The following is a 72,089-nucleotide window of genomic DNA, read 5'->3' as shown; positions in this document are numbered from 1 at the left end:
ACTGATAAGACAATGGTCGATCGATATAGGTGCGGTCCCGAAACCCAAACCTAAACTAACAAGATGATGACTGATCATATAGGTGCGGTCCCAAAAAAATGAAATCTAACACAAGATGATAGGAATATGGTCGATCGATATAGGTGCAGCCTCAAAAACCCAAACTTAAACTGACAAGACAATGACCGATCGATATAGGTGTGGTCCCGAAAATCTAAACCTAAACTGACAAGACGACAACCAATCAATATAGGTGTGGTCCCATAAATTGAAATCTAACACAAGATGATAGGAAGATGGTTGATTGATATAGGTGTGGCTCCAAAAACCCAAACTCAAACTGACAAGACGATGACCGATCGATATACGTGCGGTCCCAGAAACTGAATTAATAAGACAATGAGATCACTGATCGATATAGTTGTGGCCCCAAACTCATGACTGATCAATATAGGTGTGGTTCCAGAAACTGAACTGACAAGACAATGAGATGATTGATCAATATAGGTGCGACCTCAAACTTAATTGATAAGACAATGACCGATCGATATAGGTGTGGTCCCAGAAACTGAAATCTAAAACAAGATGACAGGAAGATGGTCAATCGATATCGGTGTGGTCCCAAAAACCCAAACTCAAACTAACAAGACAATGATGATGATCTAATCAAGTGGCTCAAAGCCAGAGAATAACTAAGATAACGATGCAAGCAAACTCGACAAGAGGGGATATGCCCTAGTATGACAACTCATAAGGATCAACAACTAGGTCAAAAGATGATGAAACCTATGAAGGGTCCGATGATCCCAGGAAAGGAGGGTATGCCCTAGTATGCAACAGTGAACAAACAGAGATACAAAAATGCCTCAAAACTACTGTGCTCTGAAATATGCTCATCCATCATGTAATGAATATGTCCAACCTCAAATGGGAATGCCAAACATGACTATGTATCGTGATACCATGCTAACAAAATAAAACTAACTAATGAATAAAAACAATGATGACCAGTGCTAAAGATGCAAAGAGCAAGCAAATCAACACTCAGCATGCCAATTGTCAAAATGAAAGTATCATCACTAATAAATCAACAATCTGTCAGGCCCTTCCATCATGGAAGATGTTGAACCTAAAGTCCAAAAGATGTATGAAAGCACAACCAAAGTGATCGAGGACTAATCTACATATCTCCCAATCAAGAGAGGAGTGTGAGGTCATGTGTCATGGTGAGATGTGGGAGATAAAAGAAGGTAATGATAAGGCTTTAGTAAGATAGAAGGCATGGAAGTATCGATGGTGAAATGTTTGAGTACGAAATGAAAAGTATGTAGGTATCCGAGATCATCCAAGTATGCTGAGAAGACTAAACCCAAGGTATCAATAGCTCCATAATCTATCGAAAGCAATAATCATAAACAGAAAGTCAAGTCTCAATTTCAAAACATCCGACTAGGTGGCTATGCCCTAATATGCCATGAGAACAACATAAAACAATCTAATGATCTCTATATCACTCAGTAGATGCTCCAATGTAAAGAATCAATTGGATCTTCCTCCAAAAGATGGACATGCCTCAATGTAAAGGATCCAATAGGGTGGCTATGCTCCAATGAAAAATACTCTCCATCCCGGCTATGCCCTAGTGTAAAGTAGTGTATCTGAGTCGACAAATACCGAGGAAGATCATGCCTAGTGTGGGTCAACAAATCAATAAATCTCTACTCATGGTGCCAAAAATGGAAACATCCTAACATAATCCATATGAATCAGAATCCTTAGGCTCTATGAATGTGAATGAAGTGGCTATGTCCCAATAAAAACCTTCTGAAGTGTTTATGCTCCAAGATAAATCAAAGTCCATCGCCAATGAGAGGGCTATGTCTCAGCATGTGTCATCATAATAATGTCAATCTCACCCCTCAATGTTGAAAATGAAAATACTAATACAATCTCAATAGACCCTAATCACCCTATGCTCCACAAGAAATAATAGAGTGGCTATGTCTACCATGCACAATCTCTAAAGCAATTGTGATATAATCCCCAGTGACGTAATGTAGGCTAAGGTAATAGGGTGAAAGAAACGAAAGGAAACTAAGCTCAAAGATCCCAATGATATAATCCCCATACCAATCATGCCTGAGATGCAATGCGTAGAAAACGTCATAAGTCGTGGACCTAAGGATCCCCACATGAAAAGTGATGATAAAGGAATGGACACGTCGAATAAACAAGAATAAAGTGTGGATGCTAAACCCAAGTCAAACATCAAACAGGATGAGAAAAGAAAGAAATCAGATGGGGTAGAGTGAAATGGAGGAATAAAATAAAGATAGAAAAGTGAGTGATGGTCAACTTGCATCAAAGCATGGAAAGTAGTCACATACGAAATAGATGGAATAATGGATAGAGCAAGGATCTAGAGATACTAAAGAAAGGTCGCTCGTCTTTCTCGCAAAAATCGAACAGGCGACTCATACCCTCACCCAAAATATATATCAAGATGGAATCTAAAAAAGAAACTCCCATACGAACTCTCTCTAACACAAACTCAATGAAGTAAACTGGCACGTCCATACACATGCCCAATGGAGAATGACACAATGAAGAATGCACTATCTTTTTTCTTTTTTTTCGAGCATACTCTAATCAATAATGAATGATCTCCCATGAAAATATATACCCAAATGATCAAACACTCTCCACATACGGATGCAACATGAATTCTCACTAACAAGACAACCTCTCAAACTGAGATCTCTGAACCACTGCCCATGGGATGAATGAGAGGAAATAATGTGATAATCCCCCATACAGTCACACGTGAAAAACCACCACTCAAGGTGAAACAAGGATAATGTCGAGTAAGCAATGATAAGAGAAAAAAAAATGATGAATATAACAAGTGGTGATGTGATGTCGGAGAAAGTGATGAGGATGATGTTAAAGTGGAAAATATCACAATGAAGAGTGAAGGATGAGGCCTGAATATGTATGTCAGGTCTAGAACTCATGACGTATCTAATCAAAGCATGCAAACACTATAGGGTCCCCAACTCGGTGTAATAGGTAAATGAGGTGATGAAAGAAAAGGTTATAGTGCTCGTGTGAGGCTCAAAGGGCTAGCAACAAGTAAATCTATATGCAAGGGTGATATGATAAATGGGCTCATGAAATTATGGCCACCCATCCTTTGACCACTACATCGAACATCGTGCTTTCAAGATCTCACATGGCCAATACTAAAGACTGGCATCTTTCTAACATAGTCATATCACTCTCTCTGAAATCGTGTGAAAGGCCCCACGGATGCTCTGTGATAATCATCAATGTCCTTTGACAATCATCTCACTCTATCATCACAAGCCACACACCATTGTCTCATAAAATCACCATATCTCGAATCATACCAAAACCCCTGAGTCATGTGCAATGGTTCAGATCTGGATGCTCTGCGATAACCCCTCTGCCTCAACAATATCATCAAACAGCCAAACCACTCTCTCATCATGATTCATCTATCATCATGCAAAGCTCACCTCATGTCTAACCATCTTGGACTCTCTACAAGTTCGGTAAATGACAAAAGAACTGCTACATGTGTTCTTCTCCATTTAGCGAGTTCATTTGGGAATAAACCACTTGTGGCCCTTGATTGATCTTCAAAACCAAGAAAATGTCATCATTGTCTTCCAAAGTGTGATCAAGGCAAAAGAATAAGAGGGAAAATATTTTTTTGGAAGAATATATATATATATATATATATTCGATATTGTACCCACAATATTTTTAATTTCAATAAATATTTTATTTGCATTATTTTCCTATTTATTTTGCTAATTTTGCAGGACCAAATTTCACGAAATTTGTGCGTACAAATTTTTGGCACGTCCGGTGGGACCTCTCTACCTCTCATATCTTTTTTTAGAAGATTGATCTCTACTTCATCGATGACACCCAAAAGAACTCAAGTTATGCATGTCAACAAGGGCCATGACAAGATCATCATTGCACAATCGAGACATGACGCCGCTACGGGCCTCATGACTCGTAGCAAAGCAAAATCAACATCTTCACTCTCAACAAAACAAATAAGTGAGTCTGTTTGTTTGCTAAAACTGATAAGAACGTGTGATGAGCACCACCACTCATCACCTAGGTCTCTCTGGGGGCAAAGAGCCATAGTCCTTGTAGCGAGGGAAAACTCTCTTCAACACTACAGGGCTTTGGGGATAAATCTCCTTACTCTGTTACCAATGGCAACTCTAGCATTGACTCACACTCTAGATCGTCAATTGGAATGCCAAAGGAGGAAAACTACTCCAATCATTCCGTCTCTTGTACTTCTACCTTCTCGATGACTATGTCGGTAATGGAAACCGACACTACATTCGTAGAGGAACAATTAATAGAGATGGCTCGTGCCATCGCCAAACTCACCAAGACGGTCGAGGAGAAGGATATGCAGATAGCCTCCCTTATAAACAAGGTTAAGACACAAGTACAAAAAACAAGTGAGTCAAGTCAATGACTCAACCACCTTCCGAATGTTGTATCTCTTCTCGATGATGCACCACATGCGTATAAGACAATGCAAGTTGAGAGACAACTGCGGAATCTGTCTTAGTGGTGTTATTATCTGTCCAACAACTTTAGGACATGATAACTAACCCCATTAGAGCGCAATACGGTGGACCCTCACAGAGTATGTTCATGTACTCTAAACCTTACACTAAGAGGATTGATAACCTATTGTAGATCTCCATTTTGGGGCTCACTTTTTCTACAGGCTATTCTTGCTAGGTGGAGGGCTTTCAAAGAGCCACGTGTCGCCTTGTGGTTAGTTGTTGGAGAATCACTTTAGTGGTTTGAAGAAGCAATGAAAGGATGACACTTGTTGAGGAATATTCTAAATGAGTGTATTCGGTTAAGGAAGCAGGTTGGTTGTTTTGTTGGAGGGGGAAAAATATTTTTTTGGGCTGGTTATAGAGAGATATAAATAGCTTGAGGAGCAAGCTTGGTGGAGAGGGAGCGTGCTTTAGGGTTTCTGGAGAGGCAAGATAGTAGAGAAAAAAATGAAAGAAATGTTTTGAGAGAGCTTGAAGGAAAGAACCAGTTGAGAAAAGAATGGAAAGAGACGTTTCAAGCTAAGTAGAGGAAGAAATCATCAATTCAGTCCAGGTACGATTGCAACCTATTTTACATTTTCTCATTACAGACCTTTTTTTATCCCATTTATTGCTGATTTTGGGTTCAACTTGGTGCTTGAAGGTGTATATTTGGTGTTATGCATATTTATGAAATTCAAAACTGATTTTTCATGCATTTTTGTTGATTCTTTTTTGGTTCCATTTATGAACAACTTGAGCGTTCCTATGTTTTATGAATACCTTGAATTTGGACCCTCATTCCCTGAACTTAATGTATCAAAATCATGCCCTCACTCCCCTTTGATCCCATCTATGTTTAGCTCATTGATTTTCATAAAATGGAGTTATATTTAAGAGTTTTTTTTTTTTCATTTTATACATGCTATGTTTTTCTTCACACTTTTCTCTGTTTTAGGTATTTTTGGAATGTCGAGCATCATATTTAGGCTAGCCGTTTTGATCGGAATGCTTTCGAGAAAGCTCAGGTGAAGAAGATAATAGTCAATTGGTGTCGGATTGATTCATTAGGCTTAGTTGTGAAAGGCATCAATAATGCTCCATAGTCTTTGAGATTCAGCATCACTCATTCCCACTAGCATATGCCTTCTACTCTTCTTCTCATTAGGTTCCCTTTATCTAATAAGAGGGCCACAAGGTTCTGTTCATGGTCGATGTCCTCGGTGATTACATTCTTTTAAGTCAACCGAAGTGGCTATAATTGAAGGAGTTGTATGTTGCTATAAAATCCTGTGAGTTGCCCTAGCTATTGTTGGTTCAACTCCAATTGAGTCAGAATCCAAATCACGATAACCACATGTGGTAGAAGACTTAGAGGAATTGATGATGATGAGGTTCCTGAAAGAAGGTTAGATGGCACAATACTTGGTGTTGGAGATAATTGGCATTGGAGAAGAAGCATGTATGACAATCTCACATTTGTTAGTTGCCCAACAGAAATAGAATAGTCTCAAATAATTAGGAAGCCAAAGAAGGGATCATTCACCCATGAGGTCGGATTTGTGAAAAAACAATATTAAATGGACATTTAGATAAGATACTCACATGAAGAGAAAAAGTGCCTGTGATCACTGTTTCTCAACACTAAACTCATCCTCCATGCCCACTCTCATCATGCCCACTGCCCGCACCCAATACCCATCCAACTACCTCCTTTCATCTTTCCATACCCATTATACCCATTTCTCCCACTACTTTCCATCACCCATCCCACCATTCATTCCCCATTCATTTCTTTTCTATCCTCCCATGTGCATGAAAGTTACGTGCATGACCCCTTAGCATCATTTCCAAAGCTTTCCCTTGAAATTCATTCTCTATCAAACCCACTTTCCATTATCTCCCACCGCCCATTCCACCAATAATACCCACACCATTCTTACCCCAACATATTCAACATCATTCCCATTTAATCATCCTTCATACCTCACATACCCGTCACCACCCCCCTCTCTCTTTACATCCACATACCTTGCCCACTTCCTCACACCCATCTTCATACCCAAGCCTATAAATGCATGAGAACGTCATTTTGAGTATCAATGTCGCGATTCTTAGTTTAATGTTAAAGATCATGAGAAGATGACCAACGCATGTTAAGAGCTGGATGAGCGCCAACATTAGAGGCCGAGGAAATTTGTATTTGGTTAAGAAGATTTCGGATAAGAAACCAACAACCACTCTTCCGAGATAATCCCATATGCTTGTGAGCGAAATGAAAGTGCTTAGGCTGTTAGTCGAGTACCCTAGTGAAGTTCTAATCTGTCCTTAGTTTTCTATTGCTATTAAAGTCCTTCCAACACCGCAAATCGCAGCTAAGAATAGAAGAAATACGTTGATGCTGAAAAAAGCTTGAAGTATGGTGCAGTCTTCTACTATGTTGGATGGTTGGAAAACATATGATAGACAAGGATTTTGTTTCTATGGATTGGGTAACTGGTTGTGTGAACTTGTTGCAGTTGCAGACATGAGAGATGGCTACGGTGATGTAAATGAGAATTCAAGTTTGGCTATGGTGGTGGATATAGTGTTCGACCTCGATAAGATTCTGGCACAATAATGGTTACGTGTGTAGATTCATAAGTCATAATTCTCCATGGGACCCATGTGATATGCAAAGACCAAGGCCAACAAAAGTTAACTCTAGTTTGTCTTTCGTTGCACTGTCATTTGCTTGCATTGTGACTATTCCAAAGCAAGGATGTCATCTGGACTTGATCCAAGCACTTAGTGGTGCTTGTTCTGTGAATCACCATGAGAAGCTTCTGTTGGCAAAGGTACAAAACCATTTGATTGACCAATTATTTGGAAGATCTTCTGATATTGTTGTCCACCATAAAAAATGATGATTACCTTACTGCCTACAAAATTCCGAAATTGTCGAAGAACACTATATTTCTTCAATTGATGCACCGTCGTGAAGAACAGGAATCTGGTAATGCTCAAACATCATTCGGTTGGAAACCTTATGGAACTCCCCTTGTCTCACCATGCTTTCCCTCATGTTAAGAGCTGAGAGACAGGAGCATACTGATATTTCTGAAACTAGCATCTCAGTTGCATCATCAGACCTATCTTGTGACTACTACCAACGAGGCATCTACAGACGTTATTGAATCATATTTAAAGGATAAAGATGGTAACAGTTACAACCCCAGTGACACCTTGGGCTCATTCCTACGAGTTTCCATTTTGCATGGCCACCTTTGGTATGCAACATTTAGCCACTTGTCACTTTTCAATTTCCTTATCTCTGATTTTGGAAGCAATTTTTTTAAAAGCCAGTTTGCAAATAATTTTTCAAATTCTAGTTTTTCATATAATTTCAAGTCTCCAAAATTTTCATCCTTAGAACTTTTAGGTTCTAAAAATCCTTCAATTCTTGATAAAACTTTGTTGCCATTTTTCTTTATGGCAAACAATTTTCACATTTTTCCTTGATTTTTAAAAAATTTTAAAATAAGCATGAATTAAATTTTGTAATTCCAAGTGATGGAATTTATGAAATTGATTCATGCAAAAATAAATTGAGTTTGGGTGGGGGCCCAACATTGGTGAGGTTTTCCTTAAAAATAAATTTGATTGAAGTGCCATGCGTGCCACTGGTAGTTCCTTATCTTGCTTAGTGACATGTGTGACATATTTTATGTTCATTACTTTGCACTAACCCCATTTCATGATAGTGCGTTGTCGTTTTCTACTGAGGTACGCATGCACCCTCACTTCGATCATTCTTAATGCATGTTTGGCTTCCATTGTCATATCATTTTGGTATCTCTTGATCTACTAATCAATTGTCATACTTGTTTCATTTTATTAGTAGAGACTCGTCTTTAGGAACTTAGAGGGGTGCTATGGTCTTTATCGTACCTTCCCAATAAGTAACCTGACCCCCGAGCCATATTTGGTTTTTCATAGACCACCTTTTCCAAATAAGGAGTCACACTTAGGGTTTTTTTTTCTTATATTGTTTACCCTTTAAAAAATAAAACAAAAATAAGTGACAATTCCAAGTCATTTTCTAAAAAATAAATCATTTTTCAAATAGAAAGTGAGTTTTCCATCGAGTGGAAATGCATGAGTGGAAATGTGAGGTCCACAAAATGGTGACTCCACTAGGGATCATTTAGAGGGTCAAGTTTGAACTTAAGATAAAGCAAATGTGGCATTTGATTGGTCGATCAATGGGTACCTATCTCTTGATTGCACATTGAGAGCTCTTGATTGCACATTGAGAGCTCTTGATATCATTAACCTTGATGCATGCTTGGTTATTATATTTGTTTGGGACATCAACATGCTAATTGTGTTGATTGATTATTTTGATTAGGGATTCTGATGTAGCGATTTTTTCTATGCTTCATTGTTATATTCGTTTGAGACATTGACATGTTAATTATGTTGATTGATTATCTTGCTTGTCTTAGCATAGCGACTTTGATTTTTCCATGATTGTTCTGCTCATCTCACATTTATAGACTCATTGTTGTATATTATTTGACTTTATGGGTTGATTCACTTGCTTGTGTATTATCTTGATCGTCTTTGAGCATGATGTCTGTATTACTATTCATCTTGATGTCATAGCTTGTATGTGGACATGAGTGATATATTTGTACTTTGCTTGACTGTATGTTGCATGACTGCCCTCCTCTGTGTGATATCATGTCGATTGTCTGTGTGGGCCGCACATCTATCCCCTTACCTCCAACTCTTTGGTTTCAATCATTTCCTTCATTTCGGCTTTCACTTTTGCAAGTGTGAGGCCTTGTATGTGTTTGTTTCTCTTACCGAGCTAGAAGTTAGGAGTAGGGTCTAGCAACTGGCTATATCGATATTTGGGAGCATTTTGGAGGAGACCGACACATTGATGTTGATTGGAGTCCGATCATTGAAGACCTGTATAGCCTAGAGCTAGGTTTCATGGATATTTGTGCGACCAGTGTGTTTCTGCTTCTGTTTTAGCTTCATAGGGTTTTCGGATGCACCCACACCGCTCACTACGCCCTTTAGTTGACTATTGAGTGTTGAGAGCTTTTGACATAGGAAACCCCCTATGATGTCGAGGTAGTGCATGTGTGGAGGTGATGACCACATTGCATGGAAGCGCCTCATCTCTTCGGAGACGTGCAGAGGGTTGCATACCGTCGGAGGGTATGATCGCTTCTGTTAAGGATCTTTTAAAGACCACCCATATCCTTTTAGAGCCACCTTGACCTTGTAGGTTGAGTCGTAGATCCTTCAATTAAGACTCCCTTCCTACACGTGGGTGCATTTGAGGGCATTCAGAGCCTATTTGGTCAGGTTTTGGATTCAGTACTCCCTCTTTTAGTCTCCAGTTGAGAGTGCACAAAGATCAGTATGAGTTTGAGTTATGGTCGGACAATCCGTCTACACTTTAATGCCTTGCTCATTTTAGTTCAGATTAGCATTTCTCACGTGTTTTCCTTGTGTTGTACCCTTATTCCGTTTCTCATGTTCCAGGATCGACGCTTTGTTCTCAGTCTGGATTTACCATCTTAGGTTAGAGTATAAGAAAGATTAGTTCGATTTTCAGAGAGATCAAACATGGATCAGTAGGTTGTCACAATTGACTAGTTTACGACAATCATGGCTTCTATTAAAGAGGCCTTGACCAGTCTCAGGCAAGAGATGGGCAGTCAACAGCGTAGATCGCTCATAGTTCAAGATGAGACACCTTATGACTTATCGCCACCTCCACCGCCACCACCTATTCCGGCAGTGCCACAGGCCTCACCCTATCTGTTGATGGTCATTCTGAGGTTTCCCCACCTGCAGTAGTTCAGACCACAGTCATTGATGATGCTCACACACGCATGGACCGTATTGAGCAGCGTATGAGATAGAGGAGAGTATCTGATGGTTTAGCTATTTGGGATGATCTTGAGCGTATGCCCGTGGCCAGTTTACCAGCCAAGTTTAGGATGCCCGACATTGAGAGGTACATGGGCATTGGTTGTCCTCGCATTCACCTCCGACTTTACAACACAATGATGAGGCCCCACGGGTTGGATGAGTCATAATGATCACCTTATTCCCATTATCTCTTAGTGGGGCGGCCCAGCATTGGTTCGCATTTTTGGAGTCCACGTGATGTAGGACATGGGATGACTTGGCCAGGAGTTTTTATGGCATTTTTCATTTAATACTGTCGTAGATGTGTCGATGAGAAAGCTTGAGCCTTTGAGACAAAGATCGGATTGAGTCTGTTTCTTTCTTCATCTCCTATTGGCACGGGAAGATAGTCGAGATTGTGGATAGACTATCAGAGGGAGATCAGATACAGATGGTTCTGAGGAGTCTACAGCCCAGGATTGCTAGACATGTGGTCGGAGTATCCTTCACAGACTTTAGCCCTTTGGTTTTGGCCCTATATGATGTTGAAGACGGTATTTCTAAAGGATTATGGACAAATTCTTCCCCTACTGATGTTAAAGGGAATAAACCATCCAGATGACATAGATCAGCTAATGTGAGTGCACTATCAATTCTACAAGTCAGAGGTTTCCCAGGCATCATCAGCCAATTCCATAGCTTACTAGGACCCACCATTCTTATGCACCTCAGCAGTATAGGCCACGAGCATCTCATCAGACTTATGATCAAGTTTACTTGCCTCCTACATTAGCACTGCCTTACTATGTCGTGCAGGGCACGGAGAGACCTCCTATTTCATATTCTGCCACAGGGCATCCATGCTATGCAACACATTTTGCCGTGAAACCTACAACATCTTATCCTAGGCCTAGAGCTCAGCAAACCTCTACTCTTTTTAGTTTGAGGACCTAGAGATAGTTTTCGCAGTTGGGTATGCCGTTGAGCCAGGCTCTTCGGAAGCTCACAAAGGCTAGATTGTTGATGACTCTCACTCCCAGACCATTGTCTCAGCCTGTCCCGCCTTAGTTCAGGATGAATCTACATTATGCATATCATCAGGGACCAGGACACGAGACTGACCACTGTACTACTCTAAGACATGCCATCCAAGATCTGATTAACTAGGGTTTGGTTCACTTGGGTTAGCTGAGTGTAACCACAAACCCATTACTAGTCCACACTACACACACGGTTCCCCCTCCAGTCGATGACATACATTTCCTTGACTTCGCTGAACTTGACAATCACATCCACATGATGAGTTGGGATGAGTCAGAGCCAGAGCCGATAGCATCATACGAGATTTATGAGATAGGCGGAGTGACTTTGGGCCCTCAGATGCCAACACCATTCAGACTGATTCTTGAAGCGGCATCGGTACAAACAGTCATTGTTGAGCCATTGATTTTCCCACATTATTGTGTTTAGATGTCATTCGTCTTGATTCTGGATGTTGAGGAGGTTCAGACTCCATATGTTGATGTTTCTCAAACTTTTGATGTACAGAATATTCTTTACTGGGATAGGGTATTACGACAGCCGCCTCCCACAGTTGCTAGACCATTGGAAGGGATATCTACTCCTGAAGAGGCCAGAAAAGAGGATGACGAGATTTTGAGGCAGTTTCAGAGCACTCAGGCTCGTATTTCTATTTGGAGCTTGTTGGCATCTTCAAGCACTCACAAAGATGCATTGATTCAAGCCTTGAGCCAGATCAGAGTCGAGACTACCACTACTCCAGAGGGGTTGATTCACATAGTGACAGCTGGTAGAGCCACTTGCATAGTATTCTTTGATGATGACTTGCCACCAGAGGGTTCGGACCATACACATCCACTGTATATTTCAATCGGTTATTCAGGTTGCCGAGTCTCATCTGTCCTTTTGGACAATGGCTTGGCCCTGAACGTTTGTCCTATGGACACTACCATCGTCCTCGATTATGCACCCTCTGACTTTGGTCCCTCCACTCAAACAGTCCGAGCATATGATAGCACTTGGGGGGAAGTCATGGGCATTTTAGAGATTGAGTCGTTGATAGGTTCAACCACATTTATCACTTTGTTCCAGGTTTTGAGGATTCCTACATCCTTTAACCTGTTATTGGGTCGACCTTGGATCCATAGAGCTGGGGCCATTCCTTTTTCCCTTCATCAGAAGGTGAAGTTCATTCACGATGGCCAGGTTGTCACCGTGCAGTCTATGGGAGATATGTCATTTCTTTTGAGCAGTGCTTTAGATTAGTCATAGTGATGACGACCTATTTCTGACTAGGTTCATCCTCGCTAAGGTGCAGACCTTGAAGATGGAGGATTTTTGCCGAGATTTACCTAGCATGTTGGTACCCGGCATGGTGAGGAACATGTATTATTTACCTAGCATGGGGTTGGGGCGACGTCAGCACGAGCCCAGTGAGTTCATGGCTATCCCAAATCATGATGTACCATTTGGAGTCGGGTTCATCCCCACTATGGCCGATTATCGATATATGGCGCAATTGCGTAAAGAGAAGGTGAAGGCCCGACTAACTCATACACTCTTTGACTATTTTGTTTGCCCATACACCATGAGTTTGACAGACTATTTCGTGAGCGCGTCGGAGTCACAGATGCCTTCAGATGGGATCATTGGGGGACTCAGCATTGTTCAGGAGGTCGAGCTTCAACGTCTTGTTCATCAGCTACAGTTGAGTGATGGAGCTCCGGGCACTTTGACATCTGCGTTGGTCGTCCCATCATCTCTAGATCATATGAGCCTTATGATGCTCTATTTCCCGAATGAGATCGATGAACAGGGGACATTTACCGAGATCAGAGACTTAGTGGATGGAGTTGTTCCACATGATGAGTACGTTGATGAGATGCTCGCAATGAGTATAAGCCAAATCGAGGAGACAGTTCAGTCTAAGCTCGCTTCGCCATTTGATCTCTTCGGGGTGTTCGTCATCAAGATTGTTAAGGAGATCCAAATTGCCCCTACTCCGGAGTTTATAAAGGATGTTACAGTTGTTAATGATTTGTTTGATGGCCATGTTAGCCCAGTTGAGGGAGCGTTCGACTTTGTGGACCCACCTCTTTCATTTGATGTTTTATCGGGATTTGTCTCCCGTTCTGATAATGTTCATGACTCTTCATTTATGGATTTGAGCATTTTTGAGTATCTGTCTATCTCTTGTGATATTACTTTATTTGCACCCTCTTCACCCACATCACAAATATTTGATATAGATGATGAGATTACACAGCATGATTCAGATGATGACTCATCTTTTGTTTCTGATCTGGATCTCATTGATCAGAGAGTTTCACCTACTGTAGGAGACGCAAAGATTGTTGATTTCGGCACAACATATCAACCTAGGAAGTTGAGGATTGGATCATATTTATCTACAGATGAGAAAGATAGCCTCGTTCAGTTGCTCAGATTGTACTTGGACGTTTTCGCATGGTCTTATAAGGACATGCCAGGCCTTGACCCATCTATTGTTCAACATCGTTTTCCATTTCTACCCCATGCCAGACTGGTTAAGCAGAAGTTGAGACGATTGCACCCTCGCTGGAGTTTACAGGTGAATGAGGAGATTCAGAAGTAGCTCAGTGTGGGATTTTTATTAGTTGTCGAGCACCTCGAGTAGCTGGCTAATGTTGTCCATGTTCCCAAAAAGGACGGCAAAGTGAGAGTATGTGTTGATTTTCGAGATCTCAACAAGGCCAATCCTAAGGATGATTTCTCTCTCACACACATCGACATGCTGGTTGATAGTACGGCAGGTCATTCGATGTTGTCCTTTATGGACAGATTTTTCGGGTACAATCAGATTCTAATGGCTTCAGAGAACATGGAGAAGACGTCCTTCATCACCGAGTGAGGTACTTATTGCTATAGAGTCATGTCATTCAAGTTGAAGAATGCTGGAGCTACCCATCAGAGAGCAGTGAGCACCCTCTTCCATGACATGATGCATCAGGATGTCAAGGTTTATGTAGACGACATGATAGTGAAATCCCGAGATATGGTAGATCATCTAGCAGCTTTGGAGAGATTCTTTGAGAGGATCAGGTAGTTTAGATTGAGACTAAATCCCAAGAAGTGCACTTTTTGAGTGACTTCTGGGAAGCTCATAATATACATGGTCAATGAGAGAGGCATAAAGGCAGATCCGGATAAGATCAGAGCTATCCTTGACATGCCTGCACCGAGGACCGAGAGAGAGATCAAAGACTTCTTGGGTAGACTTTAGTACATCAGCAAATTCATCGCCAGATTGACAAACATCTGTGAACCCATTTTTCAACTCTTTAGGAAGAGTCAACCTACTGTTTGGGATGATCAGTGTTAGCGTGCATTTGAGAGGATTAGAGAGTACTTGTTGTCACCTCTAGTCTTAGTGCCTCCTACACTAGGCCATCCTTTACCCCTATACTTGTCAGTCTCAGACGTAGCATTGAGATACATGTTAGCTTAGCTCAATGATTCGGGCAAGGAGCGAGTCGTTTATTATTTGAGTAAGAGGATGCTAGACTATGAGACGAGATATGTCATGATTGAGCGCTAGTGCTTGGCATTGGTTTAGGCCACTCGCAGACTGAGACATTACATGACCGAGTATTTAGTGTACTTGATATCCCGTCTAGATCCTCTGAGATATTTGTTTGATAGGCCCGTTTTAGTTAGTCGCCTCATGAGATGGTTGGTACTTCTGACTAAGTTTAACATCCATTATGTCTCTCAGAAGTCTATCAGATGGAGCATTGTTGTAGATCACCTAGCCTCATTACTAATTTTTGATGGTAGAGTTATTGATGATGATTTCCCAAATGAGGATGTTGCTGTTGTGACTAGTCTATCGGGTTGGTGCATGTACTTTGATGGTGTAGCCAACCATTTTGGATACGGGATAGGTGTTTTGTTGAGATCCCCTCATGGTGATCACATTCCTAGATTTGTTCATTTGGCATTCTCAGATTGACATCTTGCCACGAACAATATTGTTGAGTATGAGGCCTGCATCTTGGGATTAGAGAGCGCTCTTAAGCTCGGGATCAAACAGATGGAGGTGTTTGGTGACTCTAATATGGTATTAAGATAGATTCAAGGCGAGTGGAAGACTAGAGATGTGAAGCTTAGGCCTTACCATGCATATTTTGAGCTACTGGTTGGGAGATTTGATGATTTAAGGTATACAAATCTGCTTAGAGTGCATAACCAATTTGCTGATGCCTTAGCTACTCTAGCTTTCATGATTGATATTCTTGTTGATACCATTGTTCGCCTTTTACTGATCGAGTTGAGATCCGTTCCTGCCTATTATTGTCTGATTGACAAGACAGAGTTAGATGATGGTTTGCCATGGTACCATGACATATACCATTTTTTGAGACTTAGTGCATATCCTGAGGCCGCCACGGCCAAGGATAAGAGAGCATTGAGATAGTTGGCCACCCGATTCGTGATTTATGGCGAGACATTGTACAGACAATCAGTTGATGGGATGCTGCTATTATGCTTAGACCGTGCCTCTATCGATCGAGTTATGAGAGAGGTTCATGCGGGAGTTTGTGGACCACATATTGGAGGGCATATGTTAGCTCGTAAGATCATGAGGACTGGCTATTTCTGGCTTATCATGAAGATAGATTGTTGCCAGTTTGTTTAGAGATGTCCAGAGTGCCAGATTCATGGGGACCTTATTCACGTACCCCCCTCAGGGTTACATGCATTGACTTCACCATAGCCATTTTCAATATGGGGTATAGACATCATAGGGAAGATTTCGCCGAAGTCTTCTAGTGGTCATGAGTTTATCTTGGTCGCCATTGATTATTTCACCAAGTGGGTGGAGGCCGCTTCATATGCGAGATTGACATTAGCTGAGGTTGCTAGTTTCATCATATTACACATTATCTATCATTATGGAGTCCCTCATGAGTTGATCTCAGATAGGGGAGTACATTTCAGAGCAAAGGTTGACACCCTATTGCAAAGATATGGTATCTAGCATCATAGGTCGCTTGCATAAAGGCCATAGACTAACGGGATAGTAGAGGCTGCGAATAAGAATATTAAGAGGATTTTGCGGAGGATGGTTCAGACTTCTTGAGATTGGTCAAAGAAGCTCCATTTCGCACCTTTATAGAAGCCACACCTTACTCATTGGTGTATAGTGTGAAGGCAGTGCTACCAATTGAGATTGAGATGAGTTCATTGAGAGTAGCATTGGAGCAGCAAATTCTAGAGGTAGATTGGGCTCAGGCTTGATTAGACCAGCTCAATCTCCTAAATGAGAGGAGATTGAGGGCAGCAGACCATGTTCGTGCATATCAGAGGAAGATGGTCAACACTTTAAAAAAGCGGGTCAAGCCTAAACCATTACAGATAGGTGACTTAGTCTTGAGGGTCATTAGAGGTTTGATCAGGGATCCTAGAAAGAAGTTCAGACCTAGTTGGAGCAGACCTTATTTCATTAGGGAGTTAACCCTAGAGGGTGCTGCATGGCTGATGGATCTAGATAGAAACCAATTTTCAGAGTCAACCAATGTGGATCAACTAAAGAGGTACTATGTTTGAGACCATGGTCGCAGGATAGATGGCCATCATTTTGGTTAGCCCTATACCCTTTCACCCTTTTGATATATAGACCGTTGCTAGCCCATTGAGCCTCGCATGTGCATTATAGTCTTTCTTTCTTATTGCCTTGCTCACATTTCTATACAGGGTTAGGGGTCCTTTAGTGTATGTACGCATTGTTTGGGAGTTTCATGAGCCTTGGACCTAGGAGCACATTCTTTTCATTTATCTTTTCCTATCATGGCATCACTGCATTTCATCTCATCTCATTGGTTGTGTTATTCATCTCATTTTCTTTATTCTATATGTTACTTGTTTTGCATCATCTTCTTCCACCCCGAGTGGTGATCCTCCTCAGTACATCACATGGAGGGTAGTCATGTCATTTCCATTATCCATCCCACAAACATTGATCCAGGGATCCTCGGTTTGAGAAGGTCACCTCGTCAGAGAAAGTTTATGCTACATTAGCATTTGAGAGTATGTTTATCCATTTTTTACCTCATTTTCGGAGTTTCTTTGTTTGCGTTTAGAGCATACAACATTTGTATATATGTAAAAATAATAATAAATAAATAAAAATGAAAAAAATGAAAAATAAAAATAATAAGCGCATGTGTGTAGCATTCTTCATCATTGAGCAGGTATATTGATGTTCGAGAGTCACTTTATTGAGTATGTTTGTTGATGGGAGTTCGTATGTGAGATTTCCGAGACCTTTCATTCTTCGTATTCATTTGTCGTGTATTTTGAGAGTGAGATGAATGACCTTCTCTTAGGAGCTTTGGGTCATTGTCCCTTCCATCATTGCATTCATTATTGATGTGACTTCCCTTCATATTTGATTTGAGTAGATCATCACTCCTTTTCGTATTCTGTGTTTCGCCATCATCCTCAATTTTGCTTTTGATTCATCCTTTTCATTTCACCTCTTATTCTTTTCTTACAACTACCTATTCTAGGTTTGCTACTCTCTTTGCATCATTTTTGCACATCTCATTATCAGTTCGATTTGCTTCATTTGTCTCCTCATTGACATTATATTCACATTAGGTTTCCTCAGGTCCATGGCTCACGAGGTTTTCTATACATGTTGCATTTCATATATGAGGGCATGAGTTTCTGATTATATGATTAATGTTTTAATAAGAAGTAAAATAAAGTTTAATATATTAGTTTAAAAATATGATGGTTCAATTTGATAATTATAAAGTATCAATAAAAGTGATAACTAAATTTTACTATGAACAATTAATAGTAAAATTGTTTATAGTTTTATTTAATTTTCAATCATAAAATATTTTTTAATCTTTATAATTTTTGTAATACAGAAACAATTTATAACTACAAAAATAACATTCATGATTAAAAATAAAAGTTCTAAACTTTTATAATTCTTAAATTTTTAAAATTAACAAATTTATAAAGTTAAAATCCATAAATGCATGTGTCATGGAAAAATATTCTTAAACGCACCATTCTCTGTTTATGTTTATTATATTCAGTACCAAATGGAAGTCTGAAATTATGTTGTCCAAATGTATAATGAAATTAAGCTACAAGCATATGGGATAAGGTAGAAATTAATATCATCAAATATGAAAAAATGATACCATATAATAAAATAATAATAGATTGATATAAGATATAAAGGGACATGTGGCTGAAAATAATGAAGACAAAGTAGGAGTAGGATGCACATGTAACATTTCCTAGCACCTAAGGCCCACAAAAATACCGATAACTTATAGTTTTATTTGTGAAGTATTTTGACATTTTCATAAACAGATATACAAAAACAGTTTTTTAAAACATTTTTAAAAATTCGTTTGCCGATGTATTTTAAAATAAAAGTTGATTTAGAAACCTAAAATATTCTTAATATATTTTAAATATGTTTTAAAAAATAACTTTTATATGTTATATTTTATTTTTAATTATTCTTTGTATTTATATAATTATTTTTTAAAATATCTTTTACTCTAATAAGTGAAAACAAATTAAGATAACTAAAAATATCTTTTTTTTAAGAACAAAAAATTGTTTCCCCTCTATGGTTTACTTTTATTTATTTGTTTATTTCTTATTAAGAATAAAAAACTGTTATAATTAAAAGCTCGTTAGCAAACACTACATGTACCTTTGAATTATTTTAGAAAAAGAACGTTTTATATATGATAAGTAATAGGTTAATAATAATAGGTTTTATAATAAGACCAGTTATTATAAGAAGATTTTATTAAATTTTATCATCATTAATATTAACATCATTAAGACCAGTTATTTCTCTTTTTAGTAAACTTAAATTTACTAAACATGTAACAAGAATAATGTTTTAGTTAACTATTAAAATTTTAAAATATAGAACTTGATAAATTTCTAATATAAAATTTTAACACTTGATAAGCTTGATAAAACTTGATAAAAATTTTAAAATAAAACTTTGAAAATAACAATTTTAAAATATAAAACTTGATAAATTTCTAATATAAAATTTTTAAATTTTAAACTTGATAATTTTAAAACTTGAAAAACTTGATAAAACTTAATAAAAAATTTAAAATAACACTTTGAGTAAAACATCAAACTTTCAAAATTAATTTTAAATTTTAAAATAATTTTAAATTTTAAAAACTTGATAATTTTAAAACTTGAACAGATAAATTGGATAAAATAAAAAGACAAAGCAAAAAAAATCAAGACATCAAATTTTTTGAAAAAAAAAACTCTACTGTGAAAAAAAGCCATGAGACTTAATCTGGTTAAAATCTTTCACTATGAAGAATAATGATGATAACCCACGCCTCACATCACTTTACTAACTGCATTTTTTTAACCATTGAACTTCCAATATAACATTTTAACCATGTGGGTATATAAAATACACAACCAACAAATTCATAATTGCATCATTTTAACCATTGAATTTTATGTGGGTATATAAAGCCTTTATACCCACATAACACTCAATATAAAGCCTTTATCTCCCCTGCCAACAAAACCTACCCACTTTCTCTTCCTCTCCAAAACCCATGGCCATAAAAAAAAAAGGGCACCTCTTCCCCACAAAACCTACCCACAACCCCCATTGCTTGGAGGAAGCCATTGCCGGAAAAAGCTTATGGAAGCCATGCCGAAGAAGCGCCATGGAAGCTATGGTCGATAAAGCCGAAGCCTCCTCCAAGAAACTCCCGTAAAAATCGTTTCTCTCTAGGTTTTAGTGAGTTTTGGGATTTTTTTTTTTTTTTTGTGGGTTTTGTTAGTTGGTATTTTGGAAATTTTGTGATTAGGTTTGAGATTCCATTGTTATTAGGTTTTGGTGCTTTTGGAAAAATTGAAAATGATATATGTTGTGAGTGTTTGAAATGTTTTTATATATTAGATTCTATTAGAGTAATTCATTGTTCTTAGAATAATTAAATTTCTCTCTAAGTTCCTACAACGTAATGAAAGAATTTTTCTCTAGAAAGCAGGATTTATTTTCCTGCATTTTTTTTTTAGGATTTTCATTTGATTTTTCTTCGCTTGACAAAGTATCTCATTCTATTTTCTTTTGTGTGTGTTGCATTTATTTCTATCATTCTCTTCAATTGTTAGGTGTCTAATCCTAATTTGACTGGTTTTCAACAAAGTTAGCTTCATTCATCTTTTTGTCTATTTGTACGTGTTGTTTTTTCTTTGTTTCTTATGGAATTTGATTTTGCTTTGTATCATTCTCCGAGTTTCTGTAGCTTTGGGAACTCATATTGCCAACTATCTAAAATTCATGATATTTTTGTTATTATGTTGGATGGATATTATTTCAAATTATGAAGGTTTTCTTCAGGCTAACTTTTTTGTTTGAAAATTTTGAATATATTATGAATTTTGGGTAAAAGATTTAAATATATTATGAATTTCAAATTTAAGTTGGTTTCAATTAGTTTTAAAAATAAATTAGACTTCAAACCTATTAATTGTGCATTCAACAATTTTATAATTTTTTTTAAGTAGATAAAAAAAATTACAATTTAAGAACTATTAATTATATTGTATGTACATATATATATATAGTACCTTCATGAAAAATAAGTGGAGAAAATTTTTTTTTTTTATCTTTGAATTCCTAAATATAATTTAAGAATTATTAATTAAACCATGCTTGACTTTAGTGAAATATTCACATTTTTAATTATTGTCAAAAGTAAAAAATAAAAAATAAAAATTTTAAAAGTGATACAAGTAAAATCTATTCTCAAATTTATATCTTTCGTTTTATGATTTAATATATAAGTTGTCTTTTTTTTTTAAAAAAAATAAAGTAATTAGTTTTTAAGTTTAAAGATAGTAAACTTATATAATATTTTTAATTAAATATGCTCTCAAATAATATACTGCTTCCAAAACAACTTCTCAACAAAAACCATTTTTTATTTAAAAAAAAAACAATATCAAACCTATTTTAGAAAAAGAATAGGAATATTTAGAAAATTTTTGTTTTTTTACCAAAATTAGAAAATTATGAAATTTCCAAATACTTACAAGTTTATGCATATTGAAAATTTGAAAATACTTATAACTTTGTACACTTTTCATAATTCGATTTTAAATCAAAATTATTGAAAAAAAGAAAAGAGAATAATACCAAAATATAATCTTGATTCCTAAAACTACTTGGGGTGTAATAAAGAGTTAGGATTTTAAGTCCAAATTTTAATTTGATTCACACTTAGGATTATAATTTCTCATTTGGTATTTTATTTCGACTAATTTTTTATAGTGCATGCTTGTTAGCCAATTCTGAATTTTTAAGCATGTTTATTGTATTTTGTTTCATCTTATTCATACCTTACCCTTTCATTACTTCATGATCTAAGATATTCATACATTGCATTTATTGTGAGGCCTTATCTATGATTTTATATTTTATTATTGTTATTTGTGAACTAACCCTTGTTGATTTTATGCAATAGAAATATTAGTAATTCATTTCTATAAATTATTGAATGTGTTAGTGTCATTGTGTGGTTTTATCTATTTCTTTTCTAATATTATTTGTCATTAATTTTATCATTTACTCATTTTCATTTTAGAAAACCCTAGAAATCCCATTCAAGTATCCTTGCTTGAGAAATGTCTCTTTTATCATATACTAAAAACATATAAGTTGTATACATGTAGATATGATTATTTATTATGGTCATATTCAAGTTTTCAACCTATATGTTTTGTATATGATTGGTGGAATTGTTTGCAAATGATGCTTGAATTGTCCGTTTGGACATTTTGGAAATACATAATATATATGAAATCACACGCTTATGCTTTAGCATATTGATGAGTTTTGATAGTGACTCCCCTTGTTCTCTGGGTGCATATTTGAACAAGGTGACATATTGTTAACAGCTTAGTTAAGCTAACTAATAGTATGTTTATACCTTAGCCAATTCGTGTACTTTGAGAACTATGGGGAAATGCTGCAGAAATTTTATCAAAATGAAACTAAGCATGTTAGTGATTGATTCGTAGGGATTATGTATTTCTAAATGGGATAGGAACCACTACCAAATATAGGAATTTGAGATGATAAAAAATATATCACATCATTGTAAGTTGATATGAAGATTCATTGTTATGTGATTGAAGGGATTAATTTGCGGAAGTACGAAAAAAATGCCAATAGATAAGAGTTAGGTGCAAAAGTCAATAGTAAGTAGTGAATATCATAAAGGAGTTTTGGAGTTCTTAGATTTTTCCTTTAGCAATGCACCTAGAAAAGAAATGCTCTCATGTCCTTGCATTCGTTGCAATAATTATCTTATGCAGAAGCGAGAAATCATGTATGACCATTTGTTGGACATTTGGATAGCTAGAAATTATGTGCGATGGTTGATGCATGGGGAATATGAGTTTTGTGAACCTACAAATGAGGAATCTCATCATGCACTAACGAGTCTAATATGCATGATGAGATGCAAGAAATGTTAAATGATGCATTTGGAATGTCAATGTTAAATGATGCATTTGGAATGTCAATGCCAAATGAGGAATTTGAAAAAATTCCACATGTGCATGAGGAGTTTGAAAAACCAAATGAGGATGCAAACAAATTTTATAATTTGTTAAGAAAATCATAGCACGAACTATATCCAGGGTGTAAAAAATTCACAAAGTTATCTTTTATCATAAGATTATTTCATATGAAGTGTCTTAATGGATGGAGTAATAAGTCCTTTACAATGTTGCTTGAATTGTTGAAGGAGGCACTTCCTAAGGGTGAGACCTTGCCATGCAACTATTATGAAGCAAAAAAATACTTCGTGACCTTGGCCTTCATTATATCAAAATTGATGCATGTCCCTTAGATTGCATATTGTATTCAAAAGAGCATGCAAATGCAAATGAGTGTGTTGTTTGTGGTGTCTTTAGATGGAAATCAAGTGATGATCATTCTACAGATGAGTTCACTAAGCCATCAAAGAAAAAGAAAATTCGTGTTAAGGTCTTGCGTTATTTTTCCTTAAAACCAAGGCTTCAAAGGTTATATATGTCATCCAATACAGCTTCCCACATGAAATGGCATGTTGATGGTCGCATGGAAAGTGAGATGATGAGGCATTCAGTGGACTCTTTGGCTTGGAAAAACTTCGATAACGTACACTCTTCATTTGCACTAGAACCTTGAAATGTTATGCTTGGTTTAGCAAGTGATGGGTTCAATCCTTTTGGGAATATGTCAATTTCATACAATATGTGGCCTGTGGTTCTTATTCCATATAACTTACCACCTTGGATGTGTATGAAAAAGACATTCTTCATGTTGTCACTACTTATTCCTGGTCCAACTGCACCTGGGAATGACATTGACATATACTTACAACCGTTGATAGATGAATTGAATGACTTATGGGAGGTTGGAGTTGAAACATATGATGCTTCAACAAAACAAAATTTTTGTATGCGGGCAGCTATATTATGGACCATCAATGATTTTCCTGCATATGCAAATCTTTCAGGTTGGAGTACTAAAGGGAAATTTGTTTGTCCTATTTGCAATAAGGATTGTTCTTCATATCAATTATAAAACGGACGGAATTGGTGTTACATTGGTCATCGTCAATTTTTGTCAATTGATCATAGATTTCGATGTGATAAAAAGTCCTTTGATGGAAATGAAGAGCATAGAGCAGCACCTAAACAATTGTCTGGGGAAGATGTTCTACATCAATTAGATGGAATAGAACATATTACTTTAGGGAAGACATCAAAAAATAAGATGTCAGTAAAAAGAAAAAGAGAACATGAACTTGAGGACAATTGGAAAAAAAAATGCATTTTTTTCCAATTGCCATATTGGAAAACCTTCATTTTGCGTCACAATTTGGATGTAATGCATATTGAAAAAAATATATGTGATAGTATAGTTGGCATCTTGTTGAGTATCAATGGTAAATCGAATGATAACTTCAATAGTTGTCTTGACTTGCTAGCTATGGGTATTAGAGATCAACTTCACCCTATGCAAAGAGAGAATAGGGTTATATTGCCTGCTGCATGCTATTCACTAACTTCAAATGAAAAAAATGAATTCTGTAAATTTTTTAAAGAAGTAAAGGTTCCAGATGGTTATGCTTCTAACATCTCTCAGTGTGTACAAGTGAATGAAAGAAAGATATTTGGATTGAAGTCTCATGATTGTCATGTTCTCATGCAACAACTCCTTCCACTTGCAATTCAAGGAGTTCTATATAAGAATGTTTGTGCTGTTATAGCTAAACTATGTAGTTTATTCAAACAATTGTGTTTTAAAGTGTTAAAGACTAATTAATTAGAGCACCTTGAGAATGACATAATAGTCACACTTTGAAAATTAGAAAGAATATTTCCTCCATCATTCTTTGATGTTATGGTGCATTTACCTATTCATCTTGCAAGTGAGGTAAAGGTCGCTGGACCAATGCAATATCGATGAATGTATCCTATCGAGCAGTATGTTCTCATTCAATTAATCTTATGTATATTAAGTTTCATATAGTTCATGAAGCAAATCTATCATGTTGTGGAATGACAGGTATTTACGTACATTAAAGTCTTATGTTCATAATAAGAGTCGTCCAAAAGGTTCTATTGTAAAGGGGTACATAGCAAAAGAATGTACAACATTTTGTTCAAGATATTTGCATGATGTTGAAACAAAGCATGGTTGTGAAGAGAGAAATTATGTCATTGAAAATAACATAACAAATGGAGGGTTAACCATTTTCAAATGCATGAGACGTACAATAGGAAAGTCAACATCTCGTGTTCTTAGCACATAAGAATGGTCCCAAGCACATTTATATGTGTTGACTAATTGTGAGGAAGTGACGTCATTTATTGAGTAAGACACTTATTTGAATAAAACTTAAACTAATTCTCATGCAAAAATTTAATTTTGGTCTTTGTGAGCATTATAATTAATTTTTTCTTTTTTATCAGAGAGCATAAGAAATCTATAAGGGTTAAGCCTTGTATTCATGCACAAGATGTAGATTTGATTCACACAAGAGAATTCATTAGTTGGTTTGAAGAACGTGTAAGTTCATTCACTAGATAAATTGTTCTATTATCTAATACACATGTATGTATTAACATCTTATGTTTGAATCTATAGATTATACAAATGCGACATGAAGGTCCAATTTCTAAACACATACTATCATTGTCTCGTGGACCAAGTGCATCAGTTACATGTTATAAAAGATACATCATTAATGGGTTCAGATTTCACACAAGAGAACAAGAAAAGAGAAAAAAAAAACTCAAAATAGTGGAATTGTTGTGATCGTAGAGGTATCAAGCTTTGCAAGTGCAAGAGATATGAACCCAATTCCTGGTCATGTTTCTTACTATGGTGTGCTAATTGATGTAATTGAGTTACATTACCTTAGTGGAAATAGAGTTATTTTATTCAAGTGTGATTGGTGGGATGTAATCAATAGTGGAATGGGGATAAAGAATGATGAATATGCATTTGAATTTTGAACGTACCATATGCATAGATGAACCATTTGTGCTTGTATATCAAGCAAAACAAGTCTTCTATGTTCAAAATTCAAATGAGGAAAATTGGCATACCGTTGTAGAGATACAAACTCGAGGGGTTTATGATATCAGTAAGAAAGTATGTACTAATGATCTAGATTCATATCAACGACTTATAACACTTCATGGTCAACGTGATGTGCATGAGTTGGTCGAGAATGATTTAATAAATTGGGATAGAAATGATATTGCAGGAGAAACTATCTAAACGGATGTTCTACTATCATGACAAGAAAACATTGTTGAAAGAGATAATGAATCTATTCATGATGATAATAGATGATGTGTAACTAATAATATTGGTAAGTACATAAATATATACTTACCAGATATACAAATTGTAATTTATTTTATATTATTTATGTAACTTATTTTGTATTACTTTTTCTAATTTACTTTATTATGTAGGAAATGTCACATTGAAGAGGAAGATTACAAATAGTGTCTCCAGAAGATGAGTTGGACAATCTACAACAACTCTTAGACATACAGCCTGCTGCAACTACTACTCCTAGTAGTTTTGGTGCTTCTGATTCTTCAGATCCTTCTGTTGTTGGTATGATTAAGAAGATTATGTTTAACTTTACATATGATAAATGTGTTTACATATGTTTAATTTCTTGAATGATAGATTTTTAATGTTTAATTTTATATAAGATAAGTAAATTATGTTTCTTTTAATTTCATTATTCGTAACTTAGATTTACTTAGTATGAAACCCGAGGAAAAAAAAACTACACAATTCAATACTAGAGGGCAAGTTGTTTATGATGGAAAATGGGAAAGATTGTCAAGCTATATGGGAACATTGGTGCAATCTCAACACAATGTACCCATCCAAGTTCAAGATTGGAATCATGTTAGTGAAGATGTGAAGGAAAAGATTTGGGCCTTAGTATTGGTATATGCTAGTTACTCTTCAATCTAAATTGTAATGTTATTGTTTAAAAATGATACCTCTTATTTGTACATGACATTTTAATGCAATACTGGAAAAATATGAACTAGAAGAAACATGTAAGAGCTACATTCTTCAATGTTATGGAAATTTGTTTAGAAGCTACAAAAATAAAATGAAGGTCAAGTATTATAACCCTTATAATATAGATGATGAGAGATTGTGCCATCGACCTCCACACTTATCGGATGATGATTGGAGGTGGTTCATCCACTTTTGGGGTACACTTGAGGCCAAGGTAAAGATAATGATCTTTTCTTGATAGTGTATCTTATGATACTCATATTCACATAAAATGATATTTATTAGTTATATCTAACCTAACACTTCATGTATATAACTTTTATTATGTTTCTATTACCTATATAGGTGACTTGCTATTTTTAATTGATGTAGGATATCTCAGAAAAAACAAGGCAAATAGGGCAAAGCAAGTGATAAAGCATACATCGGGATCAAAAAGTTATTTTCATATTCGATATGAACAGGTTGGAAATTTATTATTAATATGATTTGTTTGTACATAAATAATTCATCATAAATAACTCAATTGTTTTACTTGTAAGAATAGGCACAAAAGAAGGAGAATCGAAGTGAGCCTAATAGAATTGAGATGTTTGCCCTGACACACACAAAAAAAGATGGGGCGCCTGTTGATGATCGTTCTAAGGAGATTATGGTAATGAAGTAAATAAGTTTTATACACTTTTATTTCAATCATAGCCACATACTAAAATTATTTTAAAAGTTTAACTATTATATTTGTTTTTTATAATTCCAAAATCAATTTCAGCAATTATTATCCCAACCTGAGGGAATATCTTCTTCTGCTTTTGCATCATCTGGAGCATCTACATCTGTAGCATCTACATTTGTAGATAAGATATATACTCAAGTCATGGGTCCAAAGAGGCATGGTCATGTTCGAGGGTATGAATTTGATCCTACTCCTACCTCAGTCTTTGGTTCTACTAGTAGAAGGCGATCAGGAGCTATTCTTTCAACACAACTTGAAAACGCCCAAGAGATGCTAATAATTGCAGAACAAAAGTTTACAACTGCAACTGAAGAATTCTCAAATGTGAAAGGAGAACTCTCACATGTGAAAGAAACATTTGAAGAGAGGTTGATAGAAGTTCAAAGGAAGGCACGAGAAGAAGTGAAAGAAGAGTTTGAAGAAAAAATGATGGAAATGCAAAGAAAAATGCAAGCACAAATTCAAGAACAAATGATGTGAATGATGCAACAATTTCAGCAAAAGTAGTAGAAATTTGAATATTATGCTATATCTTTATATGATATATTCTCTTAACTTTTTTGAAGATTCTACTACTTATTTATATGATAGATTCTCCTAACTTTTTTTTGCTTTCTATGACTATTATGTGATGTTTGGTTGGTTGATTTGTTATATTATGTTAGAATGTGAAACTAAATTTGAATCTCTTTTGTTATTTGTTTGTTTGGTTTTTTTTTTTTTTTTTTGTTAAATTATGTTTTTGTTATTTAATGACTTATATTAATATATAAGTTTTTAACTAGCTTGGGATAATTGATTGTAATATATTGTACTATATTGAAATTGTTTTAATTGCTTAATTGCATATACAGGTCTAAAATGAGTTTAATCAGGTTTATAATTGGTTTGGAAAATTTGAATTTATAAAAAACCAATGTCTAAATATAACAAATTTTAGTCACGACCATTAAAAAATTGTGACTATAAGTCTACTTTTAGTCACAATCAGTAATGAAATGTCACCAAAATTTAGAGATAGGGAGGACATCCTATGATTAATTTTAGTCACAGTCATTAATAGTCGTGACCATCAGTGTATATTTTGTCATAATACACTTAACAATTCGTTACGATCACGTAATTAACTGTGACCATAGACCCACATTTAGTCACGATTAATAAAATGACCGTGACCATAAGATACATTTAGTCACAGTTGTGGGATTGACCGTGACCATAAGATTATATTTAGTCACAGTCATTTAATTAACCGTTACTATAGACATACATTTAGTCATGATTAAGGAATTGACCGTGACCATAAGTTTACATTAATCCATAAGTTGACATTTAGTCATGGTAACTTACTTGACCATGACCATAAGTTTACATATAGTCACGGTCACTAACTTTATTCGTGACTATAAGTGTACATTTAGTCACAGTTTATTACTTAACCATGACTATAGTTTAAACATATAGTCACGGTTTATTACCTAATCGTGACTAAATTAACTAAAAACAACAAAGTATTCCTAACTTTTGGTCACAGTTTTCGTATGGTCGTCACAAAAAAGTAAATCATATGGTCACAATCACTTAAGAAACCGTGACCAATACCTTTAGCTATACCTCATATTGTGACGCTCGGTCATGGTTTCATAAGACCGTAACAATAGATTTTGGTCATGGATATATAAGATTTGGTGACAGTTGGTGACCGTCACGTAAAAATCCTATTTCTTGTAGTGGTAGTAGTTCATTTTAGCCTTATCTTTATTTGTACCCTATTTGCCTCTTTGACATTTTTTTTTTTTCTGATTTCCTTTCTTTAACCCCATATTTCCAATGGTACCACCACTTTTTTCTTATTACTTACAATTATTAGCCTGTTGTTGCCTCATATGGTTGGTAAGTATGGTGTTTTGTACCTCTAAGAGCTTATCTTTGAACTTAATGTGGTGAGAAATATCTGTAAAAGTTTTGATATTCTTGTCATGCATGAGCACAAGTTTCATTTGCCCCCCATAATTTAAATAAAAAATGGATAATAGTTGTGACTTAGTGCTCATCAACTAGGTTATTACTAGATACTTTTAAGTCATAAATTAGGGTTAGCATTGTCCTCAAATGTTCAGTCATGGTGTGTATAGGGTCCATGACATATTGCTTGAACTTCAAAGTGAGCGCTTGTAACCTGATTGCAGATGTCAAACCATAGACAATCTTAAATTTATTCCATATGTCAAGGGTAGTAGGGCAATGTTCAAACTCCCATATTAAGTCATTGTGCATGCTACTTAACATAGTGAAATGTGTACAATAGTTTTTTTTAACCTAAGAATAATAAAATTCCATATCGTTGCAGTATTGGACCAAATTCCTTTCTTTGAGTTAGGTAGTTAAGGAATCTAAGATCTCTTGTTCATTTACTAGGTATTGGATTTTTTTTTATGCTACATATATAATTATTGTCATTTAATTTCTCTCTTTTAGTCAAATCAACAACAAAGTTCTTGGTGACAATTCGATTGCGTTTATTGCATAGAGTATAATATTATTATCATATATACATTTCTTAATTTCAAATTAGCCTATGATATTCTTGTTAACATAATGAGATAAAAAATTTCGCAATAGTCATTATCATCTCTCATTGAATGTGTATTAGAACATTTAGCTAATTAATTTAAAAAAAATTTAATTTTTTTAAAAGATAACAATATCCTTTAAAAAAAAAATCCTCCATAATAGTAAGGGAGATAAAAAAAAAAATCCATAAGTAAAGTCTAATTATAATAATATTGGACAAAAACAACCTACATAAACAATTGATATACAAATAAACATTTTATGCATAAAAAACTAGAAAGGTAATCTATAAATCCAATAACCCTATTACTAATTTTGCTTTAAGGAATAAGGTAGCCCCTTGGGTTGAGCTACACTTTTGTGCTTTCATGTCTAGCTCTGTACCTTTGAATTATTATTATTATTATTATTTTGCGCTTGTACTTTTGAATTGGACTTGTGCTTTCGGGTAGTCCATTTTGTGTTTACATGTCTAGACCTATACTTTTGGAGTTGATCTATTGTTTTATGCAGTTTATTTTTATGCTTGCATGTTTGGCCCTGCACTTTTGAATTATTTTTTATGTTTGCACGTTTGGGCCTATATTTTTGGATTAGACCTACACTTCTAAGTAGTCAATTTTGGTTCTTGCGCACTTGGGTCTATACTTTTGGATTGGACATATGTTTCTAGATAGTCTATTTTTGTGCTTGCACACTTGAATCTGCATTTTTTTTATTATATAAATAATAATAAAAATTCATTTAATGGAAACAAATATCTATTTATTTCAAATAAATAAATATAAATAGAGATGAAGACAAGCCTAACTCGGCTATGATACCAATGTAAGATAAAAATAAAACTATAATTTAGATAAATATTTGTGGAAGATCTTTGTTACTTGAAGTACAATCTTTAATAGTTGATAGCTTCCTTTCCAAAGAAACTAGTAGAGTTTGTTGACTCACTATATGAACCACTTTAAGCGATTTTCTAAAAAAAAAAACATATGCGTTTAATTTCAGGCATTAAAAAACACCTCTAACATTCTAAAAATCACTTCTATGAATATGCCATAAAAAAAAATTTGATACTATAATAAACATAACCTTATCTTTTTCCATTTTTTTAATAAAATCTTTTTAAAATGTTTTCAATAGGAAATGAAAAATGTTAAAAATAAAATAAAATTTAAACAAAGACATGGACACAAAATTGAACATAATATAATGTAGCTTTATTTGCCATGCTAGATTCTGTTTTCTTATATGATATATTTTTGTTTTTCTAATATCAAAGTAATTATAATTTTAGAGTAATTTACAATAATGTCATAATGTCGAGTTGATAAATTGACTAGTTAATTTAACTTAGAAAATGTAAACTTAAATGACATTTTTATAAGAAAAATTCAATGGACTCTTATCTTTTTGGCGTTATATCATACTTTAAATTTTATACTCTTAATTATATATGAAAAAAACTTTTTAACATTATATTCATATATTTTAAAGTTTTAAAGTTTTATTGAACCCAAAACATATAATATTTACATTGAAAAAAAGTGAGTCATGACTAGGGATGGCAATGGGGCGGGTTTTTTCGGGTACCTGCCCCGCCCCGCCCCTAATGGGACAGGGTTCAAATTTCTTAAACGGGTTTGGGACGAGTATGAGATTTTTTTTTAAAACCCGGGGCGGGTTCGGGTATTGCCCCATCTCGCCCCACCCAGCCCCATTTACATATAAAATTAATTTTAAAATTTAATTTAATTTAAAATTTAAAATTAATTTTATTTTATTATTTTTAATATATAGATAATAATAAATTTTTTAATAAAATAAGTTATAAAAAATATAATAATTTTAATATTTATAAAATATATTTATTTTAATGTAATTAAAAAATTTTAAAGTAATTTTTTAAAAAAAAGGGCTAAGCGGGCGGGGCCCACCCCGCCCCATTTAATTTTTTAAATGGGACGGGGATGGGAATTGGTTTTGCTAAACGGGGCGGGGTTGGGATGGGGGTGACCTGTCCCGAACCCGCCCCGTTGCCATTCCTAGTCATGACCAAATGATATCAATGTCGAATCATCTATCACTCACTCCATATGAGACCCTATTTCTTTGGCTCTATCTAAAACCATATTAAGTTGTGTTTGCTTGGGACGAATGAAGAATCCCATATTGGTACCTACGTAAGAGTGGACGGTGATATAACATGTGGCGAAATTATGAGATTTAGATAGAATTGAGACTAATTCAAAGAAAAATATAGGGATGAAATAAAAAATAAATAAATAATGACAAGATATAAAAAATAACCGGTCGATTTTTTCCATACCATATGGAAAAAATGATATCTTATTCTTACCATCAAAAATTTATTTCTAAAATCAGTGTAAGGCTACTACTTCAAATTATATTTTCCCTTTTTATCCTAAAACTGCAACTTTCAATTATAGCAATAAAATATAAGTTTTACCTTCAAATTGTGGTTTTATATCAAACAAATTCATAATTTTTACAGCATTTTGGAAGAAAGAAGACGCAGAAATTTTATGGTGGAACCCAGTGGCACATGCAAAGTTGAAGGGTATGGAACAAGACAAAGGGAAAGAGAGAGAAAGAGAAAGAGAATAAAGGGAAAGTAAAAAGGAGAAAGGAGTCACTGAGGGGGCTGAGTGGAGTGAGAGAGCTTTGATGGTCGCTACACCCCACTCAATCAATGAATTGATGCTGCCCTTTTTCACTCCCTCTTCAGGTTCTTCTTCTTCTTCTTTTCTCTGTCTCTGTCTCTCTCTCTGTTTTCTTAGCTTTTTTTTAATGCATAACCGTTCTCCATAATCATCATTATTGGCATCATAATCATCTTCCAGTCATAGGACTTTAAGGGTTTTTTTTTTCCTCCATTTCTTAAACCCTAGAAAACCCCTCAGCCACACAACCCCAATTGAGCTTTTTATTTTTATTTTTGCATGACCCATTGTAGTAACCCTCCTCCTTCATATCATCATCCAGTCATGGGAGTTCAGGGGTGTGTTTTCATCTCTTAAGACTTAAACCCTAGAAAAAACGCCTCTGCTAAACAGCCCATTTTTTATTTTTTATTTTTATTTTTAATGCATGACTCATGTCATAATCATCTTTCACTTATGGGACTTTGAGGGTTTGTTTCATGATTTCATCTCTTAAACCCTAGAAAACCCCTAATACCCATCATCATAATCTTCTTTCATTTGTGGAACTTGAAGGGTTTGTTTCCTCTCTTCAACCCCATAAGACCCTAATCCACACCACGCATTCTTGAATTTTTGGGCATAACCCATCATCATATTCATCATAATCATCTCTGATTCATGGGAATTCAAGGGAATGCTTCTTCCCTCAAACCCTACAAAAACCCTAACCCACATCACTCATTGCCATTGCCACTGTCACTGCTTTTGTTGATACTACTGATCTACCCAAACCCACCTCTTTCTGCTTCTGTTGAACTCAACCCCGATCACCAAGCCTCTCTACTCCTCTTCAAATCATGGCTGCAAGACCCTAACCAAGCATTGTCAACATGGGTTGGGTTCAACTGCACCAGTTGGGCTGGACTCACCTGCCATAATCAAACTGGCTGGCTCATTTCCCTCAACCTAACAGCCATAAACTTGTCAGGACCCCTTCACCCCATGTTGTGCATGATCACCACTCTTGAAACCCTAGTTTTGTCACGTAACAATTTCAATGGTACAATTCCTCAGTGTTTTGGAAATATCTGGGGTTTGAAAACCCTAGACCTTGGTTTTAATAGGTTTTCTGGTGATATACCTGGTACATTTGTGAAACTCAGGCACTTGAGAGAGCTTTTGTTGAATGGAAACCAAGGTTTGGGGGGTTTTTTGCCTAGTTGGATTGGTAATTTCTCGAAAAAGCTTGAGAAACTTGACTTGAGTTCCAACATGTTTAGAGGAAAAATTCCAAAAAGTTTGTTTTACTTGGAATCACTTGAATATTTGGATCTTGGAAACAATTATTTGTTGGGAAATGTTGGTGAGTTTCATCAACCTTTGGTTTATCTAAATCTTGGTTCTAATGAGCTTTCTGGTACTCTGCCTTGTTTTTCGGCATCTGTTGAATCTCTCAGTGTTCTCAATTTGGCAAATAACTCAATCGTGGGAGGAATACCGACATGTATTGCTTCGCTTAGATCATTATCACGGCTGAATCTATCCTCTAATGGGTTAAAATATGAGATATCTCCAAGGCTTGTGTTTTCAGAGAAGCTTCTTGTGCTAGACTTGAGTTTCAATGACTTATCAGGTCCTCTACCGAGTAAAATTGCAGAGACAACAGACAAATCAGGGCTTGTTCTTCTTGACCTTTCACACAATCAAGTCTCTGGTGAAATTCCATCAAGGATTACGGAACTGAAAAGTCTGCAGGCACTGTTTCTTTCTCATAATCTTCTCACCGGTGAAATCCCTGCCAGGATTGGTAATTTGACCTATCTGCAAGTAATTGATCTTTCCCACAACTCGCTTTCAGGTTCCATCCCTTCAAACATTGTTGGGTGTTTTCAGCTCCTTGCTTTGATATTGAATGACAACAATCTTTATGGTGAGATTCAACCAGAGCTTGATGCATTGGATAGTTTGAAAATATTGGATATCAGTAACAACAAGATTTCTGGGGAGATTCCTCTGACGTTGGCTGGTTGTAAATCACTGGAGGTTGTAGACTTCAGCTGCAACAATCTCTCTGGAGCTTTAAATGATGCAATAACCAAATGGCAAAATCTCAGGTTCCTGTCTTTGGCTCGAAATAAATTCAACGGAGCTCTTCCCAATTGGTTGTTTACATTCCAAATGATGCAAGCAATGGATCTTTCAGGCAACAGGTTCTCTGGCTTCATACCGGATGGTAACTTCAACATTAGCTTGAATTTCAACTACAATGACATTGGTCCAAGAACCCCTGAGGAGCCACTGATTACAATCCAAGATCCTGAGATCAAAGCTTTTGCAACTGTTGCTGGTAGTAATGAACTAAGCTTCAACTATGATCTATTTTCAACAGTGGGAATTGATTTATCTGGAAATTTGCTACATGGTGAGATACCTGCAGGTCTCTTTGGACTGCAGGGTTTGGAATACCTGAATTTATCATATAATTTTCTTGATGGTCAGATTCCTGGTTTAGAAAAGATGCAGAGATTAAGGATATTGGATTTGTCGCATAATTCTTTGTCGGGTCAGATTCCAGAAAACATTTCCAGCCTTCGAAATCTGACGCTCTTGAATCTTTCATACAACTGCTTTTCTGGTATTGTTCCAAAGGAGCAGGGCTATTGGAGGTTTCCAGGAGCATTTGCAGGGAATCCAGGATTGTGCGTGGAGTCCTCAGGTGGAAAATGTGAGATGGCAAGTATCCCAACAGTGCCTGCAAAGGCGTTTAAAGAAGAAATGGAGGATGGACCGATTTCAGTTTGGGTGTTTGGTGTAAGTGCCATTGTTAGTTTCTATTCTGGTGTTGTTTCTATGTTTTGTTCGGCTCGAGCTAGAAATTACATTATGCAGACAAAAGTTTAATGCATTTGATATGAAACTGAAAACTCTGTTGTACATTCCCATTGTTCTTTTCTATCTTTGTTGTCTTGTCATCTTGTCTAAATAGAACCAACTCTACAAGAAATGGAGCTCATCACCAATCCCTTCTTCCCTTTCAGTGATGAAGTTTTATACCGTTTTGGCACGTTATTTTTGTAACACTGTATTGTAAGAAACTGTGTTCTTATGCCTTGAATTTGTTTACGGATTTGTCTCTGCTGCAGTCAGTTTTAGAAATTTGGTTTTAATTGGCTGTGAAAATAAGCCATTACTGGGTTTCTGCATTTATCTTTGTGTAAAATCCCTGAGCTAATTCTGTAATGCCATATTGCAAGAAACTGTGTTCTTGTGCATTACTTTAAATTCGTTCATAGGTTGTCTTTCTGCTGTAATCGCTTTTAGAAATTTGGTTTACATTGCTTGTGAAAAGAGTCCATTACTGGGTCCTTGCAGTTAGTTGTGAGTAAATCTCTGAGCTAGAAGCTGCTGCAGGTTCAACATTATTGTCTTTAGTTCACTGAAAAAACATCTTTCTGTGATATGTTTCGGGTTTCTTAGTTTCTTGCAAGCTAGGGACCGAATGAATTTTCACTTGTGATGTTGAATGTTGAATGCAGTATTGTACATTTGGTTTGTTAGATTTCATACGAACCCTTATTTGGAATCATAAGTGCCATGGATTCTAGGCCTTTCTTCTCACTCTTTTTCCGGGTTTGCACTCGTATTGATTCCCCAGGATTGTCCTAACTATTTGACCATTGTAGAGGATGAATTTCATGTTTTTGGACAAAACCTTACCTGAATCTGCATTGTATGCGAACTGGATTCAAATGCAATCATCAATGATAAATCAAATATGTAAAGTAACTGCAGATCTATAAAACTTTCTGCTTATTAGCCATAGGCACAAATACCAGGAAGTCTCTGTGGAAAAACCTTAAATGAATGCAGCATTACGGGCAAAAACAGCGCACCTTTATGTTATACATGGAACATTATTCAGCTCTATAACAAATTTTTGTTTCTGGGCATGTTCTTCCTAAAACTGGGCCTAATCTTGGCTGCCCAATTACAGAATCTCAAGCTAAATGGCATATCAAAAAAATAATAAGAATAAAGACGGATTCTGTCCTGTCAACGTTTCACCTGCCATTGGTTTCTCTTCATTCAAGAGTGGCATCCGCCAGGTGCCCTGATTTTCTTTCAGACCAAGAATGTCATCAGACAGTTTCAGATGGGCAAAGGCAAACAACAATCATTCCCTCATGAAATTCTGAAATGGAGACTCCATGGGCAGCCAAGAATGGATGATGTGTTCTAAGTTAAAATGCTGAAGTATGTGCTCTAATATCTAATTGGTCCATCCAAGCTCCCAGACGCAAACTGAAGATGCAGACAAAGAAAAAATCAGATCTGATTAGATAATTTTGGTAGGTTAAATGTTAGACGATGGTATATATATTATGGGTCCAAATCCTACAAGTGGGTGTACAAGTGGGTATGAGACCACAAGTGAAGGGGTCTGTCAGATTCAACTTGAATCACAGGGGATAGAGTGAGAGATGGGCCCAAATCTTAGATGAATCTCAGAAAACAAAGAGAAGGAACTTTTCTTGGATAAGAAGTTTGGGAGGCACTATCCAAACAACCAATTGATCTTCTCTTGATTTCAACCCAGATTGTCAGTCAGATACATGGTTTTCAGTAATTACCTGCTGAACAATTGGGTTTGTTGAAGTGGTGAATTCATCAGTCATTCCTTCCCAGACGATTTTCCCATCATAAAGAAACAACAGCCTATATAATAACAATGGCAATCAGTTTAGGATATGTCAGAACAAAGCCACATAAATTCCTGACAAAGCCTTGTACTTTCAGAAATGCATCTCATTTGTATGAAGCACTACCTGTCAACGGCTCTTCTAATGGTACTATGTTGATGAGTGACAACTACATATGATGCAATCTTCCCAAGCTTCCCAGGTGCATCTTCCTCTTTTAAATGGACAGAGCGGATGAGATCTTCAACTACAGTAGATGCGATTGGATCAAGCCCAGCAGTTGGTTCATCATATAATAGCACCTATTCAGGAGTGAAAACCAAAAATTAGAACAAAAACGCTACAAACAAGACTGGCGCTCGTAACATGGTCTAACTTTGATTAAATTGTATTTCTTAACACATGGCAGCAACATGTTTGATGCAGATTCCAACCTTTTCACTTTGGTCTCTTCATATTGATCTATATGGGTAGGTAAACAAGCAGCAATGTCTAATATGCAGGCTGGGACCTTCTTGTTGGTAATGAGGATGGGCCTTTTCATGCCAGAGCAATCTCAAAGGCTTTTTTTCCTCCCAACAGAGCCCTCTTGTTTTCAAGGTCACCATCATTGGCAGATACTTCAATGATTGGTCAGTGATCTCAGAATCACTAGACAAATGGACTACCACCCATGAGTGTGCTAAACATCAACCAAGTTCACTGTAGAAGTTGCAAGTTCCAAGAACTTCTTATAGAATCTGCAATTAACCATTTATTTATATGTTTGGTTTCTCCTTCCAAATCCTTCCAAGTATCTCAAAAGAATAATAATTATAATGTTCTCCATCACAGCCTTTCCCCGCCAACTTAAATCCTTGGAAGTTCAAAAGATTGAAACTTTCTAAATGAAACCCATGGAATAGAAGATTGTCCATTTCTTCCATTTCCAATCTCATGAATTCAAAGTCAAAATCTACAAAGAATCTTCACTTTGATAAAATAACTATATGAAGATTAGAAGAAAGTATAAATAGAGGAAGAAAAGTACAAGATGCCTCGCTATAGAAACCATAGAAACCACCCTGATATAACTGTATTTCCTCTTACTTTTAAAGTTTTAATTTTCCTACCAATAAGAGGCACAGGTCTATCTTCAGGCAAGTTACATGTCCAACTAAATGGTCAAAAAGAATAAAAGAAAAAAAGAAAAAAGAACAAAAAATAGAGAAAAGTAACATAATTTATGATACTTTAGACTTTTCAACTTCACTCATTGGCTTTGTATCGACATGACACAATTTGGGTATGGGTCTAGGATCTTCATCAAGTACTTCTCTACTTTTGCTTTGGATATGGCTGATTTTTTTTTTCCACATTTTTATTTTTTAATTTTCAACTTCCTTGGGAGATGATACTTTGAAAAAATAGATAGCTTGCTGAAAAGTGATCTATTATAAGAATATTCAGAGATAAAAAAAAAAAAAAAGGGATAAAAGACAAAGATGGGGAGTTCTTCACCAAAGATATCTTTGCTTTGATTGATTTCTAATTGGTTTTTCCCTTTTCCCCCCTTTTATTATGCCATATCCAAGTATCCATACCCGCTATTAAGATTCCTCTTAACTAAGTCCTTGTATCATAAAGGTTGTAGTTTTGAAGGATTAGATACACTCATACTTGCACTTGAATCCATGCAATATAGAATATGACTATGGCATATCAATACATGTCCAAGAGACAGCACCAGCACTTTGCATTATGAACTAGAAACTACAATCATGAAATAGCATTAGCAGCACCAACTATTTGATGAAAATGCAATTCAGATGTTCAACTAAGTCAATATGGGAAGGAACATTGATTGAATTACCAACAAGACATCCATGTTGCTTGGACTAGGGTGTAAGTGTTAGTTGTAGGCACATATCAAGGAGTCCGATTCTTTTAACTCCAAATTTTAGGATATGGGGAACTGCCTAAAAAGGATCCAAATTTTAGATATGGATACATGGAGAAGGTATAATAAAAGGGGAAAAAAAAAAAGAGAAACCAATTAGAAATCAATTAAAATTAAAGATCTTTCATGAGAACCTCCTTTTTTTTTTTCTTTTATCTCTATCTTTTCTTCCTTATTCCCAAATAATCTCAAATTCTGTGTTTTTTCAATGTAATAGCAAGCTAAATGAATAAATCAATTAATCAAAAAGTCATATCCAAAGCAAAATAGGAGTATCTGACAAGTATCTCACACCCACACTCATGTCATGTTGTGTGGACATGGGTAAGGGGTGAATTTGGAAAGTACAAGTATCATAGCAATCCATGTGCAATTACAATGGATTAACTTCACTGTGTTTGGACTTTGATGTGCCTATTTTTGAGAAAGAATACAAACATTAGGCTCATTAGGAAGTTCTATACATAAGAAGCGTAGAAATTTGTTGCTTAATGGGTAGGAAAATCAAAACTCAAGGGGAGCTCCAGATGGGTCTATGGGGCAGATATTGCCATAGCGGTTTTTTTTTCTTTTCAATTTAATAAGAAACTGAAATTCCTGGGAGAATGAGAGGGAAATACAAATGATGGGAAAACAATGCCAACATTCAACTCTCATTCTGGGGAGTAGAATCCATTATGAAAGACTTGAGATCGAGCTTCCCTCTTAATGGATGCCAAAAAGCCAAGCTGAGGAGATTAATGGATGCTTTTGATTATAAAAACCAAGATCAACAAGGATTCTTAGAAATACCCTCACCTGTTAAAGAAAAATCCTTGCAAGTATACTTCAAGCAAAATATGACAGAAGATATATTACTTCTATTCAGCTATTGAACATACCTCTGGTTCAATTGCATCCTTGGTGGTATCAAAAATAATAGACCGAGCTAATGCAACTCGTTTCTTCATTCCACCAGACAACTCAGAGGGTAACCGCTCCTCAACGCCCTGCACAAAACACTATGTTAAATTTCCCTATAACCAAAAAGAAAAAAGGTTTCTCCATCAGAAGATTGAGCTGATTTCTTTAGTTTTCCATCCTTTGAGAAAGGTAAAGAGGAAGCGAGGGTGTAGAAAGTAGTCAAGCTGAAATATCTGATACAATATCAACATAATTTATTGAGCTTGTAAAATCCAGGATTTCTTGATAACGTTGTTGCACATTGCCAAGGATCAAGCAAGTAGCGCTTGCTAGTTTCTTCAAGGAGACTACTTCATATTAATAAATGATCAACACTATCAAAAGATACAGAACACCTAAACCACAATTTCTCTCATAATCAATACCTTTTTACCTCTTTAGAAAAATGTATATCTAGAATTAAGTGTTGTGTACAGAATATGTTGAGTAAAAACTCTATACATTTTGTTTAGTGTGTCAAAACCATTCTCCCATGACCATCAGATGGTGATCAAATTCTTTTAACCCATTTTACATGGACTAGGATAGGAATGTTGGGAATAGGTGTATGTATGACTCTTAGATTCATAAAACCCCTCCAAATCTTGGGATAAGGAGATACGGTTAAATAGTCAAAATACACAATGGGGTAAAATGAAATTTCTATGACAGAAAGCCTGTTTAAGATGAGTGACTCTTATTTGGAAGTACTTGTGCAACATAGAAGTACCATAACTAAGGACATAGTTTTCAATTCCATTATCAAACACATCATGATGTATCCAACATAACTGGTGATCATAACCATGTCATGTTTGACACAGGTACTTTACCCAATACAAAGTGTCCATGTAGAGCTGTCAACTTGCATATTAGTTGAGGCATTGAAAATAATGGTCGGAGTCCGAACCCCATCAAATCAAACCAAATGTATGTGAGTTCAAAAACTGTATGACCTTATCCTGACTAGAAATATTTAACAGTTCAATCAATACCTTCAATCCAACAGCAGCCAAAGATTCTGTAACGAGCTCGTGAATTTGATCCTCTGGCATGCTGGAGTTTTCATATCTAAGTAATTCAAGAAAATAGGCAGTGTTAGGAGGTCAAGAGAAGCATGAATAGTAAAAAAACTAATAAAGGTCAAAATTAAGCCCCACCAAGACAACATAAAAACATTAAATTTGTAAAGATAAACTAGACTGTCTCTTACAAAAGGAAACCAACATTTTCACGAACAGTTAAAGAATCAAAAAGTGCAGCACTCTGAAAGACCTGTTTCAGAAGAGAAGAAAACAGAATTACATGATTAGAAATATGATAACTTAGGACAGGAAAGAATACCTAAAGTTTAAAAGTATTTTACCAAGCCTATTCGAAGACCAGATATCTCTTGGTCACTGATTAAACCATGCCTCCTTCTACCTCGGATTAAGACCTCTCCCTGCCCCACAGATACAATCTCCATAAGAGAATCTTAATGACAGAGCATATAACTAAGCTAATCAAAGATAAGATCATTACAAAGCCAGTATAAAAAGCATATCAGATTGTTTACCTTGTCTGGAGCAAGAAGTCCCGCAATAATCTTCAGAACTGTTGATTTCCCAGTGCCAGAAGGCCCAATAATCCCAACAGCTTCCCCATGTCTAATCTATAAATGGGTTAAAGTAAGAAAATAAACAGAGAATGATAAAACATAACCAAAATTCAAGGGAAACTAAATATGAAAAGAGAGACAAAAAAATCCACTCCGCTCATGGTTCTGAATAAAAATGCCAGTTCTGGTGTGTGTTAGTTCAAAGGTGAAACATAACAAGCGTGCTAGTCATCATACTATGGGACCCCAACAATTAAATCATGATTTTTCTTTTTCTTTTTTTCATTTCTTTGAAATTACCAAAAACTCAAAAGATATAAACGCTTTTTATCACAAACAAAGAAATTTCAGAGCACCACAAAGGGTGTAACTGTTGAGCTGTAAATAAAATAGGAGAATTATTTTCCTATTATGTTAGTTTCCTATTTCTGTAAATAGATAGTTTTATGATTTAGGAATAAGTTAGTTTCCTATTATATCTATTGTTGTCTATTTATTCTCTTGTAATCTCCTATATAAATTGTGTGTATAATCAATCTAAAAGACAAAATTTATTATTTTTCATCCCATATTTCGTGTCATAGTATCAGAGCTGTAGGTTTTTAAGACTTGGGCATCATTCTGGCTTTCATCGCCATTTTTCTGGCCTTCATAGCTGGATTTTTTTTTTATTCACGTGTTCTTTTACCAACCTTCATTACTACTGATTTTTTTGTTTCGCGATTTGCCTTAATTCCAAGAGATCAAGTTTTTTCGTGGAAGATGTTGGAAAATTCAGGTACACCTTCACTCTCTTTTTGCATAAATGCCTCACACAGAGTTTATGATGACTCTTGGATAATAGACTCCGGTGCCACAGACCATATGACCTCCAAATCTCAACTTTTCAATACTTATACCCCAAGCCCAAGTAACAAGAAAATTGTAGTGGCCAATGGCTCTTTAGCTACCATTGCAGGTTTCGGAGACATATACATCACACCTACCCTTATTCTTAAAAATGTCCTCCATGTACCAAGATTGTCGGCCAACCTTGTTTCCATTCAAAAGCTTATCTATGATCTTAAATGTTATGCTATTTTTTTCCTTCTTATTGTGTTCTTCGGGGAGGAGGATTGGACTTGCTAAGGAAAGGAGCGGTCTTTACCACCTTGAATCATCTCAGAAAACTAATAATAATTTTTCGTTGTCTTTTCTCAGTTCCTCAAATAAAGATACCATTTGGTTGTATCACCTACGTCTAGGTCATTCATCTTTTAGGGTTTTAAAGGTCATGTTTCCTCATTTGTTCCAAGGATTAGTTCACTCGCAATTTTCCACAGGTTCCTAAGTTGTATTCAAGGGAAAAGGTCATTCCATAACAAAAGCAGGTCCAAGAATCCAACTCAGATCCTGGGAATGAAATCACGGTAAGATCAAACCCACCTTTACATACACAACCTAGTGAAACTTCCACTAACTCAACAGACAACCTAGACCTAGACCTTCCTATTGCTGTTAGAAAAGGCACCAAAAAATGTACTAACCTACCACTCTATCAACTATCACACTATGTGTCTCTTAAACATCTATCACCAACCCACAAGAATTTTATTGTGAGTCTAAACACCACTATCATCCCTAACACTGTTTCTGAGGCATTGACAAAAAGGGAATGGAAGGATGCTATGAGAGAGGAGATGAGTGCATTAGAAAAAAATAAAACATGGAAGATTGTTGAAAGACCAAAAGGGAAAAACACTGTTGATTGCAAGTGGATTTTCACACTGAAATATAAGGCTGATGGATCTCTTGAGAGACATAAAGCAAGATTGGTAGCCAAAGGGTACACTCAAACTTATGAAGTTGATTATCAGGAGACTTTTGCTCCAGTTGCAAAAATGAATACTGTAAGAATCCTGCTATCACTGGCTGCCCACTACAATTGGCAACTCCTACAATATGATGTTAAGAATGCATTTCTTCATGGTGATTTAGATTAAGGGATTTACATGAACATTTTTTTTTTATAGATAACACAAATATATTAAAGGGCAAAGGCCACCAAGCATACAGGAAGTAAACAAATCAGCCTCAAAACGAGAGCACAAAAAAACAAGCACCCTTACCCTCCCTTAAGTGGCCGCTAGCCACTCCAAAAAAATTTGGACCATTTCTCGATTTGTGCGTGTCATCCTTGCGCAGGGGGCATGCTAATCTTCTCTGTATCGTTCCAATTTTATCGGATGTCTCCGAAGAGACAAGGGATTTACATGAACATCCCACCGAGATTTGAGAGAAACACAAGTAACAAGGTGTGCAAGCTGAAAAATGCCATTTTATGGGCTAAAACAATCTCTTAAGGCTTGGTTTGGGAGATTTGCAAAAGTCATAAAAGAGTTTGGGTACAAACAAAGCCAAGGTGACCACACTCTCTTCATTAAGCACTCGGCTTCAGGGGGAGTAATTGCTCTTCTAGTCTATGTTAACGACATCATAGTGACTGGAAATGATGAGAGAGAAAAGCATGAATTGAAGCAGAGATTAGCAACTGAGTTTGAGAATAAAGGAACTAGGGAAACTGAAGTACTTCCTCGGTATTGAGGTGGCATATTCCACACAAGGGATCTTCATCTCTCAACAAAAGTATGTGACTGATTTATTGGCAAAAACAAGGAAGATTGGGTGTAAACCAGTCTCTACCCCAATGGATCCAAACCATAAGTTGGGAGAAGCTAAAGAAGAACCAGTGGTGGATAAAAAAATGTACCAGAGGCTAGCTGGTAGGCTCATATACCTTACTCACACTCGGCCAGACATCGCCTACTCGGTGAGCGTGATCAGTCAATTCATGCATGATCCAAGAGAACCTCATCTTCAAGCTGCTTACAGGGTGCTGCATTACTTGAAAGGCAACCCCAAGAAAGGAATGTTGTTCAAGAAAAACAATACTCTTGCTCTAGAAGCATACACCGATGCTGACTATGCAGGTTCCCTAGTGGATCAAAGATCAACTACAGGGTATTGTACTTTTCTTGGAGGTAATCTCGTAACATGGAGAAGTAAAAAGCAAAATGTGGTAACAAGGTCGTCTGCAGAATCAGAGTTTAGGGTCATTGTTCAAGGGTTGTGTGAACTACTTTGGCTGAAGATTATTCTAGATGATTTGAGAATCAAGTGGGATGGTCCTATAAAGCTCTATTGTGACAACAAGTCAGCTATCAATATTGCTCATAACTCTATACAACACGATAGGACAAAACATATTGAGATTGATAGGCATTTTCATCAAAGAAAAATTGGAGGAAGGAGTAGTGTGTATGTCCAATGTTCCATCAGAACATTAATTAGCTGATATTCTAACAAAAGGGCTGAACAGTTCAATGTTTCACGATCTTGTATTCAAGCTGGGAATGGAAGACATCTATTCCTCAGCTTGGGGGGGAATGTTGAGCTGAAAAAAAAATAGGAGAATTATTTTCCTATTATGTTAGTTTCCTATTTCTGTAAATAGATAATTTTGTTAGTTTCCTATTTCTATAAATAGATAGTTTTATTAGTTTCCTATTTCTGTAAATAGATGGTTTTATGATTTAGGAATAAATTAGTCTCCTATTATGTCTCTTGTTTTCTATTTCTTCTCTTGTAATCTCCTATAAAAACTGTGTGTATAATCAATCTAAGAGACAGAATTTATTATTTTTCATCCCATATTTCGTATCAGTAACCCATTTACGTATGGCATATATTCAAAGTGTCAAGCCCAACCATACAAGGAATGACAAGGAACACAATAGAAAATTTTATCACCTAGAAGTCTAGTACTACTTAAGGAACTAACTGAACGCATTGAAGAACACCTCTGACTAAAAGAATCATCCTTTATCCAAGACTGTAAAGAGAGTAGCATAAGCTCTTTAATTTTGGATTTTGCAGATTCTATCCCTTCAAAAGTCCTTGTATTCCTCTATTTCAAGACAAGAAGAACCAAAGGAATCCAGAAGAAAATCATGGACTATAACTCCCAAGCAATTGATCAGTGGATTAATTAATGGTTCACAGACTCCTCATTCCTTCTACAAAAGAGCATCGGTTAAACATGCTCCATACTCTCTCCTTAAGATGATGATCTAAGGTTAGAATTCTCTCCCATACTGCCATTTGACCAAAAAAGGGTCCCTTTTGGTGGCACAAACAATTTCCAAATCTCTATAGTTGGGAATGCACACTGTTAATTGCTCCCAAGAATTCCTGCTTTGCCTCTAATTCCTAATGCTTAGAGTCTCTTACAAACCTTGGAATCAGAATGCACCGGCATCAATTCCAGAAAGGGCACTCGTAAGAAGATCTATCTTTTGTTCAAAAATCTAACTGATGGCATTCAATTTCAAATCAAGACAGGGGATTTTGAAATCTTCAGTAGAAGAGAAGATAATAATATCATCATCAAATTGAAGGTGTAAACTTTAACTCAACCTCTACAGGTTTGGAGATATTCCAATTATTCCATGCTTTCAGCTCTATCAATCATCCTACCAAGGTTATTGAACCAATCCAAGATGTCAAGTGCAGGTACATATCTAGGAGTAAGATTCTTTTAACTCTAAAATTTAGGATTTGAGGAACCAGCTACAAAGGACTCAAAATTTAGATATGGATTAACATAATAAAAGGGGAAAAAAAAATAGAAATCAATTAAAATAAATATATCTTTTATAAGGACTTCAACTTAACTTTTTTCTTTTATTCTTATATTTTCTTCTTAATCTCTAAATATTCTTGAAATAAAAATAAATCAATGAATCAATCAAAATTAAATAGCCAAATCTGAAGCAAAGTACAAGTATATAGTAGGATCCCACACACATCTATGTTGTGTCCACACAGGTACACTAGGTGAAGTTGGAGAGTATGGTTATCATAGCCTTAAACTAACCTTCTCCATTATTAATTCATTTGGCTTCCTCAATGTTCTTCTATTCGATAGGCAAATAAACAGTTACATTAAAAAGGTCCCAAGCAAAAAGGTGGCACAACCCATATACACAGGAAGTATACAAAGAGCACTAATAAAAAACTGCATTAAAAAGGTACCACGCAAAAAAGGGGGCACTGACCCATGTACACGAAAAATATATAAAGAGCACCTAGCTAAGGGGTCATTTTGGTTTCTAAGAGTCTTTGTTTATTGTCACTTTGAGATTGTTGACAAAGAGATATAAGAAAAATGAAAACATGGCCACATTGAGATTGAAAAAAGAAGTAGAAAAGAAGAAAGTAAAAAATAAATGTAGCTGTTATCAACAGTTACTACATTACACAAGAATAAGTTATTATTTTCATGGAATATAATATCACGATAACAAGTCAATCCAATTGTCACACATAAATATATGCCACCAACAATGCTCATAAAAGTTCAAAATAAGTTTAGAAAAAAAAAATTATAAGGAGAGGAAATCTTTGAAGAGGATATTGGCATAGTAGGTGACCTTGATTTTGTAATAATATGTGTGTGAGATCTCATATTGGCTAGGGAGAAATTATCGATAACATATATATTGTAGGCTTCTCTTAACTATGTAAACACATTCTAAAGTCATAAGGGTCTTGGCCCAAGGTGAACAATAGCTACATGAATAGAAGTGAATCATTGCAAATACTATCAAAGTCAATCCTTAACCCTATGTGGGAGTCTTGAGTAAGTATTTTGATTGGCCTTGCAATCCCATGAGACACAGGGATGACATTGTGCCTATGCTAGGATGGAGGGACGAGGGATTGTGAGAGACCACATCAATTAAGGAAAGAAATTTTTGGCACTACAAATACAAAGAGCTTCTATTAACCATAGAGACGTGTTTTACAACCATGAAAAGGAAAAGAAAGGGGTCAAGAGAAAAGCAAATTGTCACAAAGAAAGAGAGGGGGAATGCATAATATCTAATAAGAGGGAGCAGGTCATTATATGTATAGAGAGAGAGTCTCGATTTTTTTTTTTTGGTTAAATGTGTAGTTAGGAAAGAGAAAGGGGACTTGAACCCAAATCCATGTACTCATATTTTTTCCAATTTTGATGTAAAAGCAAGATTTTTTGTTACCACTATTGAAGTTTGGGTTGTTTTCTGAAGATCAGAAACAAAATTAGTGTTGACAAACATATTTTTAGGTTTTGCTACTATAAGAGACAAATAAGTATGTCAATCACCTTATGAATGGCGGGTCATGTACTGCTTTCTTTAGCCTAAGTAAAAGTAAGAGGTGAAATGAAAGAGAAGGGAGGAAAGAGACATGAGGCGAGAGGCAAGGAGTCTTGTCGAAGCTCAAAAGAGAGTTAAGGGGACAGGCAAGAGTGCCTGGGTGGTGGTGAGCTGTGTGTTTTCACCCACAACCACATTTTTTTCCCAGGAAAGAAAAAACATAAAAGGGCACTGGGTCTTCAATTATCCATACACAAATATAGTAATGAAGCATGGGGATTGAGTGGTAACAGAAGCTTAGGAAGAGACTAGTAATCGTCATCTCTAGCTTTTTCTTTTTCCTTTTTATCCCTTTGAGAACTAAAAGTTTAAAACTACAAAAATCCAAGAATACTCTGATTGGGATTACCAATCAAAAAGATAATCCAATAATATTCTTGGGTCATATGTTGGAAGTCATCAGTCCTACCAAACATGTTTCAAATTGGGACTCTAGGCACTAAGGTAACTCTGAAACTAAAATCATCATTGCTTTCAATTTCAAAAAGTAGAATAATAAAAAATTATTATGGCACTGCCCAACAAAACTCTTCTGATTAATGACCCATGCACCACTTGGAGCAAATCATACTGCCAAGTACTAGTAATCAAAGACAAAATGAACAAAAGAAAAGGGGTTTAAAGCAGGAATAGATTTCCTAAGATGATTCAGATGGTTTTGCCAAACCGGCTTCCTCCGCAGAAATGATTATTCAACAAGAAATTTTCTTAGATATGTTTAAAAACCCTGATTCCTAAATAAACCTCCTATTTCAATATTAAAGATAGCATAATCTATCATTATAGAAGTATATATAAAGAAATATTACCACAAAATTATAATGAAAACTAAACCAAATTTACCTTAAAACTCACACCTCTCAAGATGTGCTTCTCCCCAAATGACTTATACACATCTCTACACTCAACAAGAACATCAGAATCATCCTCACGGTCTCCATCAACACTTGGATTCTTTAGATGAGATGAATCCTAATAAGAGAGAACCCAAATGAGAACAAATTCATGGTATTCTTCAAAAAACAAAAAGAATCCAATGGAAAAAAAAAAAACGAGCTAACCAAAGAAAACCATATAAAACAAAAAAACGAAAAGCCAAAAACAAGAATGATTTTACATTGAATTTTGTGGCTGCAAATCCATCCGTGCGCAAGTTCCTGGGAGGCGCCATACAAGCACAGACGATGTTTCTCTTCTGCCCATGAGACCTCCAATTCAAAGCCTTCGCATTCCCAGGAGCTGCAAATCTGTTTGACCAATGGCATATGGGTAGCACTCCAGGCAAAGAAACCATAGTTTTTGGTGATGGTGGGCTGCAATCTGGATCCAGAAAATGGGGTTTTGTAGCAGACCCAGAACTTCTAAAGCAAACCCACAAAATTCAACAACCAATTGGGTTTGTAAAGCAGACCCAGATGAATTCCGTGGTGGAAACCATGGAGGTAGGTGAGGTGTGAGCAAATTGAATGGGGTATTGAAATTCAATCAGTTGGGTTTTGAAAAAAAAAACCCACACAGATTACTGAATGGGGGTTTGGGAGGGGTTTTTGAAGCAGAACCGTTGATTGTGAAAGCATGGGTCCCTTCAATCAAACTTCAAAATAAGTTGCTGAACGAAGAAGAAACGAAAATGCACACATGTTTTCAATCAATCGGTCGTCGGTGCATCACGTTTTTAAAACATAGAAACATGAAAAATGAGGCATATGGTATATCTTTGTTCGGATTTTTTGTGAGAATATTGTGTTTTGGGCTCTAAAAAGGAAGGAATTAAATCCTTTTTCATGAGTCTCAAGTTTTGTATATCTCTATTTATATGGGCATTAATCAGAGTCTTTTTCCAAGAAAAATTTTATACACTTTGTTGTTTTACGAAATTTTATAATTTTTTTTTATACTTTCATGTATGTGGTTGAATTTAAATCAATGGAGAAAATTCAACCACCGGAGAAAAAAAAAAAAGAAAAAAAGACTTACGACCTATTTTATAATAATTTTAAAAATCGTTATTTTATATTTTATAAAACAAAAATTTATTTTAAAACTTAAAATATTTTAAACATATTTTTAATCATCTTATATATTTATATAATTATTTTTTAAAATAATTAAAAATAAGATAAAACAATTAAAAGTTGTTTTCTAAAAACAGAAAACAATGGCATGTTTGTTTAATGTTTTCAAGAACTGTTTTCTGTTCTTGAAAACAAAAAACACCAAAAACTCGTTTGGTTGAGAGAGTCATTTTTGTTTTTGTTGTTCCCCGTGTTCTCAAAATGACACTATTTAGAGAACAACAAAATGTTGTTTTCCCCGTTTTTTTACTGTTCAAAGAACAAAATTAAACAAAAAAAAACAATCTGTTTCCCGTGTTTTTTTTTTCTTCCCGTTTTCATCTCCAGCACAGTCGCTCGCCTCTTCTTGATTTTTCCCATTTCTCAGTTTTGATTCAAGGTTCGTGAAATTTAAATCCAATGGCACAATAGCAAAGAGACCCTAAAATGGATCCAGAAAACACAGGGAGCAAAAGAAAATCCATTTTTTTGGTTTTCCTTGGGGTTTTTGCTTGGATTTTCTCGGAAATCAAACGAGGATGAATTTTCCCGGAAATCAAATGGGGGATGGATTTTCTTGGGAATCAAACAGGTTGCAGGGTTTTTGCTTGGATTTTCTCGGAAATCAAACGAGGATGAATTTTCCCGGAAATCGAATGGGGGATGGATTTTCTTGGGAATCAAACGGGGGTTGCAAAAATAATAATAATAATAATAACATGATTAGATTAGTACCTGCGAGGATTGAGAGTGGCAGAGGAAAATAGGGCCTTTTAGGGATTCTCTCGGCTGGAAGGCAACTTCAGAAAAGGGCTTCTTGATGCCCGATGAGAGAAGTGAGTGAAGAAAGGGTTGGCATTTTGAATTTTAGAATTAGAAGAGATAAAAAAAAAATTAACAAATCATGAGAACAATTTTATCTCAACTTAATAAAATATGCTATAATTTTTAATAAAGTTAAAAATTAAATAAAAAAATATTTTTATTTTTAAATTAATAAAATAAATAATTTTTTTAATTTAAATGAACTATATATCTAAAAATTATTTATAAATTTATAATATAAAATTACTTGAAGAAAATATTTTATTAATTAGAAAAGAAAAAAAAAACATCTTTCAAACGTATTTTTTGTTATATTTGTTCTAAATTTTTTTTTTTTATTAACTCAACCAAACATGTTTTTTTGTTTTTGAGAACAAAAACTGTTTTTCAAAATTCAGTTCCCAAACACAATTTTTTTTTAAAAAACATCAAAAACTGTTCTTAAAAATTGTTCTCAAAAACTGTTTTCCAGAACAGTTTTCAAAAACAGCAACCAAACAGCCCCAAGGTTTTTATTGTTTTGAAAAATAAAAAATAATTTTCAAACAAGTCCAAAGTAGGAGCGATTTGCGCAATTAAATAACCTTATGCCCAATGCATCATAGATTGATGCAGCTTTGGGACAAGCGACTTAGAGCAAGCTACTCTGAGAGAGGGCTTCCTTCCTAGCCCATCACGGAGGCATAATTGATTTGCCAAGTCAACTAACCCATGTCTTTTTCTTTGTGTGTTTTCGAGGGCAAACATGACGAAAGGAAGAATACCATAATATACCCTAAAAAAAAGATGACAACTATTGTTAGACAAAGAAATAAGATGTCAAATTCGTTACTTGCTTGTACCATCATTACCATTTGATTTTATCTTTGTCCTTGGCCATTGCAACTAGCTTTGCGTTCATCAATTCTAATTTTGTACCTTTAAACAAAACACATTGTATTTATTCGTTGTTATCACATATTGTACAACAATGAATTTCTTATCCTAATTCCAACATTAAAATTTGTAGAGCTCCTGCTGTTTTAACCTCAACCCCAATGCATGCTGAATCAATTAATCAAACTCTACCAAAAACGCTCAGGAATGGAATGCAGTCACCCCTTCCACCAATTTTTACCCAAACACTAAACACAGAGCAGTGACTACTCGGAAGAAATCTAGGGAAATGTCTTTCAGATAAAACATTGGGTGGGGGGTTCTCCTCCACATGAATGTTTATGATTTCTCATTTGAGCCTTGAGCCTTGAGCCTTGAGCCTTGAGTGCTTTCCATGAGCCAGAGACTGAGAATAATCCAGACCAGATTCTTCCTTCATTAGGTATACAACACCCTTCCCCAGAGAAATTCCAGCAACAAACTCTTGGGATTTTGTGACTGAAAACCAAGCAATGTGGAATTGTGAACACTGCCTTTCCTTCTTTTTGATATGAGTGAACACTGCCTTGCCTTTACTTGGATAGCTTTGAAAATTTCTACCCTTGGCTTGATCCCTTGTCAGAGACCACACATTCATTCCCAGAGCTCGAAGCATAAATGGCTAAAAGCTTCTCTCTCAACATGACATTGTATTCATACAGATTTTGCAGATTTTTCTGAATATCAGACATGTCAATTTCGGTGCCAGGCTTAAAATCTGCCAACCAGGTCAAGCAACAAATAAAGCAATTAGTTGACGTATAAAAAACCCCTTAAAGGGTTGGTAACACTACATTAAACAATAAAAAACATTGCTTTATTATAACTAGATTATCATATTCCAAATCCATTTGACATTCTGAAGTGGTGGTAAAGAGCATTTCCATGCAAGTTAAGAGTTTCAGCACTAAGGCCTATTTGACAACTTTTTCAAAAACAATTCTCATAAAACATTTTTTTAAAGTAGTTTTTAAAATCGATTCTCACTTGTTTTGAAGAACCAACTTGGGAACTCAAAGATGAAAAATATTTTTCTCAACTTATTCTCCTTGTGAAAGTAATGTGCAATGCAAAAGTTCTCAAAGTATTCTTCACGATTTCAATTTTTTTCCCCTCAAAATACTGTACAAAAACACTCGAAAACAATTTAAACTTTTTTTTCAGAACAAATTCTCAAGAACATATTTTCAATATAAAAAAATGCCTTGTGTGTTTGAAGTTAAAAGCTTGTTTTCTGTTCTAAGAAAACAAAACTGTTTTTCCCGGTAATGGTGCTTTCTTAAAGCCAGCTGGTAATCGGATGGCCTTCAATGCTGAACTTGTGACAGATAGTAGGAAGGATTGAAAATGGCATCCTAGATGGAAATTAAAGACTTCCTAGTGGAAAGGGACTTCTGGGTTATATATTTAGCCTCCTCAGGTTGCTGAGAATGCTGACAGCTGGTCCACTGGATAAACATGCATGATTTCCTAAAGAGATAAGTTGTCTAGGTAGAGTTGGAATCCAAGGTCAGATAATCAGACAGCTCATGGTTAGGCTGGAGACGAGCTAAATCCTTAGAGGACTTGATTGGGTTATCTCTAACCCTATGTTTAGTGTTCTTTTCCTCATTAATATGTATGTGGGTTTGTTCAGTTTCCTATGGGTTTGCCTTCATTTTGCTGTTCTCTTCCTCAATGTTCTTGTCTCATCACTCATTGTAATTGTATCTGTACCTCCTTTCCTTCTTTTGAAAAATTGTTTTATTATAATAAAAAAAGAATGAAGAAATTCCTAAGGAAGTTATTGCAACTAGAATTGGACAAAGAGAAGAGCAATTCTATTATTGAGCCATAATACACCCCACAATCATCAACAGAAACACCCAACTAGGTAGGCTGCTCCCTACAGGCAGCTCAACTGGAAGGCACTCCCACTCAGGTACAAGAGGTCCCAACATGAGTCCTGGGTTACTTGATATACAGTTCTTGGGGGGAGGGATTGTGTATTTGTGGTTTCCACATATCCTGTGAAGCAGGGGTTGGAGTTTCCTGGTTACCAAAAACTAAAAACAAATGTCTTGTTGCAATAGTTTAAGTATGACAGCTATGTCAATAAAAAGACCATGTTTTTTCTTTGATTAAAACAGTTTCCCTGTACCAGTTTGGAAGGACTGTGTAATGAAAGACAGATAGCTACTAGTATCCCTCATTCGCCTCATCCCATAACTCAATTAAAGTAAGTCATTCAATAAAACGTGAGGTGAAGCAATAACATTTCAAACTATATTCTGAAACCATATTTTAGACTAGCATCTTACTCTAACACATTGCCTAGATTCATAGGGGCATGCAGAATGTATCTTCTTGATTATTTTCAGTGGAAGAATACATGAACACAGAAGAAACAGCCACTCTCAATGAAGATGCAAGAGAAACAGAAAAAAAAAACCAAATAAAAGGGTGAGTTAAACCTTCAAGATTTTTTTACCTAACATGGGTGGAGGGGGAAGGACATCAGCAGCAGCAGGAGCAAATGCTTTACACTGAGAGGCATCTTCCTCATGAGAACCCACATGTTGTTTCCCTTCTTTTGTTGCTCCAAGCACCTCTTTTTTCAGAACCTAGGGAGCATTAAAAAGAAGAAAGTGAAAATTAACATGTGCAAGGGAACAAGCCAATTTTTATCAATTTAGAGTTTGAAAAAAACAATTCACAATTGATCATGTTACTCGTGGAATACATGTGACATGTAATCAATTTTTTTCATGACCATATTTAAAAGATAACATTCCACCAACAATAAATAAGAATACTCATTCTAAAGCATCTGCAATTCTTTTTTCATCAGTCAACCATCAGGGAATGATCCATATTACACTTCAAAAAAAATCGGAGTCCATAATCCTTACAACATATAACTCCGACAACAAGCAATATAACATGTGACCACAGCCACTATTCAAGATGAAAAAGCACTGCCAGCAACAATTTGAGATCCATATCCAGCAATCTTTATCCTATCCAATATCATTTCAGGAAGCTAACACTTTTTTTTTTTTTTTAATAAGGAAACTAATGTGAATCCAGAGTTTCATTTTAGGAAACTAATTTCTACTACATTGAATCCAATCTCTGTTGCAGTTATTCAAGGAGAAGAAGCATAGCATTAGTTCAAACAGTATCGAGCATGGTGTTTATTTAATTAGGCTTCAAGTCTTTCTCCACTTCCAAGTTTTTTAGCATGCAGTCATGATTAGTATTCAAAGACAAGATACTTAAGAGTGATAAATTATTATTCTTGGAGATTAATGGAGATAAAATTTGAGGAAATTTGAAAAACCCTCCCTTATGATTATTGAACTAATCTTTCCCAAGAAAAACCTGGTAACTTTAAATATTTTCGAGCTGTCAATTTTGGATTTCCAATTTCCATGGTGGCCTCCCTTCAAGTAAAATGTCAGGTCACCAGAGTTTGATACTCAACAAAGCCTTAATCCTAGAAGCTAATACACACAAAAATGTAAAAGATAAAAATAAAAGAAAAAGAAAATTGACTCCATCCAATTATAATCTTAATAGGTAATCCTAAAATTTCGCTTGCCTATCAAAAAAAAAAAAAAAAAAGTAATCATAAAATTTCAATAATCAGTAGAAAATAATACAGATGAATATCTAAGAAAAAATTAGTAATTTGAGAGTACCAAAGATGTCTACAGACCTATTGTAACTAGAGTGAGAATATTACACACGTATATGTGTACATAGATTACCATAAGTCTTGTATCAAAATGAAGAATTATGTATCTAAGGAAACCATAGATAAATTGCAAGCAACAGAAGAAAAGCAACTCACAGCTTCATTCTTTGGATGTGACAAACTCCTTTCAGCACTTGATGAAGCTCCTGCTAAAAAAGATTTAATTTCTTGAGTATCTCTGCTTTCTTGAATGGCATTCTGCAAAATAAAATCGTCTAATCAAAACAGCTCACATCCTGCCCAGGGAGAAAACTTACAGAGAAATACCAGCTCCAGAAAAGGAAATAAATTAATGTTATTGCAAACTGAAATTGATAGAGCATTACTTTCTGACTCGGTAAACTGGCTTTCTGGTTTAAACTAATAGAATCCATCCTGCTCCTCTGCCTTTGTTTTCTTGATGATCCATTGCCATGAAAAGGTCTGAAAATATCAGTGCAAGTTGCTTCCTTTTTATTGTTGTTGTAGTTATCATCCAATGTTTTACAACCCCATGTGTACATTACATATTTTCTCAACTGGTCAAACAGCATATATATAGCAGTCAGTTCAACTGAAATCTCACATGATAGGCATTAGCAAGCAAACACTTGGAATTTGATCAATTTAGAGAAAAAAAAAAGGAATTGAAAGAAAATAAAGGCTCAATAAAAATAAATAAATAAATATATAAAATAGAAAACACTTACTTTATCCCAATGTTCTTGGGCTTTTCTCCGATTTCTAATCTTCCTCATTATGCTGTCTTCATTTCGGAGCTTCTTGATTCTGTACTCACACTGTGAACAATACAAGTCAGGAGAATCTTGGAAGTACTATTAGTCACAAACAGAAAATCAAGGAACAGTTACTTTTATTAAGTATTTGCAGGATTTCTGATTTATATTCCTCTATGCCATTCAGATAAGAAAAAAAGGACCAAGAGGATACCTTTCTAATAAGTTAATAACATGGCCCAAGGTGCAAAGGGCAGAATACAACTCCCTTGGGATGATAATTTTTGTGACATAAGGATAATCATTTCTTCATTTTTAATGATCATGTTAGTTATGATAACAGTTTTCCCTGGTCCACTCAATTTATAAGGATCTTATAGAAACAACAATTGGAAATTAAGGGCCTGTTTGATAAAGTTCTCAAAAACGGTTCTCAAGAAACAGTCTTTAAGAACAATTCTTGAGAATGGTTCTTAATTGATTTCAGGAACAAAACTTGTTTGAGAACTCAAATATGGAAAACAGTTTTCTTGGCTTATTCTCCATGAAAATACTAAGCATTTATTTACCATGCAAAAGCTCCCAAAGTATTCTCCATATTTTCAATTTTTTTTTTAAATAGGCAAAAATAATATTAATAACAATGAACCAAAGTACACCAGTGGTAGACAAAGGTGTCAAAAGAGAAATAGATGGAGAGATTAACCAAACACTTGAAAATAATAATTCATATTTTCAATTTTTTCTCAAAACACTCGACAAAAAAAAAAAAAAAATACTTGAAAGCAGTTCCAATTTGTTCTAAAAAACAGCCCATTTTCAAACAAAGTATTTGTTCTAAAAAAACAACCCACTTTCAAAAAACCATTTTTAATAATAATAATAAAAAAAGAAATTGTCAAATGTGTTTTTTAAGTTAGGAAACAGTTTTCTATCTTAAAGAACAAAAAATTGTTTTGAAGAATAATTTTCAAACATACCCTACCCACCCACCCAGCCACTACACCCCCACAAAAAATTAAAAAATAATAAATAAATAAAAAGTAGAAAAGAAACAAACAAAAACAAAAAACTTGATCCACCCAACCCATTTCTCCCTGAAACAAAATGTGTTAACATATCAAGAATGAGGCCCCAATTTACAGATAGAGAGGCAGTTTAACTTGAGCCTTTTTCCCCAGCATTAGCATTGCTCTAAAACAGCATTTTTATTCTGTTTCTCAATAAATATAGAAAGGCAACAGAGAACATTTCAATTGACCCAAATCTATATAGTTCTATTAGTACGTGACTTGTAATTGTAATAAAATGTAATTGATAGCACTCCACCAGCATTACCATCCTACACCATTAGACAACCACCATGACCACTATATTAATACCACTATCATCACTGGCCCAATGCCAGCAAAACCAAACAACCACCATGAATGGCAAGACCACCACCCTCACAAGCACCACCTCTTTCATCATTGCATCATCACTTTGTTGCACATAAGCATCACGTGTCATGCCAACTAACAATAGAAGACTGAAAACCCACCATTAGGCCTTGTGATCATTGACATCCAATTGGAAGAACTTTGCTCGAATATTATGCTTTGATTCAGTAGATGCCAAAATGCTCTATGCCCTTTTTAGAGAAACCAATGCAACATGAAGGCTTCAAATAAGCAATTGTATAATCTTCATTTATTTGGGTTATTTCTCCTCTAAACTTCTATTAATTATTAGATGAAGAAAAAATAAAGCAGAGGAACTTGAAAAGAGACAAGAAATATACTTGGACCAAGAAATAAAAAAATATGCCAATACTGATGCAATATATGCCACCAAGATCCGCTAGAAAGCTCACTGCAATTTTAAAACAAGAAAGCATTATATTATCATTGAGGGCAACCAGAATTTGATATGAATAATTTTTGTTAAAGAACAATTTGCAAGTAAGACATGTAGCAACTAGAGTTGCATTCAAAGAAGTCATTTTGAAACATTAATTATTAGGTTAGGAATACCATTTTAAGGTTCCTCTCTGATCAAGGGTAAATGCTTAAAACCAAGTATCGCAACAGGCTGGTGTTGAAAACTAATAGGACAATATGAAATAAAATTTTCAGGCCAGTTTGATTTGTTTCTTATTCTCAGCTAAGTTGATTGAAATTAATTGATAACCAAACCTAAATTTTACTGAATGACTAATTTGGATTTCTATAGGCCAATCCAAACTTATATTTAGCTCAAATACTATTACCCCATATTGAAAAACATGTCAACTAAATGACATGGCCAAAGATTTGACAAAGGGCAAGACTCTAGATAAATGTTTGATTGATTGAGAGTGTATTTGGCAGTGATTCTAGGAAGTGTTTCTAGCATTTTTAATACTTGAAAGATAAAAATTTTCAAATATTAGAAAGACTATAAACACTTCCTAAAATCACTGTCAAACGCACTCTAAATGTCCTCCCATGAAATTCCATATTGGGGCCCATACAATTACTATTGATAAACAAAGAGGATCCCTGAATCAAAGGCTCAACTAAATTAATAGGAAGGCTAAAAGGGAACCTTCCCTCTCTCCCTCCTTTTTTTTTTTTACTTCTCTTCATCCTTCCCACACAAAAAAGGGAAACGGGAAAAGGAAAGAGAGGGAGTGAAAAAGACTATAAGCTCTACTGGGAACTCTAAGAAGATCAAAATGCTCCTATTTCTTTACATGATTTCTTTAAAATGTTTGGGCTTTTCCATGTTGAACAGCCCATGTCTACATCTAAAAAATCATAGGATTAAAGCTCTGTTGAGTTGATTTGAGATGTGTTAGAAACTTAGAATTGGTACATAGACATTTTGGTGATATGGGCCAACCATTTTACCCTACATTACTTAAATACCTAGATGGCTTGAATTTGGAACCTCTGGTTCATTGCCAGAGGGCACTACTACTAAGCTACACCTTGGGGGGGCTCACTTTTACACATTATAATTGCTAATAAATGAAATAAAGTAGATAACTAACCGTTCTAATAAAACAAGTGGATAATCAATGGTATAATCTACATCTACACTTGATCAAAGATTTAATGCATGTCAGCTCAAGCACATCAATGTAGATAATGAAATGGTGGATAAAATAACAAAAGCGTTCGAACAAGCCAATCAGATATTATATAGAGAAAATTCACCAAAGAAATAATCATATATGGATATGCTGAAGCAAATTACCTACCAGGACCCATAATATTTTGGTTGTCGATTTCAACAATATAGGAAGATAAAAGATTGACATATACTGTCATGTTGAGTAGTCCATCATTAGGACTTTCAAGAGAGGCTCGGAGCTTATTTATCTCATGAAAAGATGGACCCCGTAGAAACTCACGAAACAGAGGTTGAATAAGCCTAAGATTGTGGAAGTTACGGTATATTCGAGGAAATAAATTAAATTTCAGCACATTTGCATCCACCCCTCTGAATGTAACTGGAGTATCATCTAGACTGCTTCCATTCTTCAGTAAGCCCCTGACAGAACTCACATGCTTCTTGCTAGCATGGCTCTTTGCTAGAAGGCTGAACTGGAAACCAACAGCAGCTGCAGGGCTATTGGGAAGATCCACGAAGTGCCACGATATATATAAATTATCTTGAATAATCTGGCACTTGCTGCACCTAAGGATTACAGTTGGTCCCCGGCTGGTGTTTTGACAAAAATAGCTCACAATGGTTGATAGAGGCAAAACTCTATGGTCAAGGAAACCAGGATTCCCAGTAACCAAAGTTCCAAGGCCACGCAAATTTGAACAGGTCATACTAGAAATGGTTGTTATATTGAATTCCATGTCATTGACAAAAGAAGCTAAATCAGGGCCATTTGTCGCTTTTACGTTATGCACCTCAATGCTCCTTTTTGATATGATTTGATAGAGCAACCTGAGACAGAACTGAAAAGCTAAGTTGATACCAAATCATACAATGATCTGAAACAAATAAACCCCAAACATATCATGAGTTGAATGGAACTAAATATCACAAGATTCACAACACTGTTACTGTTTAGAGAAAGATGCTATCAATTACTCATGCAGCAAATAACAATTACTCACGCAGCAAATAAACCGATGAAAAGTATCCAACTTGCTATTGAGAAAGTTCCACCAAGTTCTGTTTTCCGCTTTTTAACTACCTTTTGATCCTCCTGCATAAAAAACATGTCAGCTGCAGTCAGTTCAAAGTTTAACAATCCCAGGTGCATTAGAGCTACAAATGAGATTGTAAAAAAGAACATTGAACAAAAGGCATTCCTGGAAAAATGGAACCTCATATGGCAGTATTCAATAATTGCTGTGAAATAACAATAGATCATTTCTTAAGTGGACAACTGATAAACTTCTATGTTATGACGTGCAGATCTAATAACAACCAAGGATCAAAGAATACTGGTCAATAATAAAAAGTAAATAGGAAACATACAAATAAATAAATAAGAGCACAAACTAGAACAGAAAGACTTTTACATTTGAAATTTGTAGAAGAATAAGAAATTCATCTTGAAGTAACAGATAAATTGATTGATCAGGTGTCAGTGTGGTAGGTGATAGCATGTAGAGGCAGAACATTCTCATTTTGAAAATCATGCTTTCATATCTAAGATGAATTGATTAATCTTTTAGTCTTTTGGGGACACTACATCAAAATTTTCACATCCTTGTTGAACATTGGCATTCAATCTTGCCATGCGGATTTTGGTTCAAAAAAACGAAAAGGGGGAAGTGGAAAATTAGAACTCTAAATAGAATTCTCATAAGTTTTAGTTGTTGTGAAGGCAATCCAAGACAAATATACAAAACAATATGCAAGTATGCCCTAGCTTCTCTACTCCCTTCTACTAGTGCTAGGATTATAATCACAATTGCTAAACCATGACTGATCAATTTCAAGAGAACAAGCATTAAGTTCCCTCTATGGTTTCTATAATCCCTCCAATGACCATTTGGTTTGGGTTTCTCAAATAACACCCACCAAAATTGATCTTGGGAATCCCCTTGAGGAGGAGAAGACCACTAGCAACAAATGCCCTCTTCTTGCTTCTTTGTGAAATCAGTGCTTTTCTCATAATTAAGCTCATAAGAACTTTGTTGAACTCTTTGGTTAAATAAATAAATAAATCAACATATAGAGAGCTAAAAAGAAAAATACTTCTTTGATGTACTCCATTTAAATCCCAATCCCCTTGACAAAAAACAACCCCTTCCTGAATGAACATCTCAGTATCCTCCTACTGTTATCGGTGTTTTCCTTACAAGATCCCCATCTATATTTCTCCTTGAATATTCATCCTTTTCCAGTAAGATTCACTTCATTTCCTAACCCAAATACAACATCTAGTAATCCCTTAATTTTGCCTATCAATAGAGACTTCAACATCAATATCTCCATACATATAACAAAAAACCACTCACATGCTGTATAATGCAAATGAACTTCACCAGTTGCTTTAAAGGCATTGACAAGTAAATATTTACAAAATTAAGGGTTTTATACCATGTGCCTATTTGCTGAAACAATTCAGAAAATTCACCATTCATCAGCTGCCAAATCACATGAACCAATCACACAAATTGGTAGCACCAATCGTGACTAGCGATAATCACTCCCTTCCCCCCACCCAAACATACATCTCTGGGACTGTTTCTATTCGTGTGACACGATTTTTGTCCTTTATTATTTTTCCAAAACAATTTATCGGAATTCTGTTACAAAGAGAAGTAATGCTATCCACAGAAAATAGAAATTCCCAAACAGACACATGGCACAGGCACAATAGCTGCTAAAGCTTACCAAATATGTGATTGAGTCTATTAAATGAGCACTTCCGAGAACTTATTTCCAAAAAGGAGAAAACATTACCATAAGGAATTCCCAGAACTTATTTTCCAAAAAAGAGAGGACATTACCAACCAATGTCGAGTTGCGAAGGAGATATCCAATCTGCTAATCCACCAGCGGATCCGAAACCAGATCGTCCTGCCATCGCCAAGACTCCCGAACCGAACAAAAAAACAGAAGAAGAGCCAGGAGATCAGCATGACCACTGTCGCCTCGAGGAACATGGCCTGAGACTGCGTGAACTTCTTGATCTTATCGAAGTCAAAGATGGTAGTCGGAAACGAGATGGAGTAGCCAACCCCGGAGTTCACCAGCCAACCGTCCGCCGCAGTTTCCCAGAACAAACTGCAGGCGCCAGTGGTAGCGTTGAGGACATAACCGGGGTTGCAACTGCACAAAGTTCCGTTGTAGCGGAAGGCGTTGCTGGGACACGCCCGAACCGAGCTCATCCCGCCCTGTTTGGCCGAGGAGAATCCTTCAAAGAAAGAGCAAGAAACTTCTAGAGCGAAAATTCCATTAAAAAAGAAAAAAGAAAAAAAAAAAAAAAAAAGCAACCTAGCTCATTCTGGCCTCCTTGAATGAGACGATTCTAGAGAGAGAAACTTGACCCTAGAGAAACAGAAAAGATGGCCGGGGCATTCCAGAACCAAGCTCGCTCTAGTCTGCTTGGTTGGCAGGATTGTTAAAAAAATTAAATTGAATAAATCCTGCGAAAGGAAAAAAAAGTAAAGCTAAACTTTTCGAGAAACAGAAAGCGGATTCCGAAAGCAAATTCCAGAAAGACAAGCGAGTAACGGAAAGAGAGGAAAGGGAATTCTAGTGGGAGAGTACTGACACCAAATTTGCAAATGGAGAAAGAAACAAAATTCTGCTCAACCGTTGATGTTTGTTTGGCAGGAAAGAAAAATAATGAAAAGAGAAAAAATGAAGTTTGTTTAGAGAGAGAGAGAAAAAGGGGCTGGAATGGCATTCAGATTTCGTGACTCCCAGACTTTGCCCACACGCAGAGACATCCAGTGGGGAGGAAAGGAATTTTGCTGCCACTTAGCTTTGTAGCTGGCCTTTTCCCACATGTAATTCTTAGAGTTGTGGGACAAAATTACCTTTTACACATGTTAAAATTTTGGGACAAAAATAAAAAACGTGGATTCAAATGGGCTATTTTGCATATAAGTTTCGAAAGCAACCCAATCTCCCGTGTCCACATTATGCATGCGCAGAAGGTTAGTTTGGTCCAAAATTCTAATTCTTACGATTCAAAATCCAAAATATAATAAAATAAAATATAATACACATATTAAAATTATTTTATATAAATTATACATTAATAATAAATAGAATTTAAAAACACATTTTATACAAAAATATTTTATTTAGATTTATATATATGTATGATTTTTAACATGTTTATATTTTATTTTTATTATATTTAATTAATATAAATATTCATTAAAAAAATTATGATAATAGTTTTTATATATTTTAATATTTAATAAAATAAAATTTGTATATAAGATAATAAAAATTAAATTATTTATTAAATTTTTATATTTAATATTTTGTGTTTGTAAAAATATGTTGATATCCATTTTTTTTTAATTAAAATGAGAGATGAAAAGTTGAAGTATATAAATTTGTTAGTAATTATATATAGAAGAGTCCAATAGGTCAAGGGTTCTTTTTGCATGGAGGAGGATAGGAGTTGGAGCTTTCACAAAAAATGTTGACCACAGAACGAAAATTTTGGCAGCTTTGACCAAAAATGGTGACCACCCATATTTATGGGAAAAAAAAAAGAAGGGAAAATCCGAATCACCCGAATTCCCTTTCATGGACTCGAGCGCAAGACTTCTCTTGCGTCCCTCTGAGAGAAGTGGGTTAATATATAAATCCAGTAGAGTGCTTGTCACTTTCCCATGTGAGATAGTGCTTTTCCTTCTTTTTCACTTTAAAACACTCACACACAAATTAGAGGTGTCCAATGGCTAATGTTCACCCGGTCTTTACGGACTAACGTGCAAGATTGACATTTCACACTTAAAAATCGTACCAGGTCGGATCGAACCAAATCGACTTGGTCCATGCAAACCAAATAGGTAGTTTGACATGACCTATAAGCCCATAGGCTAATCATGTCGTGTTGTGCCGTGTCATAGTGATGGCCCATGCTTGTAGCCCACAGCTCATGGGCTATTCATTTTATTAAAATTTTTTAGGTCATTTTATTTTTTTTATTATTAAATGAAATTTCTTTTTTGTTACTTTAAACAACTCTAATAATTATAATTTTTATTTTTTATATTTATCGAGTTTGTAATCGTAAAATCTATAGAAATATTAATTTTTTATTTTTAAAAATAGTAAAAAAAAAATTAAATTTAAAATATTGGAACATAAAAGGAAATAGGGAGAAAAATAATATAGATATTTGACTTGAAAAATTAAAAATAGCTATTGATTTATTTTTTTTATCCTTCAAACTAGTCGTTATATAATTATTGAAATGAGTATTATACACATTTGATATATAATAAAAGTAAAAAAGTAATAATTGAACATGCCAAGTGGGTTGGCACAATGGGCCAGCATTATGGCACAATGTGCCATCTCCCTAAGCCCAAGACAACTCATTCCTTTGGGCCATGTCAGCTCAACCTCCTATAGTAATTGGGTTATGTAAGCCCGACCAACCTTTTGGCGTGTCTGACCACATGCCAAAATGGGCCGCTCAACCCATTGGACACCTCTAACCCAAACACTCTATCAACCATAGACTCCTTGCTTGAGAAAGGAATTGTCATCACACGCCCCTCTTCATTCTAGTTTCAAGTGCTTGAACAAGCCTTGAGCACTAGGATACCATAGTTCTTATATTGTCTTCCTAACGGATAGAATTGTCTCTCGAATGTTGCCTCTCTTCACCTAACTCTACCCATGCAGTGTGGGTAAACCTCAAAAGTGTTGTAACAATGAAAACTTTAATACAAACAAGGTTAATTCAATAATACAAAGATAAAATAATTACAAATGGTACACGAAGTTTTAATATGGTTCGACCAACCATGCTTATGTTTATGGATGAGAGAAAATCATTCCACTATATAGTAGAGAATATTATAGAGAAGAGAATCATATACAACTACTGGGTTATTGAAACATCCTATGTTTTTTCACTCTTTGTATTAAATACCATCCAAAATCACTTTTCAACAAGTCCTTGAATCATAAGATTTGAGATGTGAAGGACCATATACCTAGACACATACCTACACTAGACACTTGTACCCCTAACCCAGGTAACATAGTGCTTATTTAACAGAATTAGGAGGCCCTACCACTTAATTCTAGACGGTGCAAAGTGCTTTTGGATCAACCAATACACCTATTTGAGGACTGTTTTAACTGCTTCCTTTCATCTGTAAGTTCATTTCTGAACCAGGATTTTCCAATTATAAAGTAATGATAAGCTGAATGTAAAGTCTTTGTCTCCAATAGAAAAGTTCTATAATTTTGAAAGCATAACCTCATTATCAAGCAAGTCAACATTGTTACAAGTAATCAAAATTCATATCAAGCAACACGTTGAATTGAAAAAAAGAATAACAAATCCAAGAAAATCTCTCTTGCAAGTAACGTCGTGTTTGTTTGTTTTGCCTAATTAAATATAAACATTTCGGAGGAGGATGGAAACATTAACCGGGTCTAACTTGTTCCGATTATGACTGTGAACATGAGTGAAACCCTCACACCCAAAAACCTGAAGAGGAATGAAGACCAAATAAAGTTGGAATTTAGGGGTATCAAGAGGAGTATGAAATTTTAACTTTCTAGTAGGTATCCTATTGATTAAGTATGAAGTTGTCAAAATTATTTCACCCTATTGTTGTTTTGGTACTCCCATTTAAAACATTAAGGCTATGTTTGGTTTTCAGAAAATTTGAAGGAAAATACAAAGGAAAAAAAAGTGAAGGAAAATAAAAAAATAAATTAAAAGTTGATAAATTATTATTTTTGTTATTTTAAACTCGTTTTATTTATTTTAACTCATTTATATAAAGATTAAATAATTTTTATATCTAATATTTTATTTTTAATCATTCTACATTCTTGTATAATTATTTATTAAAACAATAGTTAGAAAACAAGTGAAAACAATAAAAAATACCTAAAAGATATCCTCGAAAAATATTCTATTTTTTGTTTTAATATTTTATTGTCAAACGGTGTTTTCGTATTTCTTTTTTGTTTTAGAGAACAAAAAACTATCCTTGATAAAAGTTACCAAACTTTTTTCACATATTTAACTTTTCTATACAAAAATTAAATAATATAAAAATATATCAATTTTTATAGTATATTGTTTTTTCTTCCCCTAATATTCTTTGGAACCAAACATATTCTTCATTTTTTGTTTGTGTGAATAGTGGGAAAATTAGTTGCAGCAAAACTTGTATTTGATTTCCTTACCTTTTTTCCGTTGTATTCAATATTCTTTCCACCACAACTTCCAAGCACCAAACACATCCTAATTTTTTGTGGACTAAACTCCACTCCACAACTGAACTGGTACCAAGCCCCATTGTAAGCTCTCAAACCATGACCAATCCAAGTTGGAAGGACACATTTTCACAAACAGAGACAATGAAACGACATTGAAGCATTTTTTTAACAAAGAAAGAGATTACTTTGTGGTCACTGATGGAGATAACACTTCAACCGTTGAAAGAACTAAAACTCTAAGTGCAGTGTTTCACTTATTCTTTATTCAAGAAGTTCAGCTTCATCCTCTGCCCAAATTACAGGAAACAACCACCTTGACGACTGCTCAATCCTTAAACCAATCAATGATCTTGACAAATGATTTAAAATTTTAACAGCAATGAAGAAGTTTCAGACCTGCAAGAAGAGTTTGAAATTTTAACAAACATTATTTATACAAATGCTTCCCAATATATCATGCAAGCATAAGCATTATCTACACAATAAACATGTACTATAATGCCATCATTTCCATACTTAGAAAAAATCTCCAAGAGTGGATGAAAAATGGTGCATTAGAACAGACTTCCAAATATCTACATTAGAGCACACTTCAAAAATATCTACAAGAGAATGCAAGAATTGTACCGTGACCAACAATTGATGTAAACTTCGTATGTATAGTCGAAAACTAAAGACTATGATGACTACCAAACATTGAACATGTTGAATCAAAACACTGTCATATATACATATGTAGTGTCCTAAGTCATCATGTTTGATTTCAGGACATGTCATATGGATATAAGTCAAAGCATGGAATGTGACTTTATACTTGAAACTCAAAGTTAATTGTCGTAGGACTAACTTTCACAATAGAGGATTGGTATCCAAGTCATGTTTGTGGAGAAAAATCAGGTCCTCTACAAGACACTAAATATGGAGAAGAGTTAGAACTAAAAGAAAGTTACCAAATATTCAATGAGAAGAACTTGAATTAATTAAGAACACCATTTACATTTAGCAGTCACAAAACTTATTTTATGCATGGAATGGAACACAAACAACACTAACCTAGACAACAAACATAGCATACCAAAGACATTTTCATAAGCTAGATAGCATCTTTATGTTTAGATTCAATAGCCATACAATTCTATAGAATATGTATATTCACACAACATAATGGAATGGTGTGTGTGTGTCCAAGCCTTTAAAATTTCTCAACCATATCAGTTGTCAAGGGAAGGCAAAAAGATGTTCTTTCCTAAGTAAGAATTTCCAAACTCTTTGAGATCAAATTAGGATCTTCTTCATAGGAGCAACCCTAAGACAACAACCCAAAAAAAAAAAAAAAAAAAACACAAACAAACAAATAAACCATGGAAGGGATTGAAGATTTCCAATAGAATCTTCCTAAAAAAAAGTCCAGTGATAAAGAAAATTAGAACAAAGAGTAAATAAGGACAAAAAGCTCCTCATCTCACTCAAGAATATAAATTAATGCCAGATTGTTTAGTTTCCCTACTAGATTCTGCAAAGATTCCACCTTCATATCCTAACACTGGGAGCTTATATTACAAATCCAATGCAATTATAAGATTGTAAAAATCACATTATCTAAGAGGCATAGAACTAGACCTAGACCTAGACTACCTTGTAAAGTGAAAATTAAATGTCAATATACTAATTACTTGCCACTTCTTCCAAAATTTAAGAATAAACCATACCATTGCAACCCATACGCAAATGATGACATTGTACAAGATTTTGATGATCTAGATGATTCATTTTTTGACAGACAAACATCTAGAGGTTCATCAATAAGATAGGAGCATCAAATTATAAAAAACAGTGATCAATGAGGTCAGTTATCCACAAGGATTTTATCAACTCGAATGAAAAATAGAAATAACTATACTTTGGTCCTTGGAATTACCATAACAATGTCCTAGAAAAGGATTTTTGGTACTCCTTAACATGCATGAAGATGCCATGGAAAAAGTGTTACTTTTATTGGGTAAGTTTTGGTTTCCTTATGCATACATATTTTCAGCTTTCCTTGAACAAATTAAGCTAGAATTCACTTTAATTAATAAATCTTTGGGTTGTCTAATGGCTTGTTCTTCCATGTATCTTGTGGAGAGAGTGGGTTTAATGATAACTTATTCCATTCTAGCACTTGTCTTGACCTGCACAATCTTTAATATTACCAAAATACCATGCTATGTGGGTTATGATAATCAAAATACCAAAAAAAGGTCACAGAGAAAACATCTTGTGCTAGGATAGATATTTATGATTTGATTTGACCGAAATAAATATATATATATATATATATATATATATATATATATATATACTCATGTGAGTAAGATGTATCCCTATAAAGGCAAGTTCATAATGCTCTAGATAGTGGCTATTTATCTTAGGTTGCATGTAACTGGGCATAGAGATAAATAAAAAATGATGTATGAGAGAAAGAGACAGACCCATCCTTCACTCCCATCGATGGAAGAATGCGCTGGTAATGTAAGGTATTTCAGGGCCCCATGTTTCGAGGTTATAGAAACCTTTGCTCAAACAAGTAATAGACACGAAGGGTCGTGGGGTTGATGGTGGTTGTGGATCACTTTCTTGGGGTGGTGGCGGTGGATCACTCTCTTGGAGAGATGCTGAATCATCACTCTCTCTAACATCTTCAACATAAAATTCTTTAATTAAATACAATGAATGATCTATATTATGATAACCAGAATGACTGGAATGATGATTACCGCGATGATGATGAGAAGTTCCGATATCAGAATCAGTAACCATCTTGGCTATCTTAGAGGTAGGAGCTATGGAACTTTCCGCACTAGTCAAGGCTCGTTTGGCGTCATCGACCGAGGAATCCAATTTCTTGACATGAAAAGTGGCCACATAAAGAACACAACGGTTTGTGTTTCCCACTTTTGCCATGGCAGGCTTTAGGATGCACATCCCATGCCCACCCATGGCAACAACTAGTCCTTTATAAGAAAATGAATCAGGGTGGTAATAAGGGTCAAAAACCTCATCATCTATATACTGAAATGAATGACCACCGTCATCACGGAGCATGATGGCAATCAGGGAATGGAAACGAAAGCAAATGAAAATGTCATTGTAACCAGGCACAAACTGCCCACTAAAACAAGGCAACGCATATCTGTGGACACCTATTTCATCCATTGAAGTTCCATCAGCATCCCATTGATTGTCTTGGATGCGGTAACAATAACAACGGTTTCCAACCAACATGTAAATGGAGGATTTCACAAGACAGTAGCCAGCCACGGCACAATCATATGAATTGAAATTATTATCAATGTAGAAGGGAGGATCGGGCAGGGGCTCAAATTCGTCGAGAGACGGATCATAAACCTCAAACGTGGGGGACTCCAAGGGATGGTTATAGTGCCAAGAAGGTCCAGACAGCACGTAAAGCTTACCTCCAAACTCTACTATAATGGGACTAGGCTTTTCTGTTATCATCCTGAAATTAGCTCTACTGAATTTGGAGATGGAATCGGGCGTGGTGAAATCTGAAACGAAGATAAGTGGGGAACGCTTGCTTGCCCTAGATTCCAAAGGAAAGCCGGCGCCGAGTGGCCTTCTGAGCTCTTCTTGTGATGCATCCCAGCGAGTTCTTTCACCGCCGGCCATATAAAGTTTGGAACCCCACATGAAAAATCTCGCTCCAAAGGAATAACCCCCGTCCACGAAATCGAACACTTGCACAACCGGCAATGTCGGTGCCGTAAATTCGGTATATGAGTAGTGAAGGATTTTCAGCTTCGTCACGTCGACGGCGAGCAGACGTAGTCGGGTAGCTATCAACAGCACGTCGTTGCCTCCCATCTTCCCTCTCTCCTCTGCACAAAATCTCAATTTCTAGGGTTAGGATTTATTCTTCTGGTTCGGATTTCGAGGAAGCAAAAAGGATCGAGAAGGATCGCAAAGATAACCGAACGTTAACGGTTTTGAGAGCTGCTAATCGGAGCAAATGCCAGCGCAATTTTCATTTTGTTTATACGGGAATGGCCATTAATGAAAAGACACTTTTATCCCTACTTTTATATTTATTTGACGAAGTATTTGTAGAATTTTTTGCTCTTCCCATAGGATGAATAGCGTTCTAAACAGAATGATTTGTGTATCTCCAAGACCTTAGAACTTCTCAACCATAATAGTCACCCTTCGGAAATCAAATTTCTTAATCTTTGGCTTTCTTAGAATGAATATAACTAGATGAACAAATGTATAGATGCATATAGAAATATGTATGAGAGAGAGACAAACCGTCCTTCATTCCCATCGATGGAAGAAGGCACCGGAAATTTTAGGTGTTTCGCGGCCCCATGTTTCCAAGTCATAAAAACCTTTGCTCAGGCAAGTAATAGACACGAAGGGTCGTGGGGTTGGTGGTTGTGGTTGTGGTTGTTCTGAATCATCACTGTTGCAGGCAGGTGGTGAGGAATATAGTTTCTCGACACGAAAAGTGGCCACATAAACAACACTGCGGTCTCTGTTTCTAGCTTCTGCTGTGGCAGGCTTTACTATGCACATCTCATGGTCACCCATCGAGACAACTAGTCCATTATAAGAAAATGAATCAGGACGGTAACAAGGATCAAAAACCTCATTTATATACTGGAAAGGACGACCCCCATCAGAACGGAGCATGACTGCAATCAAGGAATTGAACCGAAAGCAGATGAAAATGTCACCGTAACCAGGCACCAACTGGCCACCAAAACCAGGAAGCATGGGTATCTGGACGGGTATATTATCCATTGCATATTTTCTTTCATCCCATTTCTTGTCTTGGATGCGGTAACGATAATAATGGCCACCAACCAACATGAAAATGGAGGATCCCAC

At 35.5% G+C, this 72,089-nt stretch overlaps 4 protein-coding genes and 1 non-coding gene across 5 annotated transcripts; 1 reads left to right on the top strand and 4 right to left on the bottom strand.

The window, feature by feature from the left end:
* The first annotated feature begins 33,076 nt into the window (after positions 1-33,076).
* LOC100251384 (receptor-like protein CLAVATA2) lies at positions 33,077-36,355 on the top strand. The gene has a single exon (XM_002272607.5). It carries the CDS (start codon positions 33,829-33,831, stop codon positions 36,049-36,051), a length of 2,223 nt encoding a protein of 740 aa, XP_002272643.1. The 5' UTR covers positions 33,077-33,828; the 3' UTR covers positions 36,052-36,355.
* A 667-nt stretch (positions 36,356-37,022) lies between these two features.
* LOC100246248 (protein TRIGALACTOSYLDIACYLGLYCEROL 3, chloroplastic) lies at positions 37,023-50,351 on the bottom strand. The gene is made up of 10 exons (XM_002272644.4): positions 49,688-50,351; positions 49,414-49,542; positions 42,290-42,385; positions 42,098-42,175; positions 41,945-42,006; positions 41,727-41,802; positions 40,671-40,778; positions 37,977-38,152; positions 37,782-37,866; positions 37,023-37,452 (listed from the first exon to the last, which is right to left on the bottom strand). The coding sequence occupies exons 1-10, from the start codon at positions 49,862-49,864 to the stop codon at positions 37,414-37,416; spliced, it is 1,026 nt and encodes a 341-aa protein (XP_002272680.1). The 5' UTR covers positions 49,865-50,351; the 3' UTR covers positions 37,023-37,413.
* LOC132253693 (U6 spliceosomal RNA) lies at positions 44,470-44,572 on the bottom strand. The gene has a single exon (XR_009465579.1). It is a non-coding gene; the product is annotated as a U6 spliceosomal RNA (small nuclear RNA).
* A 1,988-nt stretch (positions 50,352-52,339) lies between the features above and the next one.
* On the bottom strand, positions 52,340-63,750 carry LOC100241127 (uncharacterized). Its single transcript, XM_010650948.3, has 10 exons — positions 63,258-63,750; positions 62,771-63,177; positions 60,920-61,011; positions 60,046-60,746; positions 58,603-58,673; positions 56,793-56,882; positions 56,430-56,621; positions 56,200-56,301; positions 54,835-54,967; positions 52,340-53,082 (listed from the first exon to the last, which is right to left on the bottom strand). Exons 2-10 carry the CDS (start codon positions 63,149-63,151, stop codon positions 52,922-52,924), a joined length of 1,923 nt encoding a protein of 640 aa, XP_010649250.1. The 5' UTR covers positions 63,152-63,177; positions 63,258-63,750; the 3' UTR covers positions 52,340-52,921.
* A 3,594-nt stretch (positions 63,751-67,344) lies between these two features.
* On the bottom strand, positions 67,345-71,376 carry LOC104879145 (uncharacterized). Its single transcript, XM_010650950.3, has 3 exons — positions 69,959-71,376; positions 69,674-69,880; positions 67,345-67,598 (listed from the first exon to the last, which is right to left on the bottom strand). The coding sequence occupies exons 1-2, from the start codon at positions 71,064-71,066 to the stop codon at positions 69,681-69,683; spliced, it is 1,308 nt and encodes a 435-aa protein (XP_010649252.1). The 5' UTR covers positions 71,067-71,376; the 3' UTR covers positions 67,345-67,598; positions 69,674-69,680.
* Between the last annotated feature and the right edge of the window lie 713 nt (positions 71,377-72,089).

The sequence above is a fragment of the Vitis vinifera genome, chromosome 4 (genome assembly GCF_030704535.1).
Source record: "Vitis vinifera cultivar Pinot Noir 40024 chromosome 4, ASM3070453v1".
NCBI lineage: Eukaryota > Viridiplantae > Streptophyta > Magnoliopsida > Vitales > Vitaceae > Vitis > Vitis vinifera.
The sequence above is the reverse complement of the archived record's forward strand: the minus strand, read 5'-3'. Positions and strand labels throughout refer to the sequence as shown.

Coding starts and splice junctions, on each gene's coding strand:
- LOC100251384 (XM_002272607.5), top strand. CDS start 33,829: ATGGGAATTCAAGGGAATGCTTCTTCCCTCAAACCCTACAAAAACCCT.
- LOC100246248 (XM_002272644.4), bottom strand. CDS start 49,864: ATGGTTTCTTTGCCTGGAGTGCTACCCATATGCCATTGGTCAAACAGA. Junction 42,007..42,097: donor CTGGTCTTCGAATAGGCTTG/GTAAAATACTTT, acceptor CTTCTGAAACAG/GTCTTTCAGAGTGCTGCACT. Junction 41,803..41,944: donor GAAAATGTTGGTTTCCTTTT/GTAAGAGACAGT, acceptor TGAATTACTTAG/ATATGAAAACTCCAGCATGC.
- LOC100241127 (XM_010650948.3), bottom strand. CDS start 63,151: ATGAGCTCGGTTCGGGCGTGTCCCAGCAACGCCTTCCGCTACAACGGA. Junction 60,747..60,919: donor TTCATCGGTTTATTTGCTGC/GTGAGTAATTGT, acceptor GTTCTGTCTCAG/GTTGCTCTATCAAATCATAT. Junction 53,083..54,834: donor TCCCCCTCCACCCATGTTAG/GTAAAAAAATCT, acceptor CCTGGTTGGCAG/ATTTTAAGCCTGGCACCGAA.
- LOC104879145 (XM_010650950.3), bottom strand. CDS start 71,066: ATGGGAGGCAACGACGTGCTGTTGATAGCTACCCGACTACGTCTGCTC. Junction 69,881..69,958: donor AACTTCTCATCATCATCGCG/GTAATCATCATT, acceptor TTTATGTTGAAG/ATGTTAGAGAGAGTGATGAT.